The sequence below is a fragment of the Anguilla anguilla genome, chromosome 4 (genome assembly GCF_013347855.1).
Source record: "Anguilla anguilla isolate fAngAng1 chromosome 4, fAngAng1.pri, whole genome shotgun sequence".
In the NCBI taxonomy this organism is placed as follows: domain Eukaryota; kingdom Metazoa; phylum Chordata; class Actinopteri; order Anguilliformes; family Anguillidae; genus Anguilla; species Anguilla anguilla.
The window spans coordinates 5,775,300-5,844,260 of NC_049204.1; the positions used below are offsets into that span (position 1 = coordinate 5,775,300).

Consider the following 68,961-nt stretch of genomic DNA (forward strand, 5'->3'; position numbering starts at 1 on the left):
AGTGTCAGCACTACAGAATGTGTATCTGTCTGCCACTAAATCATAGAGATGGCCTCTCTCTCTCTCTCTCTCTCTTCTGCCCCAGGTGATGACTTGATTGAGTTCAATATCACGATGCATGCTTATGTATAAAATATGTATATGCACCTAATTTACATTTCTTATTTTCACTTGATGCTTTGTGGTCCCTAAAGTGTTTTATTTGCAGTGTTCATACCTCGTCATTTTGAAAGTCTTTAATTTTTGTCCTTTGTGTAACTTTTAAATGTATTGACGAGGGGTGATAGAGAATGTACGTGAATGTAAATGTGATGAATGTGGGGAAGTATAAAAATGCTCATTGGTTAAAATCTCTTCCTGCCCTAGCCCACCAGGACTCAGGCATTGTGAATGGCAGGGAGGCTCAGCCACACTCCAGACCTTACATGGTCTTTGTGCAAGGGAACAAGCACGCCTGTGGAGGTTTCCTGGTGTCCAACTCCTTCGTAATGACGGCAGCACATTGCCTGGAGTGGTAAGATCTCCTGTTGAACTAGTATTATTAGTATTTACAAAAATGTGAACAAGAGTGTACAAGTCTCAAAAAATAAAAATAAAATTATGCTCATCCTATTGAGCTCTGAAAGGTAGAGTCTGGCACAGACTCAGGTATGTTTTTGTGTGGCATTGAAACATTTCGATACACAAATAAAGTATACATGTGTGATATGAGGAAGTTAACACACCGCTGATTCTTTTACAAAGGGGAGAGAACCTGACAGTTCTGCTTGGGGCCCATGACATTTCTAAGAAACGAAAGTCAATCTGGGCTGAAGTAAAATTCTACCACATCCACCCTGGGTACGATGCTGCAACACTGGAGAATGACATCATGCTGTTGCAGGTATGGAGAACATGAGCGACTGAGTCAGCAAAAAAGCCCACCATGAGTGCAGACTGAGTCATATGGCCATTTATGACACACTGACAGACAGAACAGGCCTCATCTCGAGAGTTACTGCGGGTTTATGTTAGCCCCTATCCCTCAGATACTGCTGAATCACTTCCTCCCAACTAGTCCTAGTTGTCACTGAGAGGTCTGCACGTCACAGGTAACATCACAGTGAGCTATAGAGAACAAATTGTCTATGGCTGGGGAGCAAGTAAATTGGATGAGTGTGCATGCTTCAGATTGCACAGTGCACTGGTGCAGGAGGTGGCTTCCATCTTATATTTTTTAGTCACCTCATTATGAGTCATTATAAATAAATTCTAACGTTCATTTTGTGCTGTGATAATCGGTACTGTCAGTAAGTGCGCAGTGAACCCCAGAGAAAAAATTTAGCTGGGGTATACCAAGCTGAAACCAGTACAAGATCTGTGACCCTCAAAGTATAGGTTAGGTCAGAGTAATGTTTACTGTGTGAACTAGACTTAATGGTTCATGGCCATGATTAACTGTTACATAATGAGTATTGTACTTTATCGGACCTGGGTTTAGTAGTTATTCCAATGACCTTCGATATGCACTTATTGTACGTCGCTTTGGATACAAGCGTCTGCCAAATAAATGTCATGTACAGTAGATCTCATTAAAGAACTCGTGAGCTTTTGGCTTGATCTGGCTTTAATGCGTGTGGCTCCATTTGATCTCGGACTCGTGTGCCGGGCGAGGACTCTGATTGGCTCTGTAACCGACTCGTGTGCCGGGCGAGGACTCTGATTGGCTCTGTTTCTGACTCATGTGCCGGGCGAGGACTCTGATTGGCTCTGCTTCTGACTCGTGTGCCGGGCTAGGACTATGATTGGCTCTGTTTCTGACTCGCGTGCCGGGCGAGGACTCTGATTGGCTCTGTTTCTGGAGCAGCTCAAGACTGCAGTTCAGAAGAGCAAAGAAGTGAAGTGGATCTCCCTGCCAAAGAGAGATAAAGACATCAAGCCCAAAACGCTCTGCAGTGTGGCAGGATGGGGGGCCATCAAATCGAATGGGGCCATAAGCCCACGCCTTCAGGAAGTCAATGTGAGCGTCGTGGACCGAAAGCTGTGCCAAAAAATATGGAAAAGTCCAATCACAAACAGGATGGTGTGTGCTGGGGGAAGTGCCGACAACAGAGGCTTCTGTCAGGTCTGTGAACTGTGAATTTTTTTTAATTGAATACAAAAATCAATTAAATGATAATTTGATATTTGCTTCAGCAATACTTAATTTTTTCTAATGACAGGGGGATTCAGGAGGTCCTCTGGTGTGTAAGGACACAGCGGTGGGCATCGTGTCCTTCAATGAAGCTGGAAACTGCAACACACCTAAAAAACCGGATGTTTACACTCAAATATCCAAGTACCTGCCCTGGGTCAAGTGTATCATAAGCAGTATAAAGTGAACAGCTGACAAATAATAACCCGTTGTTGAAATTATGCAAATTATGCACATAGTGATGAATAAATTATACATGATACTGCATTTGATTTGGTTGTGTATGTTTGTTTCGGGGAGATGGGGAGGGGGCGGGGGGGGGGGGCAATGATATCTGTATATTATTTTTCATGGTTCAAAGAGCAGAAACTAATCATGTAAAGCAGTTGTTTCATTTCGAACAAGCCCCCCCCCCAGCCCCCCTCCCTCCCCCACCCCGCCTTTTGCATCTGACCACATCATTACTAATCGGCCTTTGCTGGAAAACATGCAGCAAGCTGCTGGTTTTGTGAAAAGTGCACGATGCACTAAAGTCACGACCACAACTGATGAAAGACAAGGGTCTTCAGACGGAAAGAGCGATTAGCACTCATTGCTGCAGGGGTGAGAGGGGGCAGGTTCTGCTGCGGATGAGACAGCTAAAGAAAGAGAGTCTGCAAAGACCACCTGGCATTGCTAAGCACATGCAACAGGCTGTAGCAGAGGCCACCATCTCCATCTGTGCAGCTGAAACAGACAGAACCAGAAAACACAGAACACCAGGTTCCCACCAAGAGAATTACAGCGATCAGCCTGCCCTGTTCCCTTGCACTGACACCTTATCAAGCTCTTTGGTCGTTTTATTTTAATTTATTTGCACAAAATAAACCGATAAATCCAACAGTGCAATAATGATAATAAAGCAATGTCATAAAGAATCATGCACAGGATGAGATGTGGGACTTTAAAAAAACTCAGCCATACTGTAAAAATATTAAATGAACACAAAAATATATATATTTTAAAAACAAATAATCCCTTGAATGTTGGTAATAACTCCATGAGAATGAACAGAAAACCTTTCATGAGTTTAAGTGCTGAAAAGTTAAATGCCTAGTGTTAACTCAAACAAGATTCTTAATTGGATTTTACTCGTTTTGCAGTTGTCTGTTTTCACTTTATCAAACAAGGCAGTGCAATCAATCAATCAATCAATCAAAATGTATTCATATAGCGCATTTCACAAACAATTGTCACAATATGTTTCACAGACGACCCTGGCCTAGACCCCCACAGGAGCAGGCCTAAAGCAACGGTGGCAAGGAAAAACTCCCTGTGGCAGACGGGAAGAAACCTCAAAAGGCTCAAGGGGGAAACCCATCCTCTTCTGGTCGGCTCAGGGTGTAGATTGGTGACCAACATGGTCAGTCAGTCAATGTTTTATTGGTCGATCAAATTGGTGGCAACTGAATGACAGTCCTGAGGTAGCGGCTCAGATGATGGGCGGGGCTGGGTGGCGGTGGTGTGGGGAGCAGCAGGTGGCGACGGATGTGGTCAGGGTGTAGGCGGCGACGAAAGAGGGGCTGTTGAGTGCTGCTCATTATTTGATTGTCTGCTGTTTGTCATCTAATCTTTCAGCATCCGAAAATGTCGAGTCACCATTTGAGCATGAGGATTTGAGCATGGCAACAATCTATTTCACTTTATTATACTTGCACTCAGTTACACATACTATGAAGGAAACCTCAGAGAAGCATTAGACTGGAGCAGAATTCTGACCCTACCATCATTCCATCTGCATGTTGCAGCAGAAATAGATTTGCCAGACTGGGCAATATTTCTCCAATCTTCAAATGTACAGTTCTGATGATTACATGTCCACTGTAGCCTCATCTTCCTGTTCTTAGCTGAAAGGATTGGAACCCGGTGTGGTTCTTCTGCTGCTGTAGCACGTCTGCTTCGAGGTTAGATGCACTGTTAAATGGGCCGTCTCATGTGTCTCTGAACGAACGGAAAAGCTGAGGGACTGCTTAACACCTCTGTCCCACACTGCGGTTTCTGAAACAGGACAAAGGGGGGGCTTCTTTGAAGAAATGGCAGCGGTTATACAGACAGAAAAACCTCTCATATCTGCTGCATCCTGTTTGGCATCTATAGGCTAAAGGTGCAGCAGTAAACGACTCATTGTGCACATCAGCTATCTTTGGCCCAAAAACATTTGAGAGCCTCTCTGATGCCATGTCGGCACCTCTCCTGACTCCCCTGGTAGTGGGTCTCCTGATTGACTTGGCACAAGCAAGGAAATCCCAGCACTACAGAATGTGTATCTGTCTGCAGTGAGATCATAGAGGCCGCCTCTCTCTCTATCTCTCTCTCTCCCTCCCTCCCTCACTCTATCTCACTTGATGATTTGTGGTCCCTTGTGTGTTTTCTTTGCAGTGTTCATACCAGGCTAACGGTATAACCCAGCTGATTATAACCAGTTATTTGACACGTGACAAGGTCAGGCACACCTAGTTAAGTCAGTCCCTGGGTACTACCAGGGGGGAACAATCTCTCCCCAGAAACTGAAGCGAACGACTTTTTGGCCATAAATCGTACTGCACCCTTGTTTTCCCACCGGTCCCAGAAGACACTTCCCACCCCACTGAGAGTCGACGGGCTCGTTCCAGTTCACTCCTTCCATCTCTTCCTCGTGTCCTTTCCTCTCTCCTTAGCTCCACCCAAACGTAGGATGAGAGAAAGAGATGCAAGGATGAGATACTTGGACGGAGGAATCAAGGCAACACGTATATGGCTAATGGAACGTCCTTGCTCAGTGAAGCATCAGTTTGAAGCAACAGTTGAAGCACTTTTGCCGTTTGTTAAAGTGGTTTGACGGACATTTTTAGTGCTGCTGACCATAATAAAACTTGACTCTGGAATGTCTGATAAAACAAGTAGCATTAAGAATAGATTTTATGAGTTAATAGCCTACTATTGGCTTGTGTAACTGCATCTTATGGCCTCATAGAATTGTGATCAATAAAGGCTAACAACACACTAGTGCTTACTTCTCGTAGGCGTTGTCACAACAGCAGTGAAGTAAACACAGTCATGAAACTGGTTTCTGTGAAAAATGTCTTGTCGAGCTCACGGACTCACACTGGTCTGCGTTCGAAAGCTCCATTTTGACCTCCGTTTTCTTAGCCTGATACCACTGATGTAGATATGTATATTCTACGTTTCCTACAGAATTATCTGAGATGTTAGGCGTTTCGTCTAAATTTTCCCCTTTGATTTCCAGTCCTTTTAACATGCTGAAACACTCTTGCACACAATACAGGCTGCTTTGCGTTTAACGGCGGCTCGGAAAGAAGCATACGTGAATTCTGCCACCTACTGGGCGGTTGTGTGCAAGCCACACACGCGTGTTTCAACAGCAGGTAGTAAGTCAGCTGTTCACTCACTCAGTTACGGACAATGACTGTTCTTGGTCGGCCCCCAGGGTTTGGCAGAAATTTTTTTTTCTTTTAAATCATTAAAAATAGCCCCAGTGTGAAATTAAAAATGGGGGGCTCGTGGTCTCAACTGCCGGATAATCTGACCACAGTCTGCGACCACTCAACAACTTTGAAACCACTTACCCACACTGGGGACTCTGCAATATGACAAAGGATTTGTTTCGTTTTTAAAAAATGTCAGCGGCTGTACTGATGAAAACCTCACAGCTGCCCACAGTTTCCTGACCAGCCTCAATAAAAGCACAGCAGCGAAGGGCTGATCATTGTGCACAGCAGCGATCTTCGGTCCAAAACGTTTGAGATCCTCCCTGATGCCATGTCTGCACCTCTCCTGACTCCCCTGGTAGTGGGTCTCCTGATTGCCTTGGCACAAGCAGGTAAGTGTCAGCACTACAGAATGCGTATCTGTCTGCCACTAAATCATAGCGATGGCCTCTCTCTCTCTCTCTTCTGCCCCAGGTGATGACTTGATTAAGTTCAATATGACGATGCATGCTTATGTATAAAATATGTATATGCACCTAATTTACATTTCTTATTTTCACTTGATGATTTGTGGGCCCTAAAGTGTTTTATTTGCAGTGTTCATACCTCGTCATTTTGAAAGTCTTCAATTTTCGTCCTTTGTGTAACTTTTAAAAGTATTGACGAGGGGTGATAGAGAATGTACGTGAATGTAAATGTAATGAATGTGGGCAAGTATAAAAATGCTCATTAGCTAAAATCTCTTTCTGTCCCAGCCCAACAGGACTCTCAGGCATTGTGAATGGCAGGGAGGCTCAGCCACACTCCAGGCCTTACATGGTCTTTGTGCAAGGGAACAAGCACGCCTGTGGAGGTTTCCTGGTGTCCAACTCCTTCGTAATGACGGCAGCACATTGCCTGGAGTGGTAAGATCTCCTGTTGAACTAGTATTATTAGTATTTACAAAAATGTGAACAAGAGTGTACAAGTCTCAAAAAATAAAAATAAAATTATGCTCATCCTATTGAGCTCTGAAAGGTAGAGTCTGGCACAGACTCAGGTATGTTTTTGTGTGGCATTGAAACATTTCGATACACAAATAAAGTATACATGTGTGATATGAGGAAGTTAACACACCGCTGATTCTTTTACAAAGGGGAGAGAACCTGACAGTTCTACTTGGTGCCCATGACATTTCTGAGAAACGAAAGTCAATCAGGGCTGAAGTAAAATTCTACCACATCCACCCTGGGTACGATCGTGACAGATAGGAGAATGACATCATGCTGCTGCAGGTATGGAGAACACAAGCGACTGAGTCAGCAAAAAAGCCGACCATGAGTGCAGACTGGGTCATATGGCCATTTATGACACACTGACAGACAGAACAGGCCTCATCTCGAGAGTTACGGCGGGTTTATGCTAGCCCCTATCCCTATAGAACTCATGAGCTTTTGGCTTGATCTGGCTTTAATGCGTGTGGCTCCATTTGATGTAGATCTCGGACTCGTGTGCCGGGCGAGGACTCTGATTGGCTCTGTTTCTGACTCGTGTGCCGGGCGAGGACTCTGATTGGCTCTGTTTCTGACTCATGTGCCGGGCGAGGACTCTGATTGGCTCTGTTTCTGGATCAGCTCAAGACTGCAGTTCAGAAGAGCAAAGAAGTGCAGTGGATCCCCCTGCCAAAGAGAGATAAAGACATCAAGCCTAAAACGCTCTGCAGTGTGGCAGGGTGGGGGGCCATCAAAACAAACGGGACCTTAAGCCCACGCCTCCTGGAAGTTAATGTGAGTGTCGTGGACCGAAAGCTGTGCGAAAAATTATGGAAAAGACCAATCACAAACAGGATGGTGTGTGCTGGGGGAATTGTCAGCCACAAAGGAGCCTGCCAGGTATGTTTTGTCATTTTTCAATTTTTCATCAAATAAATATTAATGCATTAGACTCACCCTCTTTATCTGTATTATGTCAGAAATACCAATACATGCCTTAAAGAATAAAAATTCCATTGGAGATAAGAAAAAGTGTGCATCAACCAGCAAAATGAAGAGGAGTGCTGAGCCAAAATATACATAAACCGATCAAACTCATAGGTGAGGTAGCACATCTGCTCTGATGAAGGCAGTAATGCCGAAACACGTCAGCCTTATTCTAATGTGTGCCTCATAATAAATAGTTAAAAGTAAGGAATCTGTATTTGTGTGCTGGGGGAAGTGCCGGCAACAGAGGATTCTGTCAGGTATGTGAAATATTTTTTTTATCGAACACAAAAATCAATGAAATAATATTTTGATATTTGCTCCAGCAATACTTTATTTGTTCTAATGACAGGGGGATTCAGGAGGTCCTCTGGTGTGTAAGGACACAGCGGTGGGCATCGTGTCCTTCGGTGACAGAAACTGCAACACACCTAAAAAACCGAATGTTTACACTCAAATATCCAAGTACCTGCCCTGGGTCAAGTGTATCATAAGCAGTATAAAGTGAGCCGCTGACAAAATGCTAACCCGTTGTTGAAATTATGCAAATTATGCACATAGTGATGAATAAATTATACATGATACTGCATTTGATTTGGTTGTGTATGTTTGTCTCGGGGAGACGGGGAAGGGGCGGGGGTGCAATGATGTCTGTATATTATTTTTCATGGTTCAAGGAGCAGAAACTAATCATGTAAAGCAGTTGTTTCATTTCGAAAAGTCCCCCCCCCCCCAGCCCCCCTCCCTCCCCCACCCCGCCTTTTGCATCTGACCACATCATTACTAATCGGCCTTTGCTGGAAAACATGCAGCAAGCTGCTGGTTTTGTGGAAAGTGCACGATGCACTAAAGTCACGACCACAACTGATGAAAGACAAGGGTCTTCAGACGGAAAGAGCGATTAGCACTCATTGCTGCAGGGGTGAGAGGGGGCAGGTTCTGCTGCGGATGAGACAGCTAAACAAAGAGAGTCTGCAAAGACCACCAGGCATTGCTAAGCACATGCAACAGGCTGGAGCAGAGGCCACCATCTCCATCTGTGCAGCTGAAACAGACAGAACCAGAAAACACAGAACACCAGGTTCCCACCAAGAGAATTACAGCGATCAGCCTGCCCTGTTCCCTTGCACTGACACCTTATCAAGCTCTTTGGTTGTTTTATTTTAATTTATTTGCACAAAATAAACCGATAAATCCAACAGTGCAATAATGATAATAAAGCAAGGTCATAAAGAATCATGCACAGGATGAGATGTGGGACTTAAAAAAAACCCAGCCAGACTGTAAAAACATTAAATGAACACAAAAATATATACATTTTAAAAACAAATAATCCCTTGAATGTTGATAATAACTCCATGAGAATGAACAGAAAACCTTTCATGACTTTAAGTGCTGAAAAGTTAAATGCCTAGTGTTATCGACTTCCAAACAAGATTCTTAACTGCATTTCACTCGTTTTGCAGTTGTCTGTTTTCACTTTATCAATCAAGGCAGTGCAATCAATCAATTAATCAATCAATCAAAATTAATTTATATAGCGCATTTCACAAACAATTGTCACAATATGTTTCACAGACGACCCTGGCCTAGACCCCCACAGGAGCAAGCCTAAAGCAATGGTGGCAAGGAAAAACTCCCTGTGGCAGATGGGAAGAAACCTCGAAAGGCTCAAGGGGGAAACCCATCCTATTCTGGTCGGCTCAGGGTGTAGATTGGTGACCAACATGGTCAGTCAGTCAATGTTTCATTGGTCGATCAAATTGGTGGCAACTGAATGACAGTCCTGAGGTAGCGGCTCAGATGATGGGCGGGGCCGGGTGGCGGTGGTGTGGGGAGCAGCAGGTGGTGACGGATGTGGTCAGGGTGTAGGCGGCGACGAAAGAGGGGCTGTTGAGTGCTGCTCATTATTTGATTGCCTGCTGTTTGTCATCTAATCTTTCAGCATCCGAAAATGTCGAGTCACCATTTGAGCATGAGGATTTGAGCGTGGCAACAATCTATTTCACTTTATTATACTTGCACTCAGTTACATATAGCCTACTATGAAGGAAACCTCAGAGAAGCATTAGACTGGAGCAGAATTCTGACCTTACCATCATTCCATCTGCATGTTGCAGCAGAAATAGATTTGTCAGACTGGGCAATATTTTTCCCATCTTCAAATGTACAGTTCTGATGATTACATGTGCACTGTAGCCTCATCTTCCTGTTCTTAGCTGAAAGGATTGGAACCCGGTGTGGTTCTTCTGCTGCTGTAGCACGTCTGCTTCGAGGTTAGATGCACTGTGCGTTCAGATATGCCCTTTTGCACAGCACTGTTGTAAACAGCTGAGCATTTGAACATTTGTGGCCTTTCTGTTAGCTTGAATGAATCTTCCCATTCTCCTCTCACTTCTGTCATTAAGAAGATATGTCCGCATGCTTTACATATCATGTCATGCAGCCAAATGATTTGTTTGGAGCAGCAGATTATTTGTGTTAATGAACAGGTAGTGTATACTTGATAAAGCTGCCACTGAGTATAAATGAAGTCAGCTGGTGTGTGAAATTAAAATGGGCCGTCTCATGTGTCTCTGAACGAGCGGAAAAGCTGAGGGACTGCTTAACACCTCTGTCCCACACTGCGGTTTCTGAAACAGGACAAAGGGGGGGCTTCTTTGAAGAAATGGCAGCGGTTATACAGACAGAAAAACCCCTCACAGATATCTGCTGCATCCTGTTTGGCATCTATAGGCTAAAGGTGCAGCAGTAAACGACTCATTGTGCACATCAGCTACCTTTGGCCCAAAACGTTTGAGAGCCTCCCTGATGCCATGTCTGCACCTCTCCTGACTCCCCTGGTAGTGGGTCTCCTGATTGCCTTGGCACAAGCAAGGAAGTCCCAGCACTACAGAATGTGTATCTGTCTGCAGTGAGATCATAGACGCCGCCTCTCTATCTCCCTCCCCCCCACCCTCTCTCTCTCTCTCTCTCTCGCTCACTTGATGATTTGTGGTCCCTTGTGTTTTCTTTGCAGTGTTCATACCTTGTCATTTTGAAAGTCGTTTTTCTTTCATTTTCGTCCTTTGTGTAACTGTTAAAGGTTTTGATGTGGGGTGATACCAAATGTGTGTAAATGCAATGAAAGTGGGAAAGCGTAAACACACTCTGTGGTTAAAATCTCCTCCTGCGCCAGCCCAACAGGACTCAGGCATTGTGAATGGCAGGGAGGCCCAGCCACACTCCAGACCTTACATTTAGGATAACTTTAGCACATCTTAGGCCCAACAGTCTAAGTCTTCAGGTGCAAATGTTGTACCCCTGAAAAAGGGGAGAAGGATCACAATTGCAACTTAAGCAGTGTTTCCTCATCAGTGGCTTTATCTGGAATCTTTTCAACAATAAACATTTACATTTGCCAATAAATGAAAATTCCACAGAACATGTACACCATGTCACAATCTATGTTCCATTCAGCGTTCCTTTTTTTCCACAAGTGCATATAAGCAATGACTCAAATAATAACAACCGTTATCTTTTAAATTATACTGTTACTGGTAGATAGCATCACTATAGTTAAAATAATTCTCCACTATCAATTTCAATTTGGCACCCTTCTTTTTAAATTATTGCGTCATCTAACAGAGTCTGCAATTTTACATTCCATTTCACTTTCATTCAATTAATTATCTAATTTACTCTAATTCAATTCCTTCACACTTTTCCTTTCATATGACCTCAATTACAAGATACACAATTATCTACAATGTCTTTAGTGACAAAACAAATAAAATAAACACTTCAGTTACATACAATAGCTTAATAACAAATATTCGCAAATATGTTAACGGCAGGTTATTACAGTGAAACAGCACTAGTACCTAAATAGAAAGAGATACCATTTACGTGGACCGAGCTAGCTAGACAGCATGCACATTCCACGTGAACCGGTTGGGACATTAAAATGGCTGCCGCGGCCTAGCAAGCTAGCATGTATAGCTACCATGTGTTCTCCACAAATACACTCGGTAAAACGCGGCATTTAGTAATAAACTTCAAACAAAGGCAACAAAATGAACATGTAACCCGCACGTTATTACAGCAAATAGGCATTAACACTGAAAAACTAAAAAGGAATACCATTCGGAAAGTAGCTGCATTACAGAGACATCATGGACATTTCACGTGTCTACTGTGATCGTACATAAAATGGCTGTAGCGGCTAAATAAGCTAGCACATTTTCTCGGTTTATACACTCGGTAAAACTAGTAAAACTTCACCAACATCAACTCCATTAGTGCTTTTTCACGGTCAGGAATGTCTAACGTTCATGTTTTCACTCCATTAACAGTGTATAATTAATATCATACCTGAAAAAGGGGAGAAGGATCACAATTGCAACTTAAGCAGTGTTTCCTCATCAGTGGCTTTACCTGGAATGAGGAAAAAAGACCGCGATCCTCCTCTAGTGTATAGAGGAAGGCATGAGCAATCGATCCGAAATTAGTTTTAGAAGGCTTTCTTATAGATTACCGAAAAACAATTGAATTGACATAAGTTACGTTTTTGGTTTTAACTTTTCTTAAACCAGCAGTGACTTTTAAGTAGTTTATCATGAATTCCTACAGTTTTACCCATTTTTCATGAATTTCTACCAGGTACTCTTGTATAAAAGAACGATCTCAACAGTTCGAAAGAATGCCCAAACCTTACTCAAAATGCAACACATATGTACAATATATATGTGAACGTATTTAAATGTTTACACAATGCTTTGTGAGATTTCCATACACGAAAAAAAAAGAGAAATCAATAAAGAAGCCTGGCTACGATGTTCACTCTCTGGCATCGTTATCGAGAATGAAGCAACGTAGCGACAGATCCCCCTTCTGGCCGTCTGCAGGCATAACTAATCACTAAAGTGTCATGTCCAAAACTAAACAAATCAGCTATTGATGAATGCACTGTTCCAGTAGGTAAATAGTCTTTAGACGTTTTAAACCTCTTTTAACCTTTTACAGGACTTTCAATCCCTTCAACAGGTAAGTACTATTTATAGATCTTTCTATTTTAACTGCAATGTATTTTTTCATGAATTCCCTTTTAAATGTCCATCAATAAACTCAATGAATAAAAATCTTTTTTTTTTAAATGCATTTCTGTCTAATTGATGAACTCCATGAATTCAGTCTACCACACAAACTCATGATCTTTTGGCTCGATCTGGCTTTAATGATTGCAACTCCATTTGATGTAGAGCTCTGACTTGTGTGCCGTGTGTGGACTTTGCGGGGGACACATTAAGGGGGGGGGGGGGGGGGGGTCTGGGGGTCCGCCCCCAGGAAATTTTGAGCGTCAAACACTTCATTTCCGGGTGAATTTTTATGCACCAATTTGTGCCTTTTCTGCATCAATTTATGGTCGAAATGTAAAGGAAAACACTAAATTCAGGGGGACAAATGCACATGTTCTAAATACTATAATATAAATAATTCTACAAGACGTGTCCATAACGTTACACAAAACATTGGCTAAAATACTAACACTGCAACATGGGGAGTCACGTTAATTCCCTCCTTAGCAACCGAGTACAACTATCGCCAGGTAGTTTTCTAAGTTAAGTGAACATCACATTCAGACAGTGTACCGACAGCTATTAACTAGCTAGCTACTTATCATACTATCAGATATCATAGTTCATTCATTGACAACTAGCTAGCTAACAATGACGTTAGCTGGCATATTGATAGGTAACGTTACAAATATAAGATTATCGTTACCGTTCTTTCCGACCGCTGTGAGTCACTGACTTCTGCTGACGTTGTCATAAAAGTTTTCACGACCGTGAAAACTGCCTGGCTTGTTTACATTTTGGACAGATGCTAGTGGGTAAATCTATCGCTGTTTCCCTCGCAGAACGTTCGACACAAGCAAATTCGGAAACGCTATCCTAAAATTTCTTCTTACCATTTTTATTTCTATAAGGGTTATGGGAAGTGAAGTCCATAGTATGATCGGCTTGAGCATTCACCTCTAATTGTTGACTACATATCCCATTTGTGCTTTCATAAGCTCAAACATTTCGTGGCCATGGGGGTAAACCACTGCTACTGTGTGAAGAGGGGAGTCAATAATTCACGTTGTGTTTACAGGTGTTACAGTCCTTTCATTTATCATTTATTACTGTTGCAGCCTTTATTGAAAGCTTTACATGGGAGAGGGCTCAGTTATGGTTGGTGGGACAAATTAGATTCTTTACAAACATTGGGGGGGGGGGGGGGACGTCCCACCCGTCCCCCCGGTTCCTCTGCCAATTTTTACAGCAGTCATTTCCTGGTGAACTAGGCCCCCAGCCTCCCCCACCCAGAGTAGGCCTTCCACATCAGAGCACATCATAACTAGAGTAGAGCAGAGCAGAGTAAAGCTTTAATGTCCCCGAGGGGTAATTTGGCTTGCAAACAGCAGTCAATAATAAGTAAAAACGGAATCTATACAAATACAATATAAACATACATACACACATAAACACAAGTACACAGTTAGCGCCAACGGAGGTAAAACCTCCGCCTTGAGGGGAGCAAATTAAACTCCCCAAAAACTTTTTCACTAAGCATCGTATAGCGGAAAAACGTGGTGAGCTGCTGGATTTGTGCAAGGTGCACGAAGCACTAAAGTCACACCACATTGAAGAAAGACATGGGTCTTCAGATGATACGAACGATTAGCATTAACCGCTGCTCGGGGTGGGGGCGGAAGACCCTGCTGTCGATGAGACCGCTACAGGAAGGGCCTCTGCAAAAGCCCACCAGTCTCTACTCAGCACATGCAACAGGCTGTAGCAGGGGCCAGAATCTCCATCTGTGTGGCTGAAACAGACACAACCAGAAAACACAGCACACCAAGTTCCCACCAAGAGAATTAGGACGATTAGCTTGCCCTCTTCCCTTGCACAGACAACATGTCAAGCTCTTTGCTTGTTTTATTTTTATTAATTCACACAGAATAAACAGCTAAAACAAGCAGTGAAATGTAAATAATAAAACAAGATTATAAAATGGAATGTGTTAGTGAGACAAGGAGCTCATTAATATATTTCAGTCAGAACATCTCACACATTTAAATTGAACATTTCAATGAATATGTAAGAGCATTTTTTTGGTTTTGCACTGAATGGATCTGCTTCAGCTACTACAATGCACGCACCAGCGTCCACTACCCTATCAAACCCTACTAAACAGGAGGAATACCATCCATCCATTATCGATACCCGCTAAGCATCCTGGGCAGGGTCGTGGGGGTTGGTTTTTGTTTATCACATTATTCTCAAAACTCTAGAGGCTGTAGTGTGTGAGGGTGGCAGCTGTTCCTTGAGATGCTGGAACCACCACGTCTGTCACCAGCAATCACACCACGTTCAAAGTCACACAGATCATACAAAAATCAGCCCAAGCTTAATGGCCAAACAAAAACTACACCTCTTCACCACGTCCACATGCTTTACACATTGACTTGCAGCCAAATAATTTGTTTGAAGGAGCAGGTTATTGATGCAGGTACTGTATACTTGATAAAGCTGCCACTGAGTATAAATAAAGTCAGCTGGTGTGTGAAATTAAAATGGGCGTCTCATGCGTCTCTGAATTCATAGAAAAGCTGATGGACTGCTTAACAACTCTGAAATCACTTTCCAATGCTGGAGATTCAGCAATATGATAAAGGAGTGGTTTTGTTTAAGAAATGTCAGCAGTTATACTGATAAAAAATGTCACATGTTGTCAGTTTCCTGTCCAGCCTCAATAAAAGCACAGCAGTGAACGGCTGATAATTGCGCGCAGCAGCGATCTTCGGTCCAAAGCGTTTGAGATCCTCCCTGACGCCATGTCTGCACCTCTCCTGACTCCCCTGGTAGTGGGTCTCCTGATTGCCTTGGGCCAAGCAGGTAAGTCCCAGCACTACAGAATGTGTATCTGTATGCCACTAGATCATATAGATGCCCCCTCTCTCTCTGTCTCTCTCTCTTTCTCTCCCTCGCTCTCTCTCACTCTCTTTCTCTCTCTCTCTCCCTCTCTCTCTCTTTCTCTCTCCCTCCCTCCCTGCTTGGGCCTGCTCACCCAGCAGGTCCTAACCTGTGTTCTGAGATGTGAAGGAGCTCCAGCAGACCCCCCCGACTCACTTGTTCAGTATCTTTTAGACAGTGATGACTCTATTGTGTTCGATATCACAATGCCTGCTTATGCGCAAAATATGTATGTGTACCTAATTCACATTTCTTTGTTTCACTTGAGAACTTGTGGTCCTAATATCCAGACCGTGTGTGTGTGTGAGTTTTATTTTTCAGGATTATACCTTGTCATACCAAGTTGTTCTTCTTTCATTTTCTTCCTTTGTGTAACTTTTAAATTTATATCGACGAGCGGCAATAGCAAGTGTGGGGAAGTGTAAACACACTTTCTCTGGCTAAAAACTCCTTGTGTCCCAGCCCAACAGGACTCAGGCATTGTGAATGGCAGGGAGGCTCAGCCACACTCCAGGCCTTACATGGTCTCTGTGCAGGAAAGGAACAAGCACATCTGTGGAGGTTTCCTGGTGTCCAGGTCCTTTGTAATGACGGCAGCGCATTGCTGGACAAAGTAAGATCTCCCAACTGAGCTGGATTGATATGGCAGGTATGCCGTCCCGCCAAGTTATGCCTTGGCAGGGCTGCATGCCTCATACCTGTACAGCACCGAGAGTTTAATAATTTTCAGGCCTCCCAACAGAAATAACTACAATGACCACAGACACTGCGCCCTTGAAAACATTAATTTCTGTGCCTTCTGATCTCATGTTAACAGACAGGATTCACAAACAACTTCACATGACCACACAACAAAGCCTAGAAAGAATACGTCTCCCCATTGGACGTTTAGGTACATCAGCCGATAAAAACGTCAGATAAATGTGCAAACCTTTTTTAAAAAGCTTTGCAGCCTTGGTGTCTTCTACACTAGTAGCTCACTGGGTAGCGTGTTTGCCTGTGGGACCTTTAGACGAGTAACAGGCTCGGGTTCAAATCCCTCCCTTGGACTCAGGCAAATCACGAACTCATTACAGTGGCTTGGTTATTAACTAAAAATTGCATTAAAAACTTTAACTAATTTCTGAAATCCAAATAATATACACCCACGCTTATTGATGGTATTGGTATTGATCTGTGTACAGATTTGCAGAACAAATTAGTGTGGTACTGATGCATTTGATAAAGGATACATGTGTGATAATTTTTATTTATTTATTTAACCTTCATTTACCCATGGGAGGTTCACTGAGCACGGATGCTCTTTTGCAGGAACGCCCTGCTTCACACTCATACACTTTCACACCTGGGAGCTGCCCAGTACAACCACAATCCTCTATTGTTGGCCACTGAGCAGCTCCACTGGGGCGACATAGCTCAGGAGATAAGACCGATTGTCTGGCAGTCAGAGGGTTGCCGGTTCAAACCCCGCCCTGGGCGTGTCGAAGTGTCCTTGAGCAAGACACCTAACCCCTAACCCCTAACCCCTAAATGCTCTGGCAAATGAGAGGCATCAATTGTAAAGTGCTTTGGATAAAAGCGCTATATAAATGCAGTCCATTTACCATTTACCACTGGAGGGAGAGAACAAGATGGGGTTAACACTATACTGCTTCTTTGACAAAACAGAGACGGAATGACAGTTCTGCTTGGGGCCCATGACATTTCTGAGAAACGAAAGTCAATCAGGGCTGAAGTAGAGTACCGCATCTACCCTGGGTTCAATGCTGACACACTGGAGAATGACATCATGCTGCTGCAGGTATGGAAAATACGAGTGACTCCAACCGCAAATACGCCCACCATGAGTGCAGACTGGGTCATACGGCCAATTATGATACGCTGACTCCACTGGAGTAGGCAGAACAGGCCTGTTCTTGAGAGTTATGATGTTGGCCCCGGTTCCTTAAGTTACTTATGAATCCCTTCCCCCAGGTACATTCACACCTAGTTGCCACACCAATTTGTCAATGGCTGCTCATATCAGCTAAAAAAAGTGGACCAACAATCCAAGTCTTTAGACGCAAACTCATGAGCTATTGGCTTGATCTGGCTTTAATGTGTGTGGCTCCATTTGATGTAGAGCTCTGACTTGTGTGCCGGGCAAGGACTCTGATTGGCTCTGTTTCTGGAGCAGCTCAAGACTGTAGTTCAGAAGACCAAAGAAGTGAAGTGGATCTCCCTGCCTGAGAAAGACGAAGACATACAGCCCAATACGCTCTGCAGTGTGGCAGGATGGGGGGCCATCAAATCGAATGGGACCACAAGCTCACGCCTTCAGGAAGTCAATGTGAGCGTCGTGGACCGAGCAGAGTGCCAAGAAAGGTGGGGGAATAAACCGATCACACCCAGGATGATGTGTGCAGGGGGAAGTGCCGACAAAAGAGGATTCTGCCAGGTATGTTTTGTCATTTTTCAGTTTTTCATTAAATAAATATTCATGCATTAGATTTACCCTCTTTATCTGTGTTGTTAGAAATAGTACATATACGTGCCTTAAAGAATAAAAATTCCATGTTTGTACTGTCATTATTGTGCTATACTGAATAAAAAAAGTAGCAAAAACGTTTTAACTGATGAAAATAAAGACTGAGGTGAATCAATAGGCTCTTAATTAGGTTGTTATGCTTAAGGTATTTCATCATTTGTTCCCTTAAATTTATTTATCTATTTTATTTCACCTTTATTTCACCGGGCAAGTCATTAAGAACAATTTCTTATTTACAATGGTGGCCTGGCAAGCTACAAAAGCCACTTAAGGGAAGGGGAGGTGGGCTAGAAGATAAAAGTGTGTTAAAAGCACAACATACATCAATAATAACAAACTAAACATCAATCGAACATGGGAAGAATAGTCATTTGTATGAGGGTGAGTTTGGCAGAAGAGGTAAAAGTGAATCGATTTCTATCAGGGAACCTGAGTGTAGCCTTGACCTTAGCGATGTGGTGGGAGAAGGATAGCGTGCTGTCTAGTCAGATGCCCAAGTACTTATAGACTGTGACCTGATCCAGGGTAGCTCCCTCACTGGTGGTGATGTTGAGGGCTGGAGGGGGTGTGGCACCCTTCCGGCAGAACCACATAACCTTAGTCTTGGAGGTGTTAAGAGGCAGTTTAAGGTGGGTAAAAGCCTGTTGGACTTGGAGGAAGCTATCCTGGAGTGTGTTTAGTACAGTGTCGGGAGAAGGACCAGTAGCTAAGAATTATGTCATCAGCATATAGGTGAATGAGTGAGTTACCAGCAGCTTGAGGGATGTTATTGATGTATATGGAGAACAGTGTGGGAGCAAATATGGAGCCTTGGGGGACACCCCTGGTAACTGGGAGAGGGTGAGAGAGAAGGTTTTCATACCTCACGCATTGCACCCGGTGAGAGAGATAGTGAGAGAACCAAGCCAGTGAGTGATTAGTGACCCCAGTGCTGCTCAGTCTATTTATAAGAATGGTATGATGAACCGTATCGAAAGCTTTGGCAAGGTCAATGAATATTGCAGCACAGTGTTGTTTGACATCTAATGCAGATGTAATACCATTTAGAACCTTTAGAGTAGCTGTAACACAACCATACCCAGAACGAAAACCAGACTGCACCCCAGACAGTATACCATTCACATCCAGATAGTCAGTTAGCTGTTTGTTAACAAGTTTTTCGAATACCTTGGAAACACAAGGCAAGATAGAAATGGGCCTGTAACTGTTTGGATCAGCTCGATCACCGCCTTTAAACAGAGGAAGCGCAGTCTCTTCTTTCCAACCAGCTGGTATTTCGGCCGTATGGAGGGAGACGTTAAGGAGCTCTGTTATGTGAGCTGCAATGATGGGGGCCGCAAAAAGAGTGCAGGTTTGGCTTTTGATCATTCGCATGAATTCTACAATATGGTTTGTTTTTGTGACCATGTGCAACACTTTATCCAATTAAGAGCATAGTGATTGACCTCAGTCTTAAGGAGAAATCTGTCTAATCAGTCTACTCTAAGAAGTAGCCTGCTACCATTGTTTGCAAATATAAAGAACAGATATGCAGTGAGGTTTGCTGGAATAATGAGTCGTAATCTTGGAGTGTTTTCCCACAATTCCTTAAATCCTGAAATCTGTTTCTTGCAGCGAGACTCAGGGGGTCCCCTGGTGTGCAGTGGAGAAGCAGTGGGAATCGTTTCCTTCAACTATAATAAAAATTGCACCTACCCAAATCGGCCCAACGTTTATACTCAGATCTCAAAGTTCTTGCCCTGGATTAAGAAGTACATCAACAACACTTCTTTGTCTTTCTTGAAACGTTAATGGCCTCACTCTTGTGTAGACAAATACCTCCCTGGTAGCTGAATGGTGAAAATGCCCAGGGACACAGGCAGATGGAATCCCAGGTATCTTATAATATGATTCAGCACGCGCTTATCTTTACAGCTAAAATTAAGCTAATTCCATTTCAAATATCGATACTGCATGTTTAGATGTGATCCACTGAGTTTTGTTTATTAGTCAATTCTGCATTTCCCCCATGCAAACGCTGTGGTTCTGGCATTACATTAGCTTCATTAAAATGCATGCAAATATGACTTACTGTGTTGTTGTGTATGTTCTGTTCTCCTTTAATCCGTACTTACATATGTCACTTATTTATGCAAACATTCAGAGAATTCACAGCATTAAAGAATATCATACATGAGGTGAGAAAATTGAACACACCGCTCTTGATGTGGTGAGGGTTTTGATGCAAAGAAAAGTTATCAAAGCGAACAGCTCTGCATTGTGGTCCACTGCACGAAATCATGTGATCAAAGTGTTACATATTATGGACCAGCTTGGAACGGGAAGATTTCAGCGTGAAATTTCAGCAATCATCACGTTGTGCATTCTATTCTATCATAGAACCACCACCACCCCTATCTATTTTGGGTAAGTGCCATTGACAGTACATAGTACTATAATAGGGTCAATTACTCATTCTGTAACATATTTAGTCATCACAGTTCCGACATCACAGTCATTTCGTCCTGGTGTGTGTCTTGCAGGGAAGACGTAGCCCAATCCTACCACAGGCTAACGGTATAACCCAGCTGATTATAACCAGTTATTTGACACATGTGACAAGGTCAGGCACACCTAGTTGAGTCAGTCCCTGGGTACTACCAGGGGGGAACAATCTCTCCCCAGAAACTGAAGCGAACGGCTTTTTGGCCATAAATCGTACTGCACCCTTGTTTTCCCACCGGTCCCAGAAGACACTTCCCACCCCACTGAGAGTCGACGGGCTCGTTCCAGTTCAGTCCTTCCATCTCTTCCTCGTGTCCTTTCCTCTCTCCTTAGCTCCACCCAAACGTAGGATGAGAGAAAGAGATGCAAGGATGAGATACTTGGACGGAAGAATCAAGGCAACACGTATATGGCTAATGGAATGTCCTTGCTCAGTGAAGCATCAGTTTGAAGCAACAGTTGAAGCACTTTAGGCATTTGTTGAGGAGGTTTGATGGACATTTTTAGTGCTTCTGACCATAATAAAACTTGACTCTGGAATGTCTGATAAAACAAGCAGCATTAAGAATAGATTTTATGAGTTAATAGCCTACTATTGGCTTTTGTAACTACATCGTATGGCCTCATAGAATTGTGATCAATAAAGGCTAACAAACACATTAGTGCTTACTTCTCGTAGGCGTTGTCACAACAGCAGTGAAGTAAACACAGTCATGAAACTACGGTTTCTGTGAAAAATGTATTGTCGAGCTCACAGACTCACACTGGTGTCTGCGTTCGAAAGCTCCATTTTGCCCTCCATGTTCTTAGCCTGATACCACTGATGTAGATATATATATATTCTATATATATATATAAGTTTCCTACAGAATTATCTGAGATGTTAGGTGTTTAATCTAAATTTTCCCCTTTGATTTCCAGTCCTGAAACACTCTTGCACACAATACAGGCTGCTTTGCGTTTAATGACGGCTCGGACAGAAGCATACGTGAATTCTGCCACCTACTGGGCGGCTGTGTGCTAGCCACAAACGCGTGTTTCAACAGCAGGTAGTAAGTCAGCTGTTCACTCACTCAGTTACGGACAATGACTGTTCTTGGTCGACCCCCAGGGTTTGGCAGAAATTATTTTTTTCTTTTAAATCATTAAAAATAGCCCCAGTGTGAAATTAAAAATGGGGGGGCTCGTGGTCTCAACTGCTGGGAAATCTGACTACAGTCTGCGACCGCTCAACAACTTTAAACCAGTCCCCAGTGTGGGAAAGTGGTTTCAGTTTTTTTTTAAATGTCAGCAGTCGTATTGATGAAAACCTCACAGCTGTCCACAGTTTCCTGACCAGCCTCAATAAAAGCACAGCAGCGAAGGGCTGATCATTGTGCACAGCAGCGATCTTCAGTCCAAAGCGTTTGAGATCCTCCCTGACGCCATGTCTGCACCTCTCCTGACTCCCCTGGTAGTGGGTCTCCTGATTGCCTTGGGCCAAGCAGGTAAGTGTCAGCACTACAGAATGTGTATCTGTCTGCCACAAGATCATAGAGATGGCCTCTCTCTCTCTCTCTCTCTCTTCTGACCCAGGTGATGACTTGATTGAGTTGAATATCACCATGCCTGCTTATGTATACAATATGTATATGCACCTAATTTACATTTCTTATTTTCCCTTGATGATTAGTGGTCCCTCAAGTGTTTTATTTGCAGTGTTCATACCTCGTCATTTTGAAAGTCTTTAATTTTCGTCCTTTGTGTAACTTTTAAAAGTATTGATGAGGGGTGATAGAGAATGTACGTTAATGTAAATGTAATGAATGTGGGGAAGGATAAAAATGCTCATTGGCTAAAATCTCTTTCTGTCCTAGCCCAACAGGACTCAGGCATTGTGAATGGCAAGGAGGCTCGCCCACACTCCAGGCCTTACATGGTCTCTGTGCAGCAAGGAAACGAGCACTTCTGTGGAGGTTTCCTGGTGTCCAACTCCTTTGTAATGACAGCAGCACATTGCGGGGAGAGGTAAGATCTCACATTGAGCTGGATTAGTATTTACAACAATACAGGTACCAAAACCATGACTACACTCATCATAAAAAAACTGTGGAAGTCATGTTCTGGTACAGACTCAGGTTCTTTGCTGTGTGATACTGAAACATTTAGTTCACAAATAAAGTATACATGTGTGATAAGGGGAGGGTAACACTGTGCTTCTTCTTTTATAAAGGAGAGAGAGCCTGACAGTTCTGCTTGGGGCCCATGACATTTCTAAGGAAAAAAAGTCAATCAGGGTTAAAGTGGCTAAATACCACATCCACCCTAAGTACAATGCTAGCACACTGGAGAATGACATCATGCTGTTGCAGGTATGGAGAATACGAATCACTGATTCAGGAAATACGCCCACCATGAGTGCAGACTGGGTCATATGGGCAATCATGACACACCGACTCCACTAGAGTAGGCAGAACTGGCCTCACCTTGAGAGTTACGGTGGGTTTATGTAGGCCCGGGTTCCTTAAGTTACTTATGACTTCCTTCCTCCCAGGTTCCGATATAGTTGTCACTGACCGATTTGCACATCACAGGTAACGTGACACTGAGGTATAGAGGGCCAATTTGTTAATGGCTGCTTATGTCAGGAGAACAAGTGCGCACATGGGCTTGTTGCTTTTTCCAAAGTGGCCCAACAGTCTGAGTCTTTAGACACAAACTTGTGAGCATTTGGCTTGATCTGGCTTTAATGCGCGTGGCTCCATTTAATGTAGAGCTCTGACTCGTGTGCCGGGCAAGGACTCTGATTCGCTTTGTTTCTGGAGCAGCTCAAGACTGCAGTTCAGAAGAGCAAAAAAGTGGATAGGATCCCCCTGCCAAAGAGAGATGAAGACATCAAGCCCAAAACGCTCTGCAGTGTGGCAGGATGGGGGGCCACTGAAACGAACGGGGCCTTAAGCTCACGCCTCCTGGAAGTCAACGTGAGTGTCGTGGACCGAAAGCTGTGCCAAGAAATATGGAATGAACCAATCACAAACAGGATGGTGTGTGCTGGGGGAATTGTCGGCAACAGAGGAATCTGCCAGGTACGTTTTGTCATTTTTCAATTTTTCATCAAATAAATATTCATGCATTAGATTCACCCTCTTTATCTGTATTGTTAGAAATACCTATGCGTGCCTTAAAGAATAAAAATTCCATGTTTGTACTGCCCTTGGGGTGAATCAATAAGCTCCTAATTAGATTGTTGTGTTTAAGGTATTTCGTAATTTGTTCCCTTAAATTTATTAAAACAGTGCAGGGTTTGGCTTCTGATCATTGGTGCATGAATTCTACAATATGGCTAGTTTTTGTGCCCATATGCAACACTTTCTCCAATTAAGAGCATATTGATTCACCTCAGCCTTAAGAAGTAATCTGCCTACTCAGTCTACTCTACGGAGTAGTCTGCTACCATTGTTTGCAAATGTAAAGAACAGACATGAAGTGAGGTTTGCTGGAATAATGAGTCGTTTTCCCACAATTCCTTAAATCCTGAAAACTGTTTCTTGCAGGGAGACTCAGGGGGTCCCCTGGTGTGCAGTGGAGAAGCCGTGGGAATCGTTTCCTTCAACTATAAAAAAAATTGCACCTACCCAAATCGGCCCAACGTTTATACTCAGATCTCAAAGTTCTTGCCCTGGATTAAGAAGTACATCAACAACACTTCTTTGTCCTTCTTGAAACCTTAATGGCCTCACTCTTGTGTAGACAAATACCTCCCTGGTAGCTGGATGGTGAAAATGCCCAGGGACACAAGCAGATGGAATCCCAGGTATCTTATAATGTGCTTCACCATGCACTTATCTTTACAGCTAACATTAAGCTAATTCCATTTCAAATATCGATACTGCATGTTTAGATGTGATCCACTGAGTTTTGTTTATTAGTCAATTCTGCATTTCCCCCATGCAAATGCTGTGGTTCTGGCATTACATTAGCTTCATTAAAATGCATGCAAATATGATTTACTGTGTTGTTGTGTATGTTCTGTTCTCCTTTAATCCGTACTTACATGTCACTTATTTATGCAAACATTCAGAGAATTCACAGCATTAAAGAATATCATACATGTGGTGAGAAAATTGAACACACGGCTCTTGATGTGGTGAGGGTTTTGATGCGAAGAAAAGTCGTCAAAGCGAACAGCTCTGCATTGTGGTCCACTGCACGAAATCATGTGATCAAAGTGTTACGTATTATGGACTAGCTTGGAATGGGAAGATTTCAGTGTGAATTTCAGCAATCTTCATTTTGGGCATTCTATTCTATCACAGAACCACCACCACCCCCCTTCTATTTTGTGTAAGTGCCATTGACAGTACATAGTACTACAATAGGGTCAATTATTCATTCTGTAACATTCTCATATTTAGTCATCACAGTTCCGACATCACAGTCATTTCGTCCTGGTGTGTGTCTGGCAGGGAAGACGTAGGCCACTCCTACCACAGGCTAACGGTATAACCCAGCTGATTATAACCAGTTATTTGACACATGTGACAAGGTCAGGCACACCTAGTTGAGTCAGTCCCTGGGTACTACCAGGGGGGAACAATCTCTCCCCAGAAACTGAGGCGAACGACTTTTTGGCCATAAATCGTACTGCACCCTTGTTTTCCCACCGGTCCCAGAAGACACTTCCCACCCCACTGAGAGTCGACGGGCTCGTTCCAGTTCACTCCTTCCGTCTCTTCCTCATCTTCCAGTCCTCTTGCACACAATACAGGCTGCTTTGCGTTTAATGACGGCTCGGAAAGAAGCATACGTGCATTCTGCCACCTACTGGGCGGCTGTGTGCTAGCCACACACGCGTGTTTCAACAGCAGGTAGTAAGTCAGCCGTTCACTCACTCAGTTACGGACAATGACTGTTCTTGGTCAGCCCCCAGGATTCGCCAGAAATAATTTTTTTCTTTTAAATCTTCAAAAATAACCCCAGTGTGAAATTAAAAATGGGGGGCTTGTGGTCTCAACTGCCGGGAAATCTGACCACAGTCTGCGACCACTCAACAACTTTGAAACCACTTACCCACACTGGGGACTCTGCAATATGACAAAGGATTTGTTTCGTTTTTAAAAAATGTCAGCGGCTGTACTGATGAAAACCTCACAGCTGTCCACAGTTTCCTGACCAGCCTCAATAAAAACACAGCGGCGAAGGGCTGATCATTGTGCACAGCAGCGATCTTCAGTCCAAAACGTTTGAGATCCTCCCTGACGCCATGTCTGCACCTCTCCTGACTCCCCTGGTAGTGGGTCTCCTGATTGCCTTGGCCCGAGCAGGTAAGTGTCAGCACTACAGAATGTGTATCTGTCTGCCACTAAATCATAGAGATGGCCTCTCTCTCTCTCTCTCTCTCTCTTCTGCCCCAGGTGATGACTTGATTGAGTTCAATATCACGATGCATGCTTATGTATAAAATATGTATATGCACCTAATTTACATTTCTTATTTTCACTTGATGCTTTGTGGTCCCTAAAGTGTTTTATTTGCAGTGTTCATACCTCGTCATTTTGAAAGTCTTAAATTTTTGTCCTTTGTGTAACTTTTAAATGTATTGACGAGGGGTGATAGAGAATGTACGTGAATGTAAATGTAATGAATGTGGGGAAGTATAAAAATGCTCATTGGTTAAAATCTCTTCCTGTCCTAGCCCACCAGGACTCAGGCATTGTGAATGGCAGGGAGGCTCAGCCACACTCCAGACCTTACATGGTCTTTGTGCAAGGGAACAAGCACGCTTGTGGAGGTTTCCTGGTGTCCAACTCCTTCGTAATGACGGCAGCACATTGCCTGAAGTGGTAAGATCTCCTGTTGAACTAGTATTATTAGTATTTACAAAAATGTGAACAAGTCTCAAAAAATAAAAATAAAATTATGCTCATCCTATTGAGCTCTGAAAGGTAGAGTCTGGCACCGACTCAGGTATGTTTTTGTGTGGCATTGAAACATTTCAATACACAAATAAAGTATACATGTGTGATATGAGGAAGTTAACACACCGCTGATTCTTTTACAAAGGGGAGAGAACCTGACAGTTCTGCTTGGGGCCCATGACATTTCTAAGAAACGAAAGTCAATCTGGGCTGAAGTAAAATTCTACCACATCCACCCTGGGTACGATGCTGCAACACTGGAGAATGACATCATGCTGTTGCAGGTATGGAGAACATGAGCGACTGAGTCAGCAAAAAAGCCCACCATGAGTGCAGACTGAGTCATATGGCCATTTATGACACACTGACAGACAGAACAGGCCTCATCTCGAGAGTTACTGCGGGTTTATGTTAGCCCCTATCCCTCAGTTACTGCTGAATCACTTCCTCCCAACTAGTCCTAGTTGTCACTGAGAGGTCTGCACGTCACAGGTAACATCACAGTGAACTATAGAGAAAAAATTGTCTATGGCTGGGGAGCAAGTAAATTGGATGAGTGTGCATGCTTCAGATTGCACAGTGCACTGGTGCAGGAGGTGGCTTCCATCTTATATTTTTTAGTCACCTCATTATGAGTCATTATAAATAAATTCTAACGTTCATTTTGTGCTGTGATAATCGGTACTGTCAGTAAGTGCGCAGTGAACCCCAGAGAAAAAATTTAGCTGGGGTATACCAAGCTGAAACCAGTACAAGATCTGTGACCCTCAAAGTATAGGTTAGGTCAGAGTAATGTTTACTGTGTGAACTAGACTTAATGCGTTCATGGCTATGAATAACTGTTACATAATGAGTATTGTACTTTATCGGACCTGGGTTTTGTAGTTATTCCAATGACCTTCGATATGCACTTATTGTACGTCGCTTTGGATACAAGCGTCTGCCAAATAAATGTCATGTAAAATAGATCTCATTAAAGAAGTCATGAGCTTTTGGCTTGATCTGGCTTTAATGCGTGTGGCTCCATTTGATGTAGATCTCGGACTCGTGTGCCGGGCGAGGACTCTGATTGGCTCTGTAACTGACTCGTGTGCCGGGCGAGGACTCTGATTGGCTCTGTTTCTGACTCATGTGCCGGGCGAGGACTCTGATTGGCTCTGCTTCTGACTCGTGTGCCGGGCGAGGACTATGATTGGCTCTGTTTCTGACTCGCGTGCCGGGCGAGGACTCTGATTGGCTCTGTTTCTGGATCAGCTCAAGACTGCAGTTCAGAAGAGCAAAGAAGTGCAGTGGATCCCCCTGCCAAAGAGAGATAAAGACATCAAGCCCAAAACGCTCTGCAGTGTGGCAGGATGGGGGGCCATCAAATCGAACGGGGCCATAAGCCCACGCCTTCAGGAAGTCAATGTGAGTGTCGTGGACCGAGCAGAGTGCCAAAAAATATGGAAAAGTCCAATCACAAACAGGATGGTGTGTGCTGGGGGAAGTGCTGGCAACAGAGGCTTCTGTCAGGTCTGTGAAATTTTTTTTCATTGAATACAAAAATCAATTAAATGATAATTTGATATTTGCTTCAGCAATACTTTATTTTTTCTAATGACAGGGGGATTCAGGAGGTCCTCTGGTGTGTAAGGACACAGCGGTGGGCATCGTGTCCTTCAATGAAGCTGGAAACTGCAACACACCTAAAACACCGAATGTTTACACTCAAATATCCAAGTACCTGCCCTGGGTCAAGTGTATCATAAGCAGCATAAAGTGAACAGCTGACAAAATGCTAACCCGTTGTTGAAATCATGCAAATTATGCACATAGTGATGAATAAATTATACATGATACTGCATTTGATTTGGTTGTGTATGTTTGTTTGGGGGAGATGGGGAGGGGGCAATGATATCTATATATTATTTTTCATGGTTCAAAGAGCAGAAACTAATCATGTAAAGCAGTTGTTTCATTTCGAACAAAACCCCCCCTCCAGCCCCCCTCCCTCCCCCACCCCGCCTTTTGCATCTGACCACATCATTACTAATCGGCCTTTGCTGGAAAACATGCAGCAAGCTGCTGGTTTTGTGTAAAGTGCACGATGCACTAAAGTCACGACCACAACTGATGAAAGACAAGGGTCTTCAGACGGAAAGAGCGATTAGCACTCATTGCTGCAGGGGTGAGAGGGGGCAGGTTCTGCTGCGGATGAGACAGCTAAACAAAGAGAGTCTGCAAAGACCACCAGGCATTGCTAAGCACATGCAACAGGCTGTAGCAGAGGCCACCATCTCCATCCGTGCAGCTGAAACAGACAAAACCAGAAAACACAGAACACCAGGTTCACACCAAGAGAAATACAGCGATTAGCTTGCCCTGTTCCCTTGCACTGACACCTTATCAAGCTCTTTGCTTGTTTTATTTTAATTAATTCACACAGAATAAACAGCTAAAACAAGCAGTGAATGTAAATAATAAAGCAAGATTATAAAATTGAATGTGTGGGTGAGACAAGGAGCTCATAATAACCCACACCATAAATACATTTCAGGCAGAACATCTCACACATTTAGATTGAACATTTCAATGAATATGTAAGTGCATTTTTTTGGTTTTGCACTGAATGGATCTGCTTCAGGTACTACACTGCACGCACCCGCGTCCACTAGCCTATCGAACCCTACTAAACAGGAGGAATACCATCCATCCATCCATTATCGATACCCGCTAAGCATCCTGGGCAGGGTCGTGGGGGTTGGTTTTTGGAGACTGTATTTTGTGAGAATCCCAGGGTGGCAACTGTTTCTTCAGATGCTGGAACCACCACGTCTGGCACCAGCAATCACACCACGTTCAAAGTTACACAGATCATGCAACAATCAGCCCAAGCTTAATGTTTGGCCAAACAAAAACTACACCTCTTCACCATGTCCGCATGCTTTACACATTGTGTTGCAGCCAAATGATTTGTTTGGAGGAGCAGGTTATTTGTGTTAATGAACAGGTACTGAACACTTAATAAAGGTGCCACTGAGTATAAATAAAGTAAGCTGGTTTATGAAATTAAAATGGGTGTCTCATGTGTCTCTGAATTCATAGAAAAGCTGATGGACTGCTTAACCACTCTGAAATCACTTTCCCATGCTGGAGATTCAGCAATATGATAAAGGAGTGGTTTGTCATACTGATAAAAACCGTCACATGCTGTCGACAGCTTCCTGTCTATTCAATAAAAGCACAGCAGTGAACGGCTGATAATTGCGCGCAGCAGCGATCTTCAGTCCAAAACGTTTGAGATCCTCCCTGACGCCATGTCTGCACCTCTCCTGACTCCCCTAGTAGTGGGTCTCCTGATTGCCTTGGGCCAAGCAGGTAAGTCCCAGCACTACAGAATGTGTATCCGTATGCCACTAGATCATACAGATGCCCCCTCTCTCTCTGTCTCTCTCTCTTTCTCTCCCTCTCTCTCTCTCACTCTCTCTCTCTCTCCCTCCCTCCCTCCCTGCTTGGGCCTGCTCACCCAGCAGGTCCCAACCTGTGTTCTGGGATGTGAAGGAGCTCCAGCAGATCCCCCCGACTCACTTGTTCAGTATCTTTTAGACAGTGATGACTCTTTTGTGTTCGATATCACAATGCCTGCTTATGCGCAAAATATGTATGTGTACCTAATTCACATTTCTTTGTTTCACTTGAGAACTTGTGGTCCTAATATCCAGACCATGTGTGTGTGTGTGAGTTTTATTTTTCAGGATTATACCTTGTCATACCAAGTTGTTCTTCTTTCATTTTCTTCCTTTGTGTAACTTTTAAATGTATATCGACGAGCGGCAATAGCAAGTGTGGGGAAGTGTAAACACACTTTCTCTGGCTAAAATCTCCTTGTGTCCCAGCCCAACAGGACTCAGGCATTGTGAATGGCAGGGAGGCTCAGCCACACTCCAGACCTTACATGGTCTCTGTGCAGCAAGGGAACAAGCACATCTGTGGAGGTTTCCTGGTGTCCAGGTCCTTTGTAATGACGGCAGGGCATTGCTGGACAAAGTAAGATCTCCCAACTGAGCTGGATTGATATGGCAGGTATGCCGTCCCGCCAAGTTATGCCTTGGCAGGGCTGCATGCCCTATACCTGTACAGCACCGAGAGTTTGGCACTTTTCAGGGCTCCCAACAGAAATAACCACAATGACCACAATGACACTGCGCCCTTGAAAACATTAATTTCTGTGCCTTCTGACCTCATGTCAACAGACAGGATTCACAAACAACTTCCCATGACCACACAACAAAGCCTAGAAAGAATACGTCTCCCCATTGGACGTTTAGGTACATCAGCCAATAAAAACGTCAGATAAATGTGCAAACCTTTTTTAAAAAGCTTTGCAGCCTTGGTGTTTTCTTCACTAGTAGCTCACTGCGTAGCGTGTTTGCCTGTGGGACCTTTAGACGAGTAACAGGCTCGGGTTAAAATCCCTCCCTTGGACTCAGGCAAATCACAAACTCATTACAGTGGCTTGGTTACTAACTAAAAATTGCATTAAAAACTTTAACTAATTTCTGAAATCCAAATAATATACACCCACGCTTTAGACAGGTCTGCCTTTTGCATTTTGACTAAGTTTAATATTAGCTGCCTTGCTACCGAGATGACAGACCAAGTGTATAACATTACTATGGACGGTTTCGAACTTACTGTAAGCACTGAAATTTGTGTTGCGATTTGGTCCGGTAAGTTATGGTACCGCTCGTATAGACACTTCTGCGAGATAATGACTTGGCTACTCTAGCTACCCTGCAACATATAAAAATTAGGCCAAGTTACAAAAAACAATATCGGCTTAGCTCAGATGAATTAAACAAGTTGTATTCCAAAGAAATGCCACCCGATGTTTCCTAAATTATTTCAAATAACTTGGCCATATTTTGATATGAATACTTTGAATGGCAGGCCTAGATTTAGCAAGTTTTAAATAATGACATATAGACAGTGCTTTGTATGTGTGCCTAACTTGGAATTTTTGTATGCTGTATGTTGAAAATATGTTTATCTTATTTAAATTATTATTGTATTATTGTTATACAACCTTTTATACAACCACAAAATTGTACAAATTTAAATATGTGAAAAAAAGACTTCACACAATAAAAAGCTGTGAAAAGACTTTTGCAGCACAGATACAGGTATTGGTCTGTGTACAGATTTGCAGAACAAATTAGTGTGGTACTGAAACATTTTGATGCATTTGATAAAGGATACATGTGTGATAATTTTTTATTTTTTTATTTAACCTTCATTTACCCATGGGAGGTTCACTGAGCACGGATGCTCTTTTGCAGGAACGCCCTGCTTCACACTCATACACTTTCACACCTGGGAGCTGCCCAGTACAACCACAATCCTCTATTGTTGGCCACTGAGCAGCTCCACTGGAGGGAGAGAACAAGGTTAAGTTAACACCATGCTGCTTCTTTGACAAAACAGAGACGGAATGACAGTTCTGCTTGGGGCCCATGACATTTCTGAGAAACGAAAGTCAATCAGGGCTGAAGTAGCAGGGTACCGCATCTACCCTGGGTACAATGCTTACACACTGGAGAACGACATCATGCTGCTGAAGGTATGGAAAATACGAGTGACTCAAACTGCAAATACGCCCACCATGATTGCAGACTGGGCCATACGGCCAATTATGACACGCTGACTCCACTGGAGTAGGCAGAACAGGCCTGTTCTTGAGAGTTATGATGTTGGCCCGGGTTCATTAAGTTACTTATGAATCCCTTCCCCCAGGTACACTCACACATAGTTGCCACACCAATTTGTCAATGGCTGCTTATATCAGCTAAAAAAAGTGGGCCAACAATCCGAGTCTTTAGACGCAAACTCGTGAGCTTTTGGCTTGATCTGGCTTTAATGCGTGTGGCTCCATTTGATGTAGAGCTCTGACTTGTGTGCCGGGCAAGGACTCTGATTGGCTCTGTTCCTGGAGCAGCTCAAGACTGTAGTTCAGAAGACAAAAGAAGTGAAGTGGATCTCCCTGCCTGAGAAAGACGAAGACATACAGCCCAATAAGCTCTGCAGTGTGGCAGGATGGGGGGCCATCAAATCGAATGGGGCCACAAGCCCACGCCTTCAGGAAGTCAATGTGAGCGTCGTGGACCGAGCAGAGTGCCAAGAAAGGTGGGGGAATAAACCGATCACACCCAGGATGATGTGTGCAGGGGGAAGTGCCGACAAAAGAGGATTCTGCCAGGTATGTTTTGTCATTTTTCAATTTTTCATCAAATAAATATTCATGCATTAGATTTACCCTCTTTATCTGTATTGTTAGAAATACCTATGCGTGCCTTAAAGAATAAAAATACCATGTTTGTACTGCCCTTGGGGTGAATCAATAGGCTCCTAATTAGATTGTTGTGTTTAAGGTATTTCATCAATTGTTTCCTTTAAATTTATTAAAACAGTGCAGGTTTGGCTTCTGATTATTGATGCATGAATTCTACAATATGGCTAATTTTTGTGCCCATATGCAACACTTTCTCCAATTAAGAGCATATTGATCCACCTCAGCCTTAAGAAGTAATCTGCTTACTCAGTCTACTTTACGGAGTAATCTGCTACCATTGTTTGCAAATATAAAGAACAGACATGAAGTGAGGTTTGCTGGAATAATGAGTCGTAATCTTGAAGTGTTTTCCCACAATTCCTTAAATCCTGAAATCTGTTTCTTGCAGGGAGACTCAGGGGGTCCACTGGTGTGCAGTGGACTAGCAGTGGGAATCGTTTCCTTCAACTATAATAAAAATTGCACCTACCCAAATCGGCCCAACGTTTATACTCAGATCTCAAAGTTCGTGCCCTGGGTTAAGAAGTACATCAACAACACTTCTTTGTCTTTCTTGAAACGTTAATGGCCTCACTCTTGTGTGGACAATTACCTCCCTGGTAGCTGGATGGTGAAAATGCTCAGGGACACAGGCAGATGGAATCCCAGGTATCTTATAATATGATTCAGCACGCGCTTATCTTTACAGCTAAAATTAAGCTAATTCCATTTCAAATATCGATACTGCATGTTTAGATGTGATCCACTGAGTTTTGTTTATTAGTCAATTCTGCATTTCCCCCATGCAAATGCTGTGGTTCTGGCATTACATTAGCTTCATTAAAATGCATGCAAATATGATTTACTGTGTTGTTGTGTATGTTCTGTTCTCTTTTAATCCGTACTTACATGTCACTTATTTATGCAAACGTTCAGAGAATTCACAGCATTAAAGAATATCATACATGAGGTGAGAAAATTGAACACACCGCTCTTGATGTGGTGAGGGTTTTGATGCGAAGAAAAGTCGTCAAAGCAAACAGCTCTGCATTGTGGTCCACTGCACGAAATCATGTGATCAAAGTGTTACGTATTATGGACTAGCTTGGAATGGGAAGATTTCAGTGTGAATTTCAGCAATCTTCATTTTGGGCATTCTATTCTATCATAGAACCACCACCACCCCCCTTCTATTTTGTGTAAGTGCCATTGACAGTACATAGTACTACAATAGGGTCAATTACTCATTCTGTAACATATTTAGCCATCACAGTTCCGACATCACAGTCATTTCGTCCTGGTGTGTGTCTTGCAGGGAAGACGTAGCCCACTCCTACCACAGGCTAACGGTATAACCTAGCTGATTATAACCAGTTATTCGACACATGTGACAAGGTCAGGCACACCTAGTTGAGTCAGTCCCTGGGTACTACCAGGGGGGAACAATCTCTCCCCAGAAACTGAAGCGAACGACTTTTTGGCCATAAATCGTACTGCACCCTTGTTTTCCCACCGGTCCCAGAAGACACTTCCCACCCCACTGACAGTCGACTAAGCTATGAAAACCTCCTCTCTCACCCTCTTCCAGTTACCAAGGGTGTCCCCCAATGCTCCATACTTGCTCCCACACTGTTCTCCATATACATCAATAACATCCCTCAAGCTGCTGGTAACTCACTCATTCACCTATACGCTGATGACATAATTCTTATGCTACTGGTCCTTCCCCCAACACTGTACTAAACACACTCCAGGATAGCTTCCTCCAAGTCCAACAGGCTTTTACCCACCTTAAACTGTCTCTTAACACCTCCAAGACTAAGGTTATGTGGTTCTACCGGAAGGGTGCCACACCCCCTCCAGCCCTCAACATCACCACCAGTGAGGGAGCTACCCTGGATCAGGTCACAGTCTATAAGTACTTGGGCATCTGGCTAGACAGCACGCTATCCTTCTCCCACCACATCTCTAAGCTCAAGGCTACACTTGGGTTCCTTTATAGAAATCGATTCACTTTTACCTCTTCTGCCAAACTCACCCTCATACAAATGACTATTCTTCCCATGTTCGATTACGGTGACATAATATACAGGTCTGCATGCAAAGGTACACTTTGCAAGCTTGATACTCTTTACCATTCTGCTGTCTGTTTTGCCACAAACGCCCCCTTCCAAACACACCACTGCACTCTTTACTCTCTGGTCAACTGGCCATCCCTTCACACCCGTCGTACCATTCACTGGCTTACTCTCATTTACAAGACCCTTCTCTGTCTATCACCTTCCTACCTGTGTCATCTGCTGCACCCAATGTTTGTCACACACAACACCCGGTCCTCACTCCATATCCAATTAAAAATTCCAAAAGCCCAACACCTCCCTCGGTCTTGCATCATTTCAATCCGCTGCTGCCTGCGACTGGAACACTCTGCAAAAAAAAAACCTAAAACTGGATAAATTTATTACCATTTCTGCCTTCAAATATTCCATCTCGGACATTTTCACTGATTCCTGCAACTGTTTTTCTGCCGTGTAATATCCCCATAACCCTCTTATGGTTTTTTTTTTTCTTCATCCCCCCCATATCTCGTTTGTTGACCGTTGTTTGCTTGCCTGTGCTTTCATGTGCCTATGTTTAGCTTGTTATTATTGATGTATTTTGTGCTTTAAACATGCTTTTATCTTCTAGCCCACCTCCCCTTCCCTTAAGTGGCTTTTGTCGCTTGCCAGGCCACCATTGTAAATAAGAATTTGTTCTTAATGACTTGCCCGGTGAAATAAAATAAATAAATAAATTTAAGGGAACAAATGATGAAATACCTTAAACATAACAACCTAATTAAGAGCCTATTGATTCACCCCAGTCTTAACTTTCATCAGTTAAAACATTTTTGCTACCTTTATTCAGTATAGCACAATAATGACAGTACAAACATGGAATTTTTATTCTTTAAGGCACGTATATGTACTATTTCTAACAATACAGATAAAGAGGGTAAATCTAATGCATGAATATTTATTTGATGAAAAATTGAAAAATGACAAAACATACCTGGCAGAATCCTCTTTTGTCAGCACTTCCCCCTGCACACATCATCCTGGGTGTGATCGGTTTATTCCCCCACCTTTCTTGGCACTCTGCTCGGTCCACGACGCTCACATTGACTTCCTGAAGGCGTGGGCTTGTGGCCCCATTCGATTTGATGGCCCCCCATCCTGCCACACTGCAGAGCGTTTTGGGTTTGATGTCATTGTCTCTTTTTGGCAGGGGGATCCACTGCACTTCTTTGCTCTTCTGAACTGCAGTCTTGAGCTGATCCAGAAACAGAGCCAATCAGAGTCCTTGCCCGGCACACAAGTCAGGAACAGAGCCAATCAGAGTCCTCGCCCGGCATACGAGTCAGAAGCAGAGCCAATCAGAGTCCTCGCCCGGCACGAGTCAGAAACAGAGCCAATCAGAGTCCTCGCCCAGCACATGAGTCAGAAACAGAGCCAATCAGAGTCCTCGCCCGGCACACGAGTCCGAGATCTACATCAAATGGAGCCACACGCATTAAAGCCAGATCAAGCCAAAAGCTCATGAGTTCTTTAATGAGATCTACTGTACATGACATTTATTTGGCAGACCCTTGTATCCAAAGCGACGTACAATAAGTGTATATCGAAGGTCATTGGAATAACTACAAAACCCAGGTCCGATAAGGTACAATACTCATTATGTAACAGTTATTCATAGCCATGAACGCATTAAGTCTAGTTCACACAGTAAACTTTACTCTGACCTAACCTATACTTTGAGGGTCACAGATCTTGTACTGGTTTCAGCTTGGTATACCCCAGCTAAATTTTTTCTCTGGGGTTCACTGAGCACTTACTGACAGTACCGATTATCACTAAAACAGTGTAATAGTTTAGCCCTGGTATTGTAAGTGGCCAGCAAGCATACAGCACAAAATGAATGTTAGAATTTATTTATAATGACTCATAATGAGGTGGCTAAAATATATAAAATATAAGATGGAAGCCACCTCCTGCACCAGTGCACTGTGCAATCTGAAGCATACACACTCATCCAATTTACTTGCTCCCCAGCCATAGACAATTTGTTCTCTATAGCTCACTGTGATGTTACCTGTGACGTGCAGACCTCTCAGTGACAACTAGGACTAGTTGGGAGGAAGTGATTCAGCGGTAACTAAGGGATAGGGGCTAGCATAAACCCGCAGTAACTCTCGAGATGAGGCCTGTTCTGTCTGTCAGCGTGTCATAAATGGCCGTATGACTCAGTCTGCGCTCATCGTACCCAGGGTGGATGTGGTAGAATTTTACTTCAGCCCTGATTGACTTTCATTTCTCATTAATGTCATGGGCCCCAAGCAGAACTGTCAGGTTCTCTCCCCTTTGTAAAAGAATCAGCGGTGTGTTAACTTCCTCATATCACACATGTATACTTTATTTGTGTATCGAAATGTTAGCTTAGCTTAGCTCCACCCAAACGTAGGATGAGAGAAAGAGATGCAAGGGTGAGATACTTGGACGGAGGAATTAAGGCAACACGTATATGGCTAATGGAACGTCCTTGCTCAGTGAAGCATCAGTTTGAAGCAACAGTTGAAGCACTTTTGCCGCTTGTTGAGGAGGTTTGACGAACATTTTTAGTGCGGCTGACCATAATAAAACTTGACTCTGGAATGTCTGATAAAACAAATAGCATTAAGAATAGATTTTATGAGTTAATAGCCTACTATTGCCTTGTGTAACTACATCTTATGGCCTCATAGAATTGTGATCAATAAAGGCTAACAACACACTAGTGCTTACTTCCCGTAGGCGTTGTCACAACAGCAGTGAAGTAAAAACAGTCATGAAACTGGTTTCTGTGAAAAATGTCTTGTCGAGCTCACGGACTCACACTGGTTTCTGCGTTCGAAAGCTCCATTTTGCCCTCCGTGTTCTTAGCCTGATACCACTGATGTATATATATATATATAAGTTTCCTACAGAATTATCTGAGATGTTAGGCGTTTCGTCTAAATTTTCCCCTTTGATTTCCAGTCCTTTTAGCACACTGAAACATTAAAAAATAGCCCCAGTGTGAAATTAAAAATGGGGGGGCTCGTGTACGTCTCAACTGCCAGAAAATCTGACCACAGTCTGCAACCGCTCAACAACTTTGAAACCACTTTCCCACACTGGGGACTGGTTTAGTTTTTTAAAAATGTCAGCGGCTGTACTGATGAAAACCTCACAGCTGCCCACAGTTTCCTGACCAGCCTCAATAAAAGCACAGCGGCGAAGGGCTGCTGATCGTGCACAGCAGCGATCTTCAGTCCAAAACGTTTGAGATCCTCCCTGACGCCATGTCTGCACCTCTCCTGACTCCCCTGGTAGTGGGTCTCCTGATTGCCTTGGCACAAGCAGGTACGTCTCAGCACTACAGAATGTGTATCTGTCTGCAGTGAGATCATAGAGGTGGTGTCTTCCATATAGGGAACCAGCTATATCCTCCCAAGACCTGCCAGAAACCTACACTACAAGGGACATTCAATAAAAATACAAAGAATAATATTTTTGAAAATATTTTCACTGTAACAAGTTTTTTTTAATACCCAGGACACTTGTATTATGAGGAACAAATGAAAAAAAAACTTTTTTATCTGCCAGAATAAAACCAAAAGAATACAACTACATTCATATACACCAGACTTTTACTTCTCAGAAGATTTGTATGAAATCTGCACTTCATCACAGACACACACATTTTAAAAAAAATGTCTTGTTACAGGCTGCTTGTGGCCCCATAACTCTTGTGTGGGAGAAACACCAGCAGCCGAGCATCTGTGTTTCCTCTGATCGTTTAGCTTCCTTTGGTGTGGAGATTATCAATGGGCATATCGCAAAGAAGGGCTCCATGCAGTACATGGCGTCTGTGCAGAAAGATGGGAAGCATAGATGCGGAGGATTCCTGATATCTCCCGAGTTTGTGCTCACAGCAGCACACTGTGACCATGGGTAAAATGTGTTTCTTTCTTCACGATGCACAACATTTCATTCTGCCGTCTTGAGCCTTTGCATAGGGCCTTTGCTTTTGTACTTGGTTGTCTGTGCTGCCGTCAGAAGGGCAAAGTGCTTGATACCCCAAAAATAACATAACAAAATGTCTTTTTCATGTACATTATGCTTACTGAATGCCTGTGATAGACCGGTATCCCGGCAACGGGAGTACATAGAGTACATGTAGCCTACATCTGCTACAGAAATGAGTTGTGACCCCATGCAAACTAGGTCTCAATGCGAACACATTTTACAGGCATCTTCCGATGTGCGTTTTACAGTTTAGTCAAAGCAGAAGCTTTCAGCATAACTGACTTGCAAAAGTGCATTTAAAATTGCAAGCAACCACCGCTAGAGATGAGAACAGTAGACAAAAACGTGACTCAGTAGATTTTCCAGAGTCGGATGGTATTATTAAAAAAAAAAAAAAAAAAAACTTACTAATCCAGTGCGTAAATGGTCTAATGCTAATGCTAGCGTACCTCTGTCATGTTTTACAGAGAAAACATGAGTGTGGTTCTCGGCACCCATAACATCACAGAGGGAAATAAGAATATTCAGAGATTCACTGTGAAGAGCAGAATAAAGCACCAAAAATACAAAGAAGTGATTTTGGGCAATGACATCATGCTGCTGAAGGTATAATCGTCTAGTTTTTTTTGTTTGTTTACAGTGTAGCATCTATTAGGCGCTATTAGCCAGGGCAACTGACACAGCGGGCGTCCTTTCACGTACAATCCATCCGCACAGCAGGTTATTTAATTTATGCAGGAAGGAAGTAAATCTGCAACTTTAGCGTTGCAAGCCCAGTTCCCCGTGCCTCACGCTATACTGCTACCAACCCAGTTCACTTGCCCCTGTACATCTTCATTCCAAAGTATCCTGTATTCAATAACTGCATATTTGCTTACATCCAGATCAAAAATGACAGACCTAGACAAAATTGTGAATACAGTGGATCCATTGATCCAGGCAAAAAAAAAAAACATTTATGCTTTGAGTCAACTGAAACAGCTGCAATTGTCTAACAACCTTTCTCTTTCTTTCTTTTTCTCTTTTTCTGTGTCTCTCAAGCTATCAAAAAAAGTTAAATCAGGCAAAAATGCAAAGGGTGTGAAAATTCCGACCAAGGATAAACCCATTGGTCCGAACACAAAGTGCATCGTGGCTGGCTGGGGCTCAACCGGGACTCAAGGCTCCGTCACCGACCTTCGCGTTGTTAGCGTGTCCACCATTGACCTTGGCATCTGCAGGGGACAGTGGAACATCGTCGAAGAAAAACTGCCAGCGAATATAATCTGCGCTGGAGGGTACAAGACTGAAAGTGGGGCGTGCCAGGTTTGTACATCATTCTACCAGTGATCCAGACTTGGAAGATTAGGGCATAGACACGCCTCTCGGCATACATTTGCGTAAATCACCCAACTTGCAACACACAGGAAAAATGCCAATCACTTAAAAGACTGCCAACTGTAGAATTATTCTATGGGCAGCTGCTGAGGAGTAATTTTGTTAATGTCACCATTGTTCGCAAATATAAAGAACAGAAATGTGTTTTCCCACAATTCCTTAAATCCTGAAATCTGTTTCTTGCAGGGAGACTCAGGGGGTCCACTGGTGTGCAGTGGACTAGCAGTGGGAATCGTTTCCTTCAACTATAAAAAAAATTGCGCCTACCCAAATCTGCCCAACGTTTATACTCAGATCTCAAAGTTCTTGCCCTGGATCAAGAAGTACATCAAAAACATTCCTTAGTCTTATTACACGTTCATGACCTCACTTATGTAGGCAGGGTAGTGGTGTAGTGGTAATTCCTATGTCTGCATCTCTATAGGAACTGATTAGTGAAATGCCAACAAACACAGGATGGTGAATGAATCAGTCTCTTTTCACAAGACCTATACCAAACAGACAGTCTTATTCTTTATATATCCAGACTTTTTTTCAGCTAGAAGTTCTGTTATTTTGGTCCAGAATTTCCCATTACTTCGATAAGTATATCAAATTTTAATTTTAAACATATTTAAGTCTTATCGGGCCTGGGTTATGTCCAGCCGTACACAATCATAAGTTGAGTTGTTGTGTATGTTTTGTAGGACGGAGTGTGGCACAGTGGGTAAGGAACTGCGCTTGTAACCGAAAGGTTGCAGGTTCGATTCCCGGGTAAGGACACTGCCGTTGTACCCTTGAGCAAGGTACTTAACCTGCATTGCTTCAGTATATATCCAGCTGTATAAATGGATACAATGTAAAATGCTATGTAAAAAAAAAAAAAAAAAAAAAAGTTGTGTAAGTCGCTCTGGATAAGAGCGTCTGCTAAATGCCTGTAATGTAATGTTCTATTCTCATTTAATGCATACTTTGTCATTTATTTATACAAAAAATTCAGAGACTTCACAGCATTAAAGAATATTATACATGAGGTGAGAAAATTGAACACACAGCTCTTGATGTGGTGAGGGTTTGACGTGAAGAGAAGTTTTCAAAGGAAACAGCTCAACGTTGTGGTCCACTGCTTGAAATCGTGTGATTAAAGTGTTAGGTATTATGGGCTATGTTCAAACAAGAGGATGTGCAAAATTTAAGCGCTCATCATCTTATTCTATGATGTACAGTGACCACTTATTGTCCCGAAATACAATTGTTTGGCAGATGTTTGAAATGTTTATTTTTCTGCACAAGACACATTAATACTCAGAAGGTGCACATACGGAACCCTCCTCCCAACCCGATCCAGAATTAATTCCAGGATACATCACTGCCTAATCTTACGATTTCACAAAAGATTTTTTTTTTAAATACCCAAGGAAGAAAATACATAGAAATCCATTGTAGTATGATCGTTTCAGAATGGCAAACAGACGCCAGCTTCTGGCTGTTCCAGTCTCAAACTAAAGGCCTTTTAGCTGAGTACAAGGCTCATGGATTGTGGTGGCCTTATTTCAGAATATCTCATGACGACATTAACTTCAACTGTTATTAACTGTCACTAATTTAGCAATCTTTCACCACTGTTTGTAAGTCGCCAACCAGATAATGAAACAACATCAATGCAAAGCTCTTGAATATCCAAACTGGCAAGCTCCACAACACAGCTAATCCATGCAATAAGAAGCAAATCATTACATTACATCCTATTCTATTATATTTATATACTGTTGTATGTTTACAGATAAATATAGTCTTTCTCATGATATGATTTTTTGGAGGTAATCCACATCATCACTACTCACTTACACAGCACTCCATTGCACACTCAAAATGGCTACATCTTTAAAACCTTTGAGTCTATTTGTGCAACTTCTCGCAGCCTTGCGTGCGTGTGTTCCACCGCCTGTGAGCCTGTGTCCGCACACAGCCGCGCGTATTCGGCGCGCATCACAGACCCTGCGACCTAAAAAATCTTTGGGTAACTGCTTCTTCGCCCGAAGCGGTTTGAAGTGCGAGCAATTTCCTGTGCCCGCGTGGTCTGTCGAGCTGCTTCCGAGAACCGAAAGGCAAAAAAATAAAAAATGGGTCAGCATGGGTCAATTTTCCATTCATACAGACAGGAAGAGATGCTAGTTCAACTCAGCAATGCTCTCCTTTCGCAGTTAGCCAGAAAGCGATGCACGCGAAAACAACATTTTGAATGAAAAATTACAGAGGTTCACAGAGCGTTCTGAAATGTGCCTCTATTTACCGCAACATTACGCAGTGTACTGTTGAACAGTGCAGTAAATACAGAGACATTTAAAAATGATGTTATAAATGTTGTGAATCACTGAAATTGTAAATACAGAAAAGCACGGCTTTTATATGCTACTTTCTGACATGTGTATTGTGTATAGGCTATTCTGTGCCCTCCAAGGTTAGTCACACCCCTTACAAATATGAGCAAAGAGTAATTTATAAAGTGAACAATATAGGTCATGCTTGATACTGCTTGCTCTAAAAACTTGGAAAATAATAGTTTATTATACTTACACAAAAATGGACTAAGAAATGGTTAACTGACCACAAAATTATTGTTTTGTAATGGCTGTCTCTGTCTCCAGACTTGCAGCCAATCAAAATATCAATATACATATATATAATTTTTAAAAACTTATTTTAAATATTTGACACCCACATATATTTTCATTCAAATATTTTGTTTCACAACTGTGCGCTTGTCTGTTGACCAGTTTATTTCACAAGATCTGACCAAGATTTCACTTGTGTGAAGTTGTGACACCATCAAGTCTGAAAGTGTGAGTGAATGAGTGAGTGAGATGTATGGGTGAGCATTAGTAAGCCATAGTCCATACTATGTTAATTCAAAACAAACATTTACATTTTAAAGGGAGGTGTTCTTTTTAACTGTAGCATGTTGTACAACCAGTAAGAACGGGAAGCTATTCTTCCCACTTTCACTCATAGTTCGGCTGAGAAACAGCAATGTGGCTTGTGAACTAAGCTCTGTAGGTGGGGAGAGGAAGTAGCGAGCAGTTAGCAAGGGAGAAACAAAAAGAATGGTAGCCATAGAACATTAAACAGAACACTCTGTTTAGAATGTTCTATTGCCTTAAATATTCTATTGGCATCGTGTGAGTACAGGTTTACATTAAATGAGGTTAACTGATCACTGTTAGACAGGATGCAGGGACAATAAAGAGGGGGAGGAGGAGAAGAAGAACAACAAATTTCAAACCCTCAGTGCTGCATAAGTACCATGCTCTACTATGGTGTAACTTGGTGGATGCACATATTACCACCCCAATAGCACAGCAAATGCAAACCTCTTCTCAACAGATTGTAACTATGTACAATAGGGATATAAATGCTGAGGAGTCAGATGTCAGGGTCATTTTTATCAGGATGATATGTACAATGTACAAAGAAGAAAGTCTGCAAATATGTAAAATTGATAACTGAGTTTACGGCGTCTTCTGTATTACAAAATATATATTCCAAAAACAGAACCGTGTTTGTATAATATACAGTGCTTTACAAAAGTATAGTAATGGCAGACTGAAATTTCTTATTTTTGCAATACAGTGCCATGAAAAAGTATTTGCCCCCTTCCTGATGTCCTCTATTATCTCATATTTGTCACACTGAATAGTCTCAGATCTTTGGACAAAAATGTAATATTAGACAAAGGGAAACTGAGTAAACACGAAACACATTTGTAAAATTATTATTTTATGGTATGATAATTAGATTCAGCTGATTGAACACGACCAAGCATCATGCAGCCCACCCCCATTGAAACTAAACCTCACTCATACTGAACTTTGCCATCAGATCAAAGTAGTCACCACAAAGTTTCTAGAAACACACTATGCCACTATCAAAGGAAATACCAGAAGACCAAATATATCAGTCTGGAAAGGGTTACAAAGCCATTGCTGAGGCTCAGGGACTCTGTTATCTTAAAATTGGAGAACACTTGGAACAGCAGCAAGACAATGATCCAAAATACAAAAGCAAGTCCACATCTGCATGGCTGAGTAGCATATTATTTACGCATATTGTTCAAAGAAACTGAAGAATTAAGGAACTCTTAAGGTTTAAGTACTTGAGCATGTATTCAACTGTGATTGCTTTGTGCATAAGGTTTTTTAAATCATGTAACTGAAAATTTTAACAACAAATTATATATATATACACACTCACTGGCCACTTCATTAGGTGACAGGAGTGGCCGAGTGTTTATTTGAGTTACTGTTGCCTTTCTGTCAGCTCAAACCAGTCAGGCCATTCTCCTCTGACCTCTGCCATCAACAAGGCATTTTCGCCCAGAGAACTGATGCTCACTGGATATTTTCTCTTTTTTGGACCATTCTCTGTAAACCCTAGAGACGGTTGTGCGTGAAAATCCCAGTAGATCAGCAGTTTCTGAAATACCCAAACCAGCCAGTCTGGCACCAACAACCATGCCAAGTTCAAAGTCACTTAAATCACCTTTCTTCCCCATTCTGATGCTTGGTTTGAACTTCAGAAGATCATCTTGACCACGTCCACATGTTTAAATGCATTGAGTTGCTGCCACGTGAATGGCTGATTAGATATTTGCGTTAACGGGTGCAGTTTTCAGTTGAACAGGTGTACCTAATGAAGTGGCCAGTAAGTGTATATATATTCTCTTGAAGGAATTCACTGCTGGAATAACAGTACAATACAATTATATGTATTGTATTATCTCTATTGTATTAGAGATTGTTCTGCTGTGCATTGGAGCATTTAACTTGTTCAGTACTTATGCAAAAAATAAAGTAAAAATAACTTACATTATGATGCTATTGAAATGCACTGATGTTAAGACTGCCAGTTCAGGCTGAGAAAATATTGACAGTGCCTGGTCTGCTGAAACACCTTGTCTGTTTGTGGTCTAGGAGATTTCACAAGTTAGCTATTACTTCCTTTTTTGCAATGACTTTAGAAATCACTCCAATGTATTTAAATTCACTTGCATCCCGACATTGGACAATACAGCCTGACCATGACTTTCTTACTCTGTGTGTGTGTGGCACTGTACATTGTGCAAAGTGGTAAGTCAGATACCTTTTCTAAAATGCTCAATTTATATGCGTTGAATTACCACAGCACTGCAGTCTGAATGCTGCAGATCAGAAAAAGCAGAAGAATCACTTATAACATTTTGGAAAAGCAGGTGACGACCAACCAGCCTGCAGTAGAGAAATGTACTTTTCAACTCTATATCAAATGGAATTTCATAAGACGGCAGTAGATAATGCAGAATTTATTTTTTATGCAACGAAACAACTGTGAACACAAATACTGGCAAATAGTTATCAGTTGACTGAATTCAATATTTCAATATTGTTCGCCAAATCTTTCTGTGGAATCAGCTGTGAGTGGAGGTGTGTTTCTCCTTGTATCTCTATCCAACACTTACATTCCACTCGTATCATTATCTTGATGTTGTAGCTCATTGTCATTCCTCCTAGTTTGACTTACCATAACTTTCTGACCTAGCCTATGCTTACTGTGTGAACCAGACTGGCTATGAATAACTGTATGAGTATTGCACCTTATCGGACCTGTGTTTTGTAGTTGTTCCAATGACCTTCGGTATGCACTTACTATACCGTACGTCTGTTTTGGTCTGCCAAATAAATGCAATGTAATGTTCCCCTTGCCACTACCCCAAGGAGCTGAAGAGGACAGACTGGGTATCGTTGGGGGTACTGAAGCGAAGCCCCATTCCCGCCCTTACATGGTTTCTCTGCAGGAGGGCAAGCGACATCTATGTGGAGGAATTCTGGTCAGTGAAGATTTTGTGCTCACCGCTGCCCATTGTAATGGGTGAGTTCTCATTACATCGCCTCTAAAGCCAATGACCCAAGTGTTCCGCCAATAACAGATCATGCACACACACACACACACACACACTGGACGGGGAAAAAATAAATTGCTATATTTAAACGTGGATACGTAACACCAAGAAATACAGTTGTTAACATTTACATATGTGTTCTGTGAACAAAAAAATAACATCTTTTTACACCTTTTTTTCTGTTAAGATGTTAGGCTAATGCACTTGAAAATCAAATGTAAAAGTTGTCATAAACTATCCGAGCCAGGGTTAGCTGGATAAACAGTTGAGTAGCCTATCATCACTTTTCACCTGGCTGTTTTTTTCTTTCAGGCAAAGGAAAGTAAAGTAAAATGAACACCATCAATACCATCAAGATCATTCAGGAAGTCCTGCAAATGCAGCTAAATCCAACCACTCTTCTTTTTGTTTTTTTTTTTAGTTTCAGGCGATACAGAATAGTCCTGGGTGCTCATTCACTACATTCACCAGAATCAACTCAACAGGTACTGGGGGTCAGCCGCTTCTACCCACACCCAAAATACAACAAGGAAAACAATGACCTCATGCTACTCAAGGTATGGAAACCCAAAGCAGATCCAAATGTTACATTTCGTGTGGTGAAATTTTATTTCATTTTTTTCTTACTGGAAGCAGTAATTATGTTGTGCATATTTTATTCTGATATAGGAAGCTATGCCACAGTGTCCTTGAGAACAGGCTATATTCACCATAGGGAATAGTTCCAAATGAAAATAAGATAAAAACTTGATTTTTAAAGAATAATCAGGTAATATACATACAAATCTTATAAAACTGACTGACATGCTGGTCACCAGTCGGCACCCTGAGCCGACCAGAGGAGGATGGGTTTCCCCCTTGAGCCTGGTTCCTGCCAAGGTTTCTTCCCATCTGCCACAGAGAGTTTTTCCTTGCCACTGTTGCCTTAGGCTTGCTCCTGTGGGGGTTTAGGCCAGGGTTGTCTGTAAAGCGTATTGTGACAACTGCTGTAAAATACGCTATACAAATAAAATTTGATTTTGATTTGAAACAGCCTCTGGAGGCATAGCATCATCACAGAAGTGTCTCTGGAGTGTCTCTTGCTTTAGACTGGGAACCCTGAATGTCCCTATCCCGGCCATTGCAAAGTCGAATACAAAATGAGCACTGTAGAACCCTGTTAAGTGTGAGCCCCCCCCCCCCCCCCCCCCCCCCATCGTTTCTGTCAGTTGGACAGGAAGGTGAACCTGACGAGCTCCGTCCAGGCGATCCCTTTGCTGAAGCGGCGCCCGCCGTCGGGCAAGGTCTGCAGCACAGCAGGCTGGGGGGACGTGGGTGACAACAGCACCCTCCCCGACAAACTGCAAGAGGTGAACACCACCGTCCTGGGACAGCCCGACTGCGCTCAGCGGTGGAGAGGCGGAGTTCGGATTACCCAAAGCATGGTGTGTGCAACGGGCCAGAGGCAGTTTCAAGGCTTCTGTTCGGTATGTAACCAGCAGGCTAAAACGACGTTCCTTTCAAGACGCAAGATGTTCCTTTCATTGATTTAAGGACACGAGAGCAAGCTACGATCTGCAGTGAATGAGCAGTCTGACCAAAGTTTCAAAAAATAAAAGTATGAAAGCACTGCATGATACAGGAAGTCTTACATACGCTATCTGTGAACGGGGAAATGGTGCGATCAAATTCAACTTTCAATTTTTCACGCCTTAAACTGTGACAGAAAGTGAGCTGACAAAGAGCATTATCACTTTTTATTCAAATGTGTGTGTGTGTGTGTGTGTGCACGTGTGTGTGTGTGGGTGTGTGTGTGCACGCACATGTGTGTGTGTGCCTGTGTGTGAGTGTGTGACAGTGTCTGTGTGTGACTGTATGTGTGTGTGCCTGTGTGTGAGTGTGTGTTAGTGCCTGTGTATGTGTGCCTGTGTGTGAGTGTGTGTTAGTGCCTGTGTGTGTGTGTGCATGTGTGTGTGTTTGTGCGTATGTGTGTGTGTTTTGTCTGTGGCGTGTGTGTGTGCTTCCATACTCTTAAATATCTGGATTGTAACATTCTGTGCACTGCAGGGGGACTCTGGGGGTGTGTGTGTATGTGTGTGTGTTTCTATACTCTTAAATATCTGGATCGTACCATTCTGTGCACTGCAGGGGGACTCTGGGTGTGTGTGTGTGTGTGTGTGTGTGTGTGTGTGTGTGTGCTTCCATACTCTTAAATATCTGGATCATACCATTCTGTGCACTGCAGGGGGACTCCGGGGGTGTGTGTGTGTGCTTCCATAGTCTTAAATATCTGGATTGTTCCATTCTGTGCACTGCAGGGGGACTCCGGGGGCCCGCTGGTGTGCGATGGAAAGGCAGCCGGCACCGTCTCCTTCTCAGGACAGCGATGTGGAGATAACAGAACCCCGGATGTTTATATGCTTATTCCCCGCTACATAAAATGGATCAAAAGCATTCTTAAACGTGGATAACTTCCTTACTTTTCATAATTTGTGTTGTTTAAAAAATGCAGTTTTATTTTGCTTCTTAAAACCTTGTACTTTGTACTTTGCGCAATCCCATGAAACAATAATGGTGATTTGTGTGTGAAGACACAATTGCTTTTAATAAAACTGATCCAACTCACCATTTCATTGTGGTTTAATATTACTGAAATTAAAATGTAATAGTTGTATAAATAAGGTCGGTGTAATCTAACAAAAACACTAGACTTTATTTTATTTAAAGCCAGCTGTATTCTTCTAAGCAACAGCTGAATCTCTGTCTGGTGCATTCCTCCTTTTCTAGCAGGGTTCTTTGAGAAATCTTTCACTGAATGTGGAACTAAACTGGTTACACTCTCTCCTGCGTTGCGAAATGGGCATTGTAGTTGTATTGTGCCACGCCGACAGCAACGTGGAGGCACAGTAGGCGGTTGATCCATGTGCTTTTAAAAGCAGCACAAAAAGACGTGTGAGGACTCTGATTGGCTCTGTTTCTGGAGTAGCTCACTCGTGTGCCGGGCGAGGACTCTGATTGGCTCTGTTTCTGACTCGTGTGCCAGGCGAGGACTCCGATTGGCTCTGTTCCTGGAGCAGCGCAAGACTGCAGTTCAGAAGAGCAAAGAAGTGCAGTGGATCCCCCTGCCTGAGAAAGATTTTTTAAAAATAGAGCCCAAAACGCTCTGCAGTGTGGCAGGATGGGGATACACCGAAACGAATGGGCACGTAAGCTCACGCCTTCTGGAAGTCAACATGAGTGTCGTGGACAAAGCGGTGTGCCAAAATAAGTGGATCGGCATATCCAAGATGATGTGTGTCGGGGGAAGTGTTGACAACAGAGGATTCTGTAAGGTATACTTTGTCATTTTTCTAGTTTCCATTAAAATAATTGCGTTGCGCTATCGGAAGCGACTCCTGCCAAATGGATACGCTGGAAAAGATGCATAGCCCGGTCTCGAAAGCAGAGACGATTGGGGATTGCGTTTTTGAGTTTCGCTTAATTCGCTGACATAAGGGCGAGGGCAGGCATCGAAGCAATAAGGTTCGAAGAATTATTTCTCAATACGTCACTATTTAAATATTATTCAACAGGCACCGTTAAATAATATTTAAATATTTCACTTGAGAATATGGGCACAGTGGGCTGCTTTAAAAAAATTCTACTGCGTTCCGGAAGGTAGCCGAAAGCATTCACGCCAGGGATTCTTTAGCAGTGAGAGCATCTAGCGTTGACTCTGATGGTGAGAAACTCAACAATAAGCATGCCATTAACCTGTGCCCGCATATGTTGGAACGTTTCCGCTTTTAGCGAAAGACTTGCGATATTCGTGAAACCAGCCCCTCTGTGAGACGTCCCCGCAATCAAATATATTCGGTGTTGTCAATTTAGCGACTTTTAGAGGAGGCCATATAGCTACTTTCCATAGAAAATAGTTGGCAACACTGTGTATATTATGCGTTTACCGCTAGACTCAGAGCTCAGCAGAATTTAAATAAGGTTGATGACATTACCCGGCCAGAATCTGCCGAATGAGTCGAGGGAGGCTGTTTAAGTAGACCGCCCTGTTAAGTGAATGTACTGTGATAGGCGAACATCACTCAGCTGAGCCATCAGCTGATTCAGCCGGAGCGCTTGACTCTCGTGCCCTGCCAGAACTACGCGATGCTCCATATCTCAAAGTTCTTGCCTTGGATCAAGAAGTACATCAAAAACTTTCCTTAGTCTTATTACATTTTCATGACCCCTCACTTATGTAGGCAGGGTAGGGGTGTGGAGGTGGGCAGTGCCCGTGTCTTCGTCTCTCTGGGAGTTTAATAGTGAAAGGCCATGCCAGTAGACACAGGATGGAGAATGTGTTGGTCTGTTATCAGAAGAGCTATACCACCAAGTCAGTCTTATTAATGACATATTCACTGTTTTTTTTTTTTTCATCAGCCAGAAGTTTTCTTATTTTAAAATAGTTTCAGTATTTCCATAATTTGAGAGGTGTTTCAAATTTTTAATTTTAAACATAATTCAGTCTTGTAGGTGTTAGGTCATATGCGACCATACACAACCATAATGTATGCCTGGACACTGACCATGTGCTTATCTTTATAATAAAGCAGGTTCCACTTACAAATTATATTACTGCTTGCATGGAAGAGATCTACCAAGCATTGTTTATTTGTCAATTTTGTAAAATTATGCACATATTGATTAATAAATTAAACATGATGCTGCATTTCATTATGTTCTGTTGGTTTGTTGGGGAGGAGATGTGGGGGGAAGGGGGCGTAGTGATATTCTGTATTTTGTTTTTTATGGTTCCAGAAAAGTTTGTGGCTAAGACAAAGAGCAGAAGCTAATCACGTACAGCCAGTGGTGTAGGTTTCGTTTGAACATTGGGGGGGGGGGGGGGGGGGGGGGGGGTCTGGGGGTCCTCCCCCAGGAAATATTGAGCGTGAAACACTTCATTTCATGGTGAATTTTTATGCACCAATTTGTGCCTTTTCTGCATCAATTTATGGTGGAAATGTAAAGGAAAACACTAAATTCAGGGGGACAAATGCACATGTTCTAAATATTGAGGGGGAGCTAACGTTAAAAAGAGATATCGATAGCTAAAACAAACTTGTAATTTTACAAGACGTGCCCATAACACTGAAACATGGGGAGTCACGTTAATTCCCTCCTTAGCAACCGAGTACAACTATCGGCAGGTAGTTTTCTAAGTTAAGTGAACATCACATTCAGACAGTGTACCGACAGCTATTAACTAGCTAGCTACTTATCATACTATCAGATATCATAGTTCATTCATTGACAACTAGCTAGGTAACAATGACGTTAGCTGGCATATTGATAGGTAACGTTACAAATATAAGATTATCGTTACCGTTCTTTCCAACCGCTGTGAGTCACTGACTTCTGCTGACGTTGTCATAAAAGTTTTCCCGACCGTGAAAACTGCCTGGTTTGTTTACATTTTGGACAGATGCTAGTGGGTAAATCTATCGCTGTTTCCAACTTTGGACACAAGCAAATTCGGAAGCGCTATCCTAAAATTTCTTCTTACCATTTTTATTTCTATAAGGGTTATGGGAAGTGAAGTCCATAGTATGATCGGCTTGAGCATTCACCTCTAATTGTCGACTACATATCCCATTTGTGCTTTCGTAAGCTCAAACTTTTCGTGGCCATGGGGTTATAAACCACTGCTACTGTGTGAAGAGGGGAGTCAATAATTCAAAGCAGTCATTTCATGGTGAAGTAGGCCCCCAGCCTCCCCCACCCCGAGTAGGCCTTCCACATCAGACCACATCATAACCAGAGTAGGGCAGAGTAGAGTAAAGCTTTAATGTCCCCGAGGGGTAATTTGGCTTGCAAACAGCAGTCAATAGAGCGGAAAAACATGGTGAGCTGCTGGTTTTGTGCAAGGTGCACGAAGCACTAAAGTCACACCACACTGAAGGAAGACACGGGTGTTCAGATGAAACGAACGATTAGCGTTAACCGCTGACCTGTGTGCCGGGTGAGGACTGAGAAAGACGAAGACACAGAGCCCGATACGCTCTGCGGTGTGGCAGGATGGGGGGGCCATCAAATCGAATGGGGACGGAAGCTCACGCCTCCTGGAGGTCAATGTGAGTGTTGTGGCCCGAGCAGAGTGCCAAGAAACGGTGGAGGAATGAAGACATCACGCCCAGGATGATGTGTGCAGGGGGAAATGCCGACAAAAGAGGATTCTGCCAGGTATGTTTTGTCATTTTTCAATTTTTCATCAAATAAATATTCATGCATTAGATTCACCCTCTTTATTTGTATTATGTCAGAAATACCTATATGTGCCTTAAAGAATAAAAATTCCATGTTTGTACTGCCCTTGGGGTGAACCAATAGGCTCCTAATTAGATTGTTGTGTTAAGGGAATTTCATCATTTGTTCCCTTAAATTTATTAAAACAGTGCAGGTTTGGCTTCTGATCATTGATGCACGAATTCTACAATATGGCTAGTTTTTGTGCCCATATGCAACACTTTCTCCAATTAAGAGCATATTGATTCACCTCAGCCTTAAGAAGTAATCTACTTACTCAGTCTACTTTACGGAGTAATCTGCTACCATCGTTTGCAAATATAAAGAACAGACATGAAGTGAGGTTTGCTGGAATAGTGAGTCGTAATCTTGAAGTGTTTTCCCACAATTCCTTAAATCCTGAAAACTGTTTCTTGCAGGGAGACTCAGGGGGTCCCCTGGTGTGCAGTGGACTAGCAGTGGGAATCGTTTCCTTCAACTATAATTATAACTGCACCTACCCAAGTCTGCCCAACGTTTATACTCAGATCTCAAAGTTCTTGCCCTGGGTTAAGAAGTACATCAACAACACTTCTTTGTCTTTCTTGAAACGTTAATGGCCTCACTCTTGTGTAGACAATTACCTCCCTGGTAGCTGAATGGTGAAAATGTCCTGGGACACAGGCTGGTGAAATCCCAGGTATCTTATAATGTGCTTCACCATGCACTTATCTTTACAGCTAAAATTAAGCTAATTCCATTTCAAATATCGATACTGCATGTTTAGATGTGATCTGCTGAGTTTTGTTTATTAGTCAATTCTGCATTTCCCCCATGCAAACGCTGTGGTTCTGGCATTACATTAGCTTCATTAAAATGCATGCAAATATGATTTTCTGTGTTGTTGTGTATGTTCTGTTCTCCTTTAATCCGTACTTACATATGTCACTTATTTATGTAAACATTCAGAGAATTCACAGCATTAAAGAATATCATACATGAGGTGAGAAAATTGAACACACTGCTCTTGATGTGGTGAGGGTTTGACGTGAAGAGAAGTTTTCAAAGGAAACAGCTCAACGTTTTGGTCCACTGCTTGAAATCATGTGATCAAAGTGTTAGGTATTATGGGCTATGTTCAAACAAGAGGATGTGCAAAATTTAAGCGCTCATCATTTTATTCTATGATGTACAGTGACCACTTATTGTCCCGAAATACAATTGTTTGGCAGATGTTTGAAATGTTCATTTTTCTGCACAAAACACATTAATACTCAGAAGATGCACATACGGAACCCTCCACCCAACTCGATCCAGAATTAATTCCTGGATACATCACTGCCTAATCTTACGATTTCACAAAAGATTTTTTTTTAAATACCCAAGGAAGAAAATACATGGAAATCCATTGTAGTATGATCATTTCAGAATGGCAAACAGACGCCTGCTTCTGGCTGTTCAGGGTCTCAAACTAAAGGCCTTTTAGCTGAGTAAAAGGCTCATGGATTGTGGTGGCCTTATTTCAGAATATCTTATGGCAACATTAACTTCAACTGTTATTAACTGTCATTAACTTCAACTGTTATTAACTGTCACTAATTTAGCAATCTTTCACCACTGTTTGTAAGTCGCCAACCAGATAATGAAACAACATCAATGCAAAGCTCTTGAATATCCAAACTGGCAAGCTCCACAACACAGCTAATCCATGCAATAAGAAGCAAATCATTACATTACATCCTATGCTATTATATTTATATACTGTTATATGATTACAGATAAATATAGTCTTTCTCATGATATGATTTTTTTTTTTGGAGGTAACCCACATCATCACTACTCACTTACACAGCACTCCATTGCACACTCAAAATGGTTACATCTTTAAAACCTTTGAGTTTATTTGTGCGACTTCTCGCAGCCTTGCGTGTGTGTGTTCCACCGCCTGTGAGCCTGTGTCCGCACACAGCCGCGCGTATTCGGCGCGCATCACAGACCCTGCGACTTAAAAAATCTTTGGGTAACTGCTTCTTCGCCGGTTTGAAGTGCGAGCAATTTCCTGCGAACCGAATCGGAAGCCCGTGTGCCCGTGTGGCCTGTCGAGCTGCTTCCAAGAACCGAAAGGCAAAAAAAACAAAAAAAAAAAACAGCAAGAGTCAACTTTCCATTCATACAGACAGGAAGATATGCTAGTTCAACTCAGCAATGCTCTCCTTTTGCAGTTAGCCAGAAAGCGATCCACGCGAAAACAACATTTTGAATGAAAAATTACAGAGGTTCACAAATGTGCCTCTATTTACCGCAACATTACGAGTGTACTATTGAACAGTGCAGTAAATAAAGAGACATTTAAAAATGATGTTATAAATGTTGTGAATCACTGAAATTGTAAATACAGAAACGCACGGCTTTTATATGCTACTTTCTATCACGTGTATTGTGTATAGGCTATTCTGTGCCCTCAAAGGTTAGTCACACCCTTTATAAATATGAGCAAAGAGTAATTTATAAAGTGAAAAATATAGGTCATGCTTGATACTGCTTGTTCTAAAAACTACTAAAAATAATAGTTTATTATACTTACACAAAAATGGACTAAGAAATGGTTAACTGACCACAAAATTATTGCTTTGTAATGGCTGTCTCTGTCTCCAGACTTGCACCTAATCAAAATATAAATATATATATATATAATTTTTTAAAACTTATTTTAAATATTTGACACCCACACATATTTTCATTAAAATATTTGTTACCCACACATTTCACAACTGTGCGCTTGTTGACCAGTTCATTTCACAAGATCTGACCAAGATTTCACTTGTGTGAAGTTGTGACACCATCAAGGGTTCCCCACAGAAATAACCACAACAGCCACAGACACGCAGCCCTTAAAAACATTAAATTCTGTACATTCTGACCCCATTTCAATAGACAGATTTCATTTTTTTTCCTGCCGCCTATCCCACTAACAACATGTCTCCCCATTGGACATTTTACCGACACCAGGCAAAATCTACACACGTGAAATACCCATACCTTTTTATTCTGAAACATTTCCAGTTCAAACAGCTAGTCTGTCTGTGGCCTAGTGGGCAAAGTTACAGTCTTGGGAACATGGGGTCCCAGGTTCAAGCCCTGCTAGGAACATGTATCCTTAGACCTGCTTTTACCCTCACTAATAATTGTCTACTACTTCTCAATTATGGCTTTTACACCATATCTACCCGCCGTTCACCGAACTTATACACTGCATTATGACATACCGTCTGCACGTTCAGTTATTAACCGGCTACAATATGGATTCAACCGGAACTCTTCTGTGCTTACTGGCCTGTGTTCTTCTTTAAAACCACGGACAGGTTTGCTAATGATATTTCATGCATTGCATAGCTATGTCATGGTGCTGCACTAACAAAGTCACAGACTGGTAAACCTCCGGTTGAAGGATTGAATCCCGCCTCGCCGCCTCAGGCAGATAATTTCCTCTTTTACACTAACGTTTTCTTACGCTTATATTTGCTTTACTAAAACTCACTCACGGCCACCCATATGCATTTCATGTCGGCAAATGTATTCCTTTTTATTAAAAATTTACACCAGTTCACCACTGTGCCATTTCTACTAACTATATTTCTTCACTTGGCTACCGTACAAAACCTTCTTATCAGCAAACGCCACGTATCTACATTCATGTCACCTCGCCCTGTTCTCTATCTAGCCACATACAATTACTACATATGTACGTTCTGCAACTCCCCATTAAAACATTACATTTAAAATCATGACTCACTCATAATTATAACTACCACTACTGAACATGAGAAAAGCACATCAGTGCAATAGATTCCACACGTTACTTCCCTCTCCACTTTAATGACTAGGGTTTTATACAGACTGTTATATATACCGTTCGATAAGGAAAAAAAGCTCGCTCATGGTCACTTCATTTACTTTGCACTATAGTCTGTGATCATGTCAACCTTCACCTACATGCCCATTCTGCTAAAAACATATTGTTTCAACTACACAATTTCATTTTTTCTCCTAATTTCTCTCAGACTGTCGTTATTTTCTCATATGCAAAGCCTGCTGGGACATATGCGTCTGCTCCTATTCTCCACTATCAAGTTTTCCAGTTCTAGCTTAGCAAAACAGCGAAGAGGATTCCTACCTGCAGATAAGCCTATCAAAATGCCTTACAAACACTAAAAGTGCATCTCCACGAAGTAACAGACAACGGAGCAGGACAGAAGGGTACGCAAGTTGCGACCTAGGGAGCTCTCATTCTACAGGCTTGCTGATTCTTTTGTCAATCAAGGCTCGTTGGGTGGCTGTCAAATCCGTGAGTACATACACTGGCCATATTTCACCTGCGTTTCTGATGCGTTTACACTTACGCCACCGCACCCTTTGTCACAGCCACTGTTTTACATATATAGCAAACCGAAACTGCTAAACAGTACACGCTCATCAGACTGTACAAATTCACACAAGGATAGCCATAATCCACAACCGTTTCTTACAGGGTCACTTCGCATTTCTCACTCTCATAATAAAACGCTTTGCAAAAAGAAATGATATCTCATAAAAAAAACACGTTTTCAATGTACAAAACTGCCAAGTTACTCACACATACAAGACATACACCATCTATAACTCATTCATTCAGGCTGCCAAAATCCAGACAATTGATATCAAAAATGGCGCCAAGTTACGGTACTACAAACAGTATAGGCTCTCTTGCCTCACCGAAATTAAATAAGATGTATTCCAAAGCAATGCTACCCAATATATCCTCAATTCTTTCAAGTCACTTGGCCCTGTGTTTTGTAATCTTACCATTTTACAGTGTCATGCAAACTTTGTGTACGAATCGAAGTGTCAAATATTTCGAATTGCCTCATGGAACACATTGAAATTAATGTAGAAAACTGCTGGTCAGTAACTACAGGAAGCATATTTCTCCAGAAAACAAATACTTGCTTCTGAACTGAATTTGAGTACATGTACAAGTGATTGTATATTTGCTATGTACAATAAATGCTGCATGTAAAATACATATTGTACATACATACATAGAGAACTTCTTTATCCCCATGGGGACATTTCCCTCGCAGCATGTTACATTCACATTTACGAACAGACATTTATACCAAGAAACATACAATCATTCATGCAACAGAAAGGCTGGGCAGCGAAATACATACATACCAATACAAATTGGACATATAGACACCTATTCAAACAATCTTGACTGTGAGAAAGCCATCCACACATATGTTTGGCCTGTCCGTGTACTGCATGCTTATACACACAGGGGCAAGTGACTTAAAAGAATTGAGGAAATATTGGGTAGCATTGCATTGGAATACATCTTATTTAATTTCGGTGAGGCAAGATAGCCTATATTGTTTGTAGTACTGTAACTTGGCGTCATTTTGATATCAATACTTTTAATGGCACGCCTGGATTTTGGCAGCCTGAATGGATGAGTTATAGACAGTGTATGTCTTGTATGTGTGAGTAACTTGGCATTTTTGTACGTTGAAAACTTGTTTTTTTTCATGAGATATATACATACACTCACCGACCACTTCATTAGGTGACAGGAGTGGCACCCGGTGTGGTCTTCTGCTGCTGTAGCTCACTGGATATTTTCTCTTTTTTGGACCATTCTCTGTAAACTCTAGAGACGGTTGTGCATGAAAATCCCAGTAGATCAGCAGTTTCTGAAATACTCAAACCAGCTCGTCTGGCACCAACAACCATGCCAAGTTCAAAGTCACTTAAATCACCTTTCTTCCCCATTCTGATGCTTGATTCGAACGTGTATTGTGTATAGGCTATTCTGTGCCCTCCAAGGCCAGTCACACCCTATAAATATGAGCAAAGAGTAATTTATAAAGTAAACAATATAGGTCATGCTTGATACTGCTTGCTCTAAAAACTTGGAAAATAATAGTTTATTATACTTACACAAAAATGGACTAAGAAATGGTTAACTGACCACAAAATTATTGCTTTGTAATGGCTGTCTCTGTCTCCAGACTTGCACCTAATCAAAATATCTATATATATATATATATAATTTTTTAAAACTTATTTTAAATATTTGACACCCACACATATTTTCATTAAAATATTTGTTACCCACACATTTCACAACTGTGCGCTTGTTGACCAGTTCATTTCACAAGATCTGACCAAGATTTCACTTGTGTGAAGTTGTGACACCATCAAGGGTTCCCCACAGAAATAACCACAACAGCCACAGACACGCAGCCCTTAAAAACATTAAATTCTGTACATTCTGACCCCAATTCAATAGACAGATTTCATTTTTTTTCCTGCTGCCTATCCCACTAACAACATGTCTCCCCATTGGACATTTTACCGACACCAGGCAAAATCTACACACGTGAAATACCCATACCTTTTTATTCTGAAACATTCCCAGTTCAAACAGCTAGTCTGCCTGTGGCCTAGTGGGCAAAGTTGCAGTCTTGGGAACATGGGGTCCCAGGTTCAAGCCCTGCTAGGAACATGTTTCCTTAGACCTGCTTTTACCCTCACTAATAATTGTCTACTACTCAATTATGGCTTTTACACCATATCTACCCGCTGTTCACCGAACTTATACACTGCATTATGACATACCGTCTGCACGTTCAGTTATTAACCGGCTACAATATTGCAAAGCCATATGGATTCAACCGGAACTCTTCTGTGCTTACTGGCCTGTGTTCTTCTTTAAAACCACGGACAGGTTTGCTAATGATATTTCATGCATTGCATAGCTATGTCATGGTGCTGCACTAACAAAGTCACAGACTGGTAAACCTCCGGTTGAAGGATTGAATCCCGCCTCGCCGCCTCAGGCAGATAATTTCCTCTTTTACACTAACGTTTTCTTACGCTTATATTTGCTTTACCAAAACTCACTCACGGCCACCCATATGCATTTCATGTCGGCAAATGTATTCCTTTTATTAAAAAGTTACACCAGTTCACCACTGTGCCATTTCTACTAACTATATTTCTTCACTTGGCTACCGTACAAAACCTTCTTATCAGTAAACGCCACGTATCTACATTCATGTCACCTCGCCCTGTTCTCTATCTAGCCACATACAATTACCACATATGTACGTTCTGCAACTCCCCATTAAAACATTACATTTAAAATCAGGACTCACTCATAATTATAACTACCACTACTGAACATGAGAAAAGCACATCAGTGCAATAGATTCCACACGTCCCTCTCCACTTTAATGACTAGGGTTTTATACAGACTGTTATATATACCATTCGATAAGGAAAAAAAGCTCGCTCATGGTCACTTCATTTACTTTGCACTATAGTCTGTGATCATGTCAACCTTCACCTACATGCCCATTCTGCTAAAAACATATTGTTTCAACTACACAATTTCATTTTTTCTCCTAATTTCTCTCACACTGTCGTTATTTTCTCATATGCAAAGCCTGCTGGGACATATGCGTCTGCTCCTATTCTCCACTATCAAGTTTTCCGGTTCTAGCTTAGCAAAACAGCGAAGAGGATTCCTACCTGCAGATAAGCCTATCAAAATGCCTTACAAACACTAAAAGTGCATCTCCACGAAGTAACAGACAACGGAGCAGGACAGAAGGGTATGCAAGTTGCGACCTAGGGAGCTCTCATTCTACGGGCTTGCTGATTCTTTTGTCAATCAAGGCTCGTTGGATGGCCGTCAAATCCGTGAGTACATACACTGGCCATATTTCACCTGCGTTTCTGATGCGTTTACACTTACGCCACCACACCCTTTGTCACAGCCACTGTTTTACATATATAGCAAACCGAAACTGCTAAACGGTACACGCTCATCAGACTGTACAAATTCACTAAAGGATAGCCATAATCCACAACCGTTTCTTACAGAGTCACTTCGCATTTCTCACTCTCATAATAAAACGCTTTGCAAAAAGAAATGATATCTCATAAAAAAAACACGTTTTCAACGTACAAAACTGCCAAGTTACTCACACATACAAGACATACACCATCTATAACTCATTCATTCAGGCTGCCAAAATCCAGGCAATTGATATAAAAAATGGTGCCAAGTTACGGTACTACAAACAATATAGGCTATCTTGCCTCACCAAAATTAAATAAGATGTATTCCAAAGCAATGCTACCCAATATTTCCTCAATTCTTTCAAGTCACTTGGCCCTGTGTTTTGTAATCTTACCATTTTACAGTGTCATGCAAACTTTGTGTCAGATCGAAGTGTCAAATATTTCGAATTGCCTCATGGAACACATTGAAATTAATGTAGAAAACTGCTGGTCAGTAACTACAGGAAGCATATTTCTCCAGAAAACAAATAGGCCTACTTGCTTCTTGAGTTACTGTTGCCTTTCTGTCAGCTCGAACCAGTCAGGCCATTCTCCTCTGACCTCTGCCATCAACAAGGCATTTTCGCCCAGAGAACTGATGCTCACTGGATATTTTCTCTTTTTTGGACCATTCTCTGTAAACTCTAGAGACGGTTGTGCGTGAAAATCCCAGTAGATCAGCAGTTTCTGAAATACTCAAACCAGCCCGTCTGGCACCAACAACCATGCCAAGTTCAAAGTCACTTAAATCACCTTTCTTCCCCATTCTGATGCTTGATTTGAACTTCAGAAGATCGTCTTGATCATGTCTACATGCCTGAATGCATTGAGTTGCTGCCACGTGAATGGCTGATTAGATATTTGCATTAACGGGTGCAGTTTTCAGTTGACCAGGTGTACCTAATGAAGTGGCCAGTAAGTGTATATATATTCTCTTGAAGGAATTGACTGCTTCCCCTGGAATAACAGTACAATACAATTATATGTATTGTATTATCTCTGTTGTATTAGAGATTGTTCTGCTGTGCATTGGAGCATTTGACTTGTCAGTTGTTCAGTACTTATGCAGAAAATAAAGTAAAAATAACTTACATTATGATGCTATTGAAATGCACTGATGTTAAGACTGTAAGTAAGTAGTTTAGGCTGAGAAACTATTGACAGTGCCTGGTCTGCTGGAACCACTTGTCTGCTTGTGGTCTAGGAGGTTTCGCAAGTTAGCTATTACTTCCTTTTTTGCAATGACTTTAGAAATCACTCCAATGTATTTAAATTCACTTGCATCCCCTGACATTGTACAATAAAGCCTGACCATGACTTTCTTACTCTGTGTGTGTGTGGCACTGTACATTGTGCAAAGTGGTAAGTCAGATACGTTTTCTAAAATGCTCAATTTATATGCGTTGAATTACCACAGCACTGCAGTCTGAATGCTGCAGATCAGAAAAAGCAGAAGAATCACTTATAACATTTTGGAAAAGCAGGTGACGACCAACCAAGCCGGCAGTAGAGAAATGTACTTTTCAACTCTATATCAAATAGAATTTCATAAGACGGCAGTAGATAATGAAGAATTTATTTTTTATGCAACGAAACAACTGTGAACACAAATACTGGAAAATAGTTATCAGTTGACTGAATTCAATATTTCAATATTGTTCGCCAAATCTTTCCGTGGAATCAGCTGTGAGTGGAGGTGTGTGTAATGTTTCTCCTTGTATCTCTATCCAGCACTTACATTGCACTCGTATCATTATCTTGATGTTGCAGCTCATTGTCATGCCTCCTAGTTTGACTTACCATAACTTTCTGACCTAGCCTATGCTTACTGTGTGAACCGGACTGGCTATGAATAACTGTATGAGTATTGCACCTTATCGGACCTGTGTTTTGTAGTTGTTCCAATGACCTTCGGTATGCACTTACTATACTGTACGTCTCTTTGGATAAAAGCGTCTGCCAAATAAATGTAATGTAATGTTCCCCTTGCCACTACCCCAAGGAGCTGAAGAGGACAGACTGGGTATCGTTGGGGGTACTGAAGCGAAGCCCCATTCCCGCCCTTACATGGCTTCTCTGCAGGCGGACAAGCTACATGACTGTGGAGGAATTCTGGTCAGTGAAGATTTTGTGCTCACCGCTGCCCATTGTGACAAGTGAGTTCTCATTACATCGCCTCTAAAAAAAAATCTACTCCAGCTAAAGCCAATGACCCAAGTGTTCCGCCAATAACAGATCATGCACACACACACACACACACACTGAATGGGGAAAAAATAAATTGCTATATTTAAACGTGGATACGTAACACCAAGAAATACAGTTGTTAACATTTACATATGTGTTCCGTGGAAAAAATAACATTTTTTTACACCTTTTTTTTCTGTTAAGATGTTAGGCTAATGCACTTGAAAATCAAATGTAAAAGTTGTCATAAACTATCCGAGCCAGGGTTAGCTGGATAAGCAGTTGGGTAGCCTATCATCACTTTTTACCTGGCTGTTTTTTTCTTTCAGGCAAAGGAAAGTAAAGTAAAATGAACTCCATCAATACCATCAAGATCATTCAGGAAGTCCTGCAAATGCAGCTAAATCCAACCACTCTTTTTTTTGTTTCAGGCAATACAGAATAGTCCTGGGTGCTCATTCAGTACATTCACTAGAACCAACTCAACAGGTACTGGGGGTCAGCCACTCCTACCCACACCCAGAATACAACAAGAAAAACAATGACCTCATGCTACTCAAGGTATGGAAACCCAAAGCAGGTCCAAATGTTACATTTCGTGCGGTGAAATTTTATTTCATTTTTTTCTTTCTGGAAGCAGTAATTATGTTGTGCATATTTTATTCTGATATAGGAAGCTATGCCACAATGTCCTTGAGAACAGGCTATATTCACCATAGGGAATAGTTCCAAATGAAAATAAGATAAAACTTGATTTTTAAAGAATAATCAGGTAATATACACACAAACAGGCTCTGGAGGCATAGCATCACCACAGAAGTGTCTCTGGAGTGTCTCTTGCTTTAGACTGGGAACCCTGAATGTCCCTATCCCCGCCATTGCAAAGTCGACAGGATGTCAGAAACCTCTGTAAATACCTAGTGTCATTCATTGCACACAAACACTGAGCAGATCAAAAACATGCAATAAACTAATAACTAATATCTAAAACCCTGGAAGGTTACCTAACCCTTGCAATGTCTTTAGCGGGCGCCTCCGCTAACATTTTCTGCTGAAGTTGAACAAGTTAGGAGCACAGCAATGCATCCCGATTAGTTGATGCGCTAATAAAATTATTTCTCCAGTTATTATTAGCACACATCAATTTTCAGGAACGAATACTAACTGAGCACTGTAGAACCCTGTTAAGTGTGAGCCCCCCCCCCCGCTCCTCCCCCCTCGTTTCTGTCAGTTGGACAAGAAGGCGGAACTGACGAGCTCCGTCCAGGTGATCCCTTTGCTGAAGCAGCGCCCGCCGTCGGGCGAGGTCTGCAGCACAGCAGGCTGGGGGAAGGTAGATGACGACGGCACCCTACCCGACAAACTGCAAGAGGTGAACACCACCATCCTGGAACAGCCTGAGTGCGCTGAGCGGTGGGCTGAGTTGAGCAACTCCGAGGTTCAGATCACCGAGAGCATGGTGTGCGCAACGGGCCAGAGGCAGTTTCAAGGCTTCTGTTCGGTATGTAACCAGCAGGCTAAAACAACGTTCCTTTCAAGACACAAGATGTTCCTTTCATTGATTTAAGCTTTCATACTTTTAAAATAAAAGTATGAAAGCACTGCATAATACAGTAAGTCTTACATACGCTATCTGTGAATTGGGAAATGGTGCGATCAAATTCAACTTTTTTTTCACGCCTTAAACTGTGACAGAAAGTGAGCTGACAAAGAGCATTATCTCTTTTATACTTTTTAGTGTGTGTGTGTGTGTGTGTGCACGTGTGTGTGCATGTGTGTGTGCGCCTGTGTGTGAGTGTGTGTTAGTGCCTGTGTATGTGTGTGTGTGCCTGTGTGTGTGTGTGTTAGTGCCTGTGTATGTGTGTCTGTGCCTGTGTGTGAGTGTGTGTTAGTGCCTGTGTGTGTGTGCACGTGTGTGTGTGCATGTGTGTATGTGCTTCCATACTCTTAAATATCTGCATCGTTCCATTCTGTGCACTGCAGGGGGACTCCGGGGGGTGTGCTTGTGTGTGTGTGTGTGTGCTTCCATACTCTTAAATATCTGGATCGTACCATTCTGTGCACTTCAGGGGGACTCCGGGGGTGTGTGTGTGTGTGTGTGTGTGCTTCCATACTCTTAAATATCTGGATCGCACCATTCTGTGCACTGCAAGGGGACTCCGGGGGTGTGTGTGTGTGTGTGTGTGCTTCCATACTCTTAAATATCTGGATTGTTCCATTCTGTGCACTGCAGGGGGACTCTGGGGGCCCGCTGGTGTGCGATGGAAAGGCAGCCGGCACCGTCTCCTTCTCAGGACCGCTATGTGGAGATAAGAAATCCCCGGATGTTTATATGCTCATTCCCCACTACATAAAATGGATCGAAAGCATTCTTACACGTGGATAATGTCCTTACTTTTCATAATTTGTGTTTTTTTTTTTAAATGCAGTTTTATTTTACTTCTTAAAACCTTGTACTTTGTACTTTGCGCAATCCCATGAAACAATAATGGTGATTTGTGTGTGAAGACACAATTGCTTTTAATAAAACGGATCCAACTCACCATTTCATTGTGGTTTAATATTACTGAAATTAAAATGTAATAGTTGTACAAATAAGTTTGGTGTAATCTATCAAAAACACTAGACTTTATTTTATTTAAAGCCAGCGGTATTCTTCCAAGCAACAGCTGAATCTCTGTCTGGTGCATTCCTCAGGTTCTTTGAGAAATCTTTCACTGAATGTGGAACTAAACTGGTTACACTCTCTCCTGCGTTGCGAAATGGGCATTGTAGTTGTATTGTGCCACGGCCGACAGCAACGTGGAGGCACAGTAGGCGGTTGATCCATGTGCTTTTGAAAGCAGCGCAAAAAGATTGCACATAGACAGGCCTACATAATCTCATGGTGCCAAAATAAACTCTTAAAAATATAAAGAAACAATATTGATATATAAATATACACAAATATAGCCGAGACGAATTCGGTTAATGTGTGATATTATAACGAACGACCTTGTCCTCTCCATTCAAAGTTAAGATTCAGCCACCCTAGCTTTAAGTGTGGTACTGTAGTCTACACATGAACATCACTTCCCAGGATACATTGCGAAAGTGCGTCCTCCACTCCAGTTGTTTTTGCGCCGCTTTATGGGGGTTGTAGTTTTTCTCCCACTATAACCCTCCTCCCCCAGTTTCCCCAAGGTTTTGCGGTGCTGGCGTGACAGACTGCTTTCTGCAGACAGAATTACATCACTCAGACATGAAAGTAGTGTCCAGGTAAATTTCAGTTAATACGAATGTCCAGTTTTCAGGGATGAAGTCAATGAAAGGCATGTAATCAAATACATAATTATCACTAGTTGATTTTCTAAATCTTCCGGAACGACCCGTTTGCCTGTTGCGCATGCTAAAGCTAGAGATTATGCGTGATGTAGATTTAGCTAGCTGCGAACGAACTGAAAGCAGTGATATTGTGTATGTGACGTCTCGTCGTAGTAGCCTAATGCCCATACTACCGTGATATAATAATTGTTAGCTAACATGATATGCTGACGTTTATCTGGATGTATATTAGGCGAATTAATTAAGCAGCGTCATATAACGCAGTTCCTTTACGCAGCCTAGTTTCAGTACATATCTCAAAGTAGGCTACAACGTGTGAATGAGAATTAGCCTCATCAAGTATACATTAGATAATGTTAGCTCCCTAGCTATTTTTAATGTCACAGCTCAGAGCAGAGACACCACACACCACAAGCACCGCCACCCAACCCCCAATACTGCTCCGAAGCACAATAAATGATCGCAATGCCAGATAATATCGTCCTTCGTTAAAAAAAAAAAAACGAGTTTTTTTGGCCGGTAGGTTTTACTATTTCATCCGATAAATACAAATAAATAGCATTCATCTGAAAACCATACATCGACACGATCCGTTTTAATATTACTAAATGAAAACAGTCAAATCTTACCTTCATTATGTCTTTCCCTTTCTCAGCATTTGAACGGTTTGGAAGATGTCCAAGAAAAAGGGCAGGTATGATGGAAGACACAGAATGCTTTCTCTTTTCAAAATAATAATGCTTTGACATTTTGCTTTTCATGTCCACATCTTATTTATGTTGCAACATCTATTATGTGCTTTTTAAAGTTTTGTGAGTTACCAGATCCAGAATGAAGTGATGATCACTGTACTGCCCTTTTTTTGTTCAAGCAAATGCATTGAATAAATTTTAAAATGGCAAAACAAATATAGAAACGTTTTGGTGGTTGCACTTACAGCTTTTTCACAGTGCCTGGCCTTGACTTAGTTATGGTATTCACCAACATGGATTCAGAACCTGTTTGCAAATATAAACAAGCAATTTAAACAACTATTTCACAGTAGTTCTACCTGCTATTGGACTTTTGGAAACTGAACACCTGCTCCAATACTGTTGCATGTTGGGAAGTATATAATAAAACTCTGTGGAAACTTGTTTGCCCCAGGAAGCGCAGCAGTGTGGAGCTGACTGAAAATCTGGCTGCTGATCCCAGGAGAATTCTGGGTAAGAGAGTCCAACACAGCTGGAGAGAGAAGGGAGCACTGACCAGGTGGAGGGGCGCAGTCCTCGACCGACTGAGTGTCAACCCTTCACTTTTCCTGGTCAAGTACGACGGCTTCGACTGCGTCTACGGCATTGAGCTTTTCAAGGATGAGAGGGTGTCCAACTTGCAGGTCCTTTCAGAGAGAGTGGGTGAGTGACCATCTCAGCTCATATGCCTCGACAATCCTGTCCTTCTGTAAATAAAATTTAAAAAAAGATTATGGCAATGAGTTCAGTCCCAGTGTCCCCCTCAGTCCAAAAGGTGCAGAAGATTAAACGTGGTCTGGCACCTGTACTGCATGTTCACTTTTAAACAAGGACCCTTTGCAAATTATAATTTCGGTAAAGCCGCCTTAGGCACTCATTGCAGCAGTAAGATTTTGTGGCGCTTTGGTGGGTCACACACACAGAATGTAGTAACAGCTTATTTCTTTCCTATGCTGTCATGCTGTGCTGTGTACCTGAGGTGCACGTGAAGAGTCTTGACTTATTCGGCTGCATTCAAACACAGAGCGTTATCAGTAATATCAGTTATGATTTAGCCGTCAACAAAAATGTTAAATGAGACAGTTGTGAACTGCTTACAACTTGTTCTGTCGCAAGTTCGTGAAGGTTTTCATTCCAGCCCTGAGAAAGCACACCTCATTTAATAGCTGGAGATCTTTCAGGAGCTCCTAATTAGTAGAAATAAGGTCAACCCTGCCAAATTAGGGTTGAAATGAAAACCTACAGGACGGCAGGCCTCCAGGAACAGGGTCGGGCAGCCCCGCCCCTTGATAATACACGTCACATGTTATCCGCGACTGTGCTGAGTAGAGACAGAGAAACGAAACATCTCAGTTCAGTGCTTGTCCTGTTCATGTGCCCTTTGACCTCTCTGTGCTGCCCGCCTTTGCAGTGAACACCAAGATCAAGGTTCCTCGGGGCGCAGGAGAGCTGGTGGGAAAGGCCGTGGAACATCTATTTGAAAAAGAAGACGGAGAAAAGAACGAGTGGAGGGGCATGGTCCTATCCAGGGCGCCCATCATGACTAACTGGTATTACATCACATACGAGAAGGACCCCGTACTATACATGTACCAGCTCTGGGACGACTTCGAAGATGGGGACTTGCGCATTTTACCGGAAGCTGGTATGGCAACGTTTTGTGCACGTGGAAAAAAATGGCACTGAGAAAGTTATTTTTGCGCAAAGTAGAGTCCTTACTTGTTGTTCTTTTACCTCTTTCTTTCCCTTAGAAAATAAACACTTGCTTCCAGCTGACAGGAAGCCAGATGAAGAGGCTGAGAGCCTTGTGGGTAAGCAGGTTGAATACATCACCGAAAAAGGAGTGAAGAGAACCGGCCTGGTGATCTACCAAGTACCCGCCAAGACCTCTGTGTACTTCATCAAGTACGACGATGACTTTCACATCCATGTCTATGACCTGGTCAAGACCTCCTAAGAGAACGCACCTGCATCTTCCATTGCCCACTTGCCATTGTCATTCTCTTCTTCCATCACTAATTGAAGAAAGGGTAACAGGCTCGACGGTCAAAACGGTATTGCCAAAAGTCCAATCTCATACCAGGACCCTGATTTTAATGGTGAACCTGCTCTCTACACAATATTTCCCTTGGGTGTCACAGTGTGGGCAGCCGCTAGTGGGAGTGACCATAAGTTTCTCCACAAGGGTATTGGTTTCCAGTTGAAACGGCATCAACCACACAGGTACATGTAAGTAGACTGATATTTCGCCTCTTCACATCACTGTTGTAGCGGTCGTCTTGTACCGTGAAACAATATGGAGCCGTTGCGAAACGAGATGATGTATTTATAGTTGGCCCACTCCAAGTATTGCTTGGGGGGGGGGGGGGGGGGGTTAAAATCCAGGACTGGGCCTTTCCACA

General features: G+C 42.4%; 8 protein-coding genes and 1 pseudogene across 11 annotated transcripts in view; all 9 read left to right on the plus strand.

Annotated features, from left to right (window-relative positions):
• Nucleotides 1-2,440, plus strand: part of LOC118226604 (mast cell protease 1A-like) — a 2,596-nt gene extending 156 nt beyond the window's left edge. Inside the window, exons 2-5 of the mRNA XM_035416373.1 lie at nt 367-514; nt 745-883; nt 1,847-2,104; nt 2,202-2,440. Coding sequence (XP_035272264.1) covers nt 367-514; nt 745-883; nt 1,847-2,104; nt 2,202-2,360 — 704 coding nt within the window. The 3' untranslated portion in view covers nt 2,361-2,440. The remainder of the gene's footprint in view (nt 1-366; nt 515-744; nt 884-1,846; nt 2,105-2,201) is intronic.
• Nucleotides 2,441-5,971: 3,531 nt separating this feature from the next.
• On the plus strand, nt 5,972-8,187 carry LOC118225192 (annotated as a pseudogene).
• Nucleotides 8,188-15,199: 7,012 nt separating this feature from the next.
• LOC118226602 (mast cell protease 1A-like) lies at nt 15,200-20,191 on the plus strand. Its single transcript, XM_035416369.1, has 5 exons — nt 15,200-15,520; nt 16,061-16,211; nt 17,267-17,399; nt 17,775-18,035; nt 19,740-20,191. Exons 1-5 carry the CDS (start codon nt 15,460-15,462, stop codon nt 19,914-19,916), a joined length of 783 nt encoding a protein of 260 aa, XP_035272260.1. The 5' UTR covers nt 15,200-15,459; the 3' UTR covers nt 19,917-20,191.
• A 1,757-nt stretch (nt 20,192-21,948) lies between these two features.
• Nucleotides 21,949-24,594, plus strand: LOC118226600 (mast cell protease 4-like). 2 transcript variants are annotated; one of them, XM_035416367.1, is made up of 5 exons: nt 21,949-22,096; nt 22,466-22,616; nt 22,822-22,960; nt 23,417-23,674; nt 24,143-24,594. In XM_035416367.1, the coding sequence occupies exons 1-5, from the start codon at nt 22,036-22,038 to the stop codon at nt 24,317-24,319; spliced, it is 786 nt and encodes a 261-aa protein (XP_035272258.1). In that variant the 5' UTR covers nt 21,949-22,035; the 3' UTR covers nt 24,320-24,594. The 2 variants fall into 2 exon arrangements, with proteins under 2 accessions (XP_035272258.1, XP_035272257.1); XM_035416366.1 differs by lacking the exon at nt 21,949-22,096 and having other exon boundaries at nt 22,135-22,616.
• A 1,054-nt stretch (nt 24,595-25,648) lies between these two features.
• On the plus strand, nt 25,649-40,621 carry LOC118225193 (transmembrane protease serine 9-like). The gene is made up of 12 exons (XM_035413282.1): nt 25,649-25,912; nt 30,382-30,532; nt 31,970-32,105; nt 32,481-32,741; nt 33,223-33,394; nt 34,677-34,717; nt 36,081-36,332; nt 38,098-38,233; nt 38,674-38,824; nt 39,367-39,505; nt 39,941-40,204; nt 40,463-40,621. The coding sequence occupies exons 1-12, from the start codon at nt 25,852-25,854 to the stop codon at nt 40,619-40,621; spliced, it is 1,923 nt and encodes a 640-aa protein (XP_035269173.1). The 5' UTR covers nt 25,649-25,851.
• A 4,624-nt stretch (nt 40,622-45,245) lies between these two features.
• LOC118226608 (mast cell protease 1A-like) lies at nt 45,246-48,797 on the plus strand. Its single transcript, XM_035416377.1, has 5 exons — nt 45,246-45,381; nt 46,006-46,159; nt 46,612-46,747; nt 47,399-47,656; nt 48,488-48,797. Exons 1-5 carry the CDS (start codon nt 45,333-45,335, stop codon nt 48,638-48,640), a joined length of 750 nt encoding a protein of 249 aa, XP_035272268.1. The 5' UTR covers nt 45,246-45,332; the 3' UTR covers nt 48,641-48,797.
• Nucleotides 48,798-49,025: 228 nt separating this feature from the next.
• Nucleotides 49,026-53,319, plus strand: LOC118225194. Its single transcript, XM_035413283.1, has 5 exons — nt 49,026-49,070; nt 49,109-49,596; nt 50,461-50,483; nt 52,282-52,385; nt 52,868-53,319. The coding sequence occupies exons 1-5, from the start codon at nt 49,026-49,028 to the stop codon at nt 53,042-53,044; spliced, it is 837 nt and encodes a 278-aa protein (XP_035269174.1). The 3' UTR covers nt 53,045-53,319.
• Nucleotides 53,320-61,555: 8,236 nt separating this feature from the next.
• Nucleotides 61,556-65,046, plus strand: LOC118226607 (mast cell protease 1A-like). Of its 2 annotated transcripts, none has more exons than XM_035416375.1 (5): nt 61,556-61,679; nt 62,320-62,473; nt 62,936-63,065; nt 63,736-64,005; nt 64,738-64,917. In XM_035416375.1, exons 1-5 carry the CDS (start codon nt 61,631-61,633, stop codon nt 64,888-64,890), a joined length of 756 nt encoding a protein of 251 aa, XP_035272266.1. In that variant the 5' UTR covers nt 61,556-61,630; the 3' UTR covers nt 64,891-64,917. The 2 variants fall into 2 exon arrangements, with proteins under 2 accessions (XP_035272266.1, XP_035272267.1); XM_035416376.1 differs by lacking the exon at nt 61,556-61,679 and adding an exon at nt 61,701-62,013 and having other exon boundaries at nt 64,738-65,046.
• Nucleotides 65,047-65,634: 588 nt separating this feature from the next.
• LOC118226609 (spindlin-W-like) overlaps nt 65,635-68,961 on the plus strand; it is a 4,416-nt gene continuing 1,089 nt past the window's right edge. The window contains exons 1-5 of one of the 2 annotated variants that reach the window (XM_035416378.1): nt 65,635-65,762; nt 66,484-66,522; nt 66,975-67,222; nt 67,971-68,204; nt 68,311-68,961. The exon at nt 68,311-68,961 is cut by the window's right edge and continues 1,089 nt beyond it. In XM_035416378.1, coding sequence (XP_035272269.1) covers nt 66,503-66,522; nt 66,975-67,222; nt 67,971-68,204; nt 68,311-68,516 — 708 coding nt within the window. In that variant the 5' untranslated portion in view covers nt 65,635-65,762; nt 66,484-66,502 and the 3' untranslated portion in view covers nt 68,517-68,961. Of the gene's footprint in view, nt 65,816-66,483; nt 66,523-66,974; nt 67,223-67,970; nt 68,205-68,310 lie in introns of both variants that reach the window. The other variant, XM_035416379.1, reaches the window with a different exon arrangement.

What these genes read in the sequence shown, in the direction of transcription:
- LOC118226600 (XM_035416366.1), top strand. Translation starts at nt 22,390, where the DNA reads ATGTACGTTAATGTAAATGTAATGAATGTGGGGAAGGATAAAAATGCT. An exon ending in GCAGCACATTGCGGGGAGAG is followed by an intron (nt 22,617 to 22,821) that starts GTAAGATCTCAC and finishes TCTTTTATAAAG; the next exon opens with GAGAGAGAGCCTGACAGTTC. An exon ending in GCAACAGAGGAATCTGCCAG is followed by an intron (nt 23,675 to 24,142) that starts GTACGTTTTGTC and finishes TGTTTCTTGCAG; the next exon opens with GGAGACTCAGGGGGTCCCCT.
- LOC118226607 (XM_035416375.1), top strand. Translation starts at nt 61,631, where the DNA reads ATGACTTTCTTACTCTGTGTGTGTGTGGCACTGTACATTGTGCAAAGT. An exon ending in ACTGTACATTGTGCAAAGTG is followed by an intron (nt 61,680 to 62,319) that starts GTAAGTCAGATA and finishes CACTACCCCAAG; the next exon opens with GAGCTGAAGAGGACAGACTG. An exon ending in AGTTTCAAGGCTTCTGTTCG is followed by an intron (nt 64,006 to 64,737) that starts GTATGTAACCAG and finishes TGTGCACTGCAG; the next exon opens with GGGGACTCTGGGGGCCCGCT.
- LOC118226608 (XM_035416377.1), top strand. Translation starts at nt 45,333, where the DNA reads ATGACTTTCTTACTCTGTGTGTGTGTGGCACTGTACATTGTGCAAAGT. An exon ending in ACTGTACATTGTGCAAAGTG is followed by an intron (nt 45,382 to 46,005) that starts GTAAGTCAGATA and finishes CACTACCCCAAG; the next exon opens with GAGCTGAAGAGGACAGACTG. An exon ending in ATGACCTCATGCTACTCAAG is followed by an intron (nt 46,748 to 47,398) that starts GTATGGAAACCC and finishes CGTTTCTGTCAG; the next exon opens with TTGGACAGGAAGGTGAACCT.
- LOC118225194 (XM_035413283.1), top strand. Translation starts at nt 49,026, where the DNA reads ATGGGCATTGTAGTTGTATTGTGCCACGCCGACAGCAACGTGGAG. An exon ending in ACGCCGACAGCAACGTGGAG is followed by an intron (nt 49,071 to 49,108) that starts GCACAGTAGGCG and finishes TTTTAAAAGCAG; the next exon opens with CACAAAAAGACGTGTGAGGA. An exon ending in ACAAAAGAGGATTCTGCCAG is followed by an intron (nt 52,386 to 52,867) that starts GTATGTTTTGTC and finishes TGTTTCTTGCAG; the next exon opens with GGAGACTCAGGGGGTCCCCT.
- LOC118226602 (XM_035416369.1), top strand. Translation starts at nt 15,460, where the DNA reads ATGTCTGCACCTCTCCTGACTCCCCTGGTAGTGGGTCTCCTGATTGCC. An exon ending in GATTGCCTTGGGCCAAGCAG is followed by an intron (nt 15,521 to 16,060) that starts GTAAGTCCCAGC and finishes CTTGTGTCCCAG; the next exon opens with CCCAACAGGACTCAGGCATT. An exon ending in ACAAAAGAGGATTCTGCCAG is followed by an intron (nt 18,036 to 19,739) that starts GTATGTTTTGTC and finishes TGTTTCTTGCAG; the next exon opens with CGAGACTCAGGGGGTCCCCT.
- LOC118225193 (XM_035413282.1), top strand. Translation starts at nt 25,852, where the DNA reads ATGTCTGCACCTCTCCTGACTCCCCTGGTAGTGGGTCTCCTGATTGCC. An exon ending in ACGACATCATGCTGCTGAAG is followed by an intron (nt 32,106 to 32,480) that starts GTATGGAAAATA and finishes TTCCTGGAGCAG; the next exon opens with CTCAAGACTGTAGTTCAGAA. An exon ending in ATGACATCATGCTGCTGAAG is followed by an intron (nt 39,506 to 39,940) that starts GTATAATCGTCT and finishes GTGTCTCTCAAG; the next exon opens with CTATCAAAAAAAGTTAAATC.